Source organism: Aotus nancymaae, unplaced genomic scaffold (genome assembly GCF_030222135.1).
Source record: "Aotus nancymaae isolate 86718 unplaced genomic scaffold, 86718_ANA_hifiasm-v0.15.2.pri h1tg000210l, whole genome shotgun sequence".
Taxonomy (NCBI): Eukaryota; Metazoa; Chordata; class Mammalia; order Primates; family Aotidae; genus Aotus; species Aotus nancymaae.
The window spans coordinates 579,118-640,065 of record NW_026988625.1 but is presented as its reverse complement, the minus strand read 5'-3'; the positions used below and the strand labels follow the sequence as shown (position 1 = coordinate 640,065).

Genomic DNA, 60,948 nt, shown 5'->3' with positions numbered 1-60,948 from the left:
TCCCCCCCAAAAGCCACAAAGGGAAGCCGCCAGTGGCAGAAGTGGGGTTGGTAAGACACGGCATTTGGATCGTCGGCTTCCTTGGGATGTCAGAACAACACAGATTCTCTACTAGTTTGGGGACAGTCCCGTCTGCCTTGAAAAGACATTAATATTCAAATCTTTACAAGTTTATCTGATGATAAATTCTAAGGTCATTTTTATTTCTACAAAAAAAGGCAGTCAAAACAATATAAAACACATTGAAAGGATATTACTGAGTGAGCTTCAAGTGGAGCTTGACTCTGCAAAGGCTGTAAGTCCAAAGGGAGAGGGAAGTCCATCTTGTTCCTGGGCTGGGCCGGCTTCTCTGGAGGAAGGGGCCAGAAGGGGCCCCGGCAACCCCAGACTGGTGCTTTAACTAGCCGAGTCCTGCCAACTCCAATCTTGCAAAGGGTCAAAGTGTGCCAAGGGAGGGCTGTGGCGGGACTGCTGCACAGAGAAGTGGAGAGCAAGCTCCGTGGCACATTCAGATGGAGCTCGGTGACAGATGAGCTGGGAATTTCAAACGGACATTCTGGCTGTAGCTTTGCCTGCAAGGACCAGCAGATCTTCTAAAATGGCTGCAGAGAGGAGTGCCAACCTGGGACCGCAGGAGCCCTTCTGGCGAGATTCATCACACACAGTGTGCACAGCATCCTCCTGACTAGCAGGCCCCCCCTTTCAGGGCCACTACAGACCTGTGATTATAGGGTTTCTCTGTGCAGGCCAGGCCAGAGGTCAGTCACACACACTGACATCAGGGCTTGCCCAATTAATTAACTGATGTTACTGTGGTAACATCAGCTGGAGTTTCACACAAGAACTGGGGAGAAAGTCTGGAAGAGGGCTGTAGCTGTTTGCTTGTTTTTAAATTTTTAAAAAGGATATTATAAACTGGAATCAGAATTTAAACCAGCTCCCACACTGGGCAACAGTCCCACACATGTGAGAAAAAGCCACCAGGACCGCCAGGACTGTATCTTCTCCTTTGTGGAGGAGGCGGAGCCCGCGTCTGGGGAAGTAAGTAAGTGAAAAATAAACTGCCAGAAAGTGGGAGTGGCAAGGGTAGGGAAGAAAGGGTATCAATTTTTTTTTTTACTTTTTTTTATAAACCTTATGGGCTAAATGTAACTTGAAGATTTTGGATAAAATTGGACAAGAAAAGAAACACCATTGTTTTGAAGTAGATTGAAGCAGTGATTTTTAAAACAAAGAGAGCAGAACTAGAACATCTTAAATTTTTAATCCTTTCTTTACAGGTTACCTAGACCACTTTTGATTAAGAAAACTGTAGAAAGTTAGTAACTGCCACAAGCGAACACCAGGCGGTGGCACGTGTCAATTTCCACAGAGTCCTGCTTTGCGGGGTGTCTGAATGCACTGCACGGGGTCTCTGCTCACACCTGCTGGAACCAATCGTGGTAGATTTTAGTCCACAGGTCGCTTTTCCCCATATTTCTTTGTAAACTCTTCAGCATTCTTACAGAATTTTTTACGGTCCTTAGAGTATTCTTCAGCTAGGTCAGCCCGAAGTGGGTGCTCGGGCTGGGGGTCATTCACCAGTGCTATGAGGGACTGGATTACTGCCAAGAGAAGGACAAGGCATGGGGGGTTAACACAGTCTCAGAAATGGCACAGGCAAGAGGCAGCTCATCTCAGGAACAAAACTGGCTTTACCACTGGTTTACGGCTAATGTGCTTTTCAGCCAAAGCACCCTCTATTCATCCAGAATTCTGACCACCAGAACTCAACTCGTCTTTCTTCTGTGATTAGGAGAAATTGATGGACAACAAACAGCTAACACTACAGTGTGTACTGTTCACAGTGATGTGTTTCCACCTCCAGGAAGCTTTCCTGACCTGACATCTGGGGAGGTCTTAGCCCTCAGTCACTCCCAGCCCTTTTGGCTGGGGTGGGGGAAGGGGGAAGAGGAAAGGGAGGAGGGGGGAGGGACAGGGTCTCACTCTGTCACCCAGGCTGGAGCGCAGTGGCACAATCTTGGCTCACTGCAGCCCTGACCTCCTGGGTTGACCTCAAGCAATCCTCTGGCCTCAGCCCTCCGAGTAGCTGGGACTACAGGCGCGCACCACCATGCCTGGCTAATCCAGCCCTCTTGTCTGCTCTGGAGATAGGAGGCCTAGCATTGAACTGCTCACTCTCACACATGCATGCAGGGTTACTTTCTTCAGGGCAGGACTGGGTAGAACTTCCCTGCACCAGCCCAGCACCCAGCACCATGCTCGCCTCAGGGAAGTTTCCATAAAGGTGACTGAGTAGGCACTAGAAAGAAGGGTATGTGGCGGTGCTGCACTTGTCAATGCACAATGATCAACTCTGGAAGACCCTTAGGAGTTTCTGAACCCTCCAGAAAGAGTAACTGGGGCCAGCCAATGGGAAGCTGACAACCGCCATCATATCACACTGTCAAGACCACAGGCAGACATAACACCGATGGCTCTGATGGGTGGTGCCACAGTGCTCCCACTAGTTGCCACAGCCCAGATGTGCCCTGGGATGGAAGGATAGTGGGGAATCAGAAGCAGCTGCTACCCACATCTCCTCACATACTTTGCCACAGTTGCTCCCTGACCCCATCAGGACCGGCAACCCCAGAATGTTTCTTCTCACTGTAAAACAGTGCCCCTCTGGCCGGGCGGATCACCTGAGGTCGGGAGTTCAAGACCAGCCTGACCAACATGGTGAAACCCCTTCTTAAAAATATATATAAAGAAAAAAAAGAAAGAAAGAAAAAAAAACAGTGCCTCTCTTCTCCAAACTGCTGATGCCACAAATTCCTTCCTCTTTTTTTCTAGACAGTCTTGCTGTCACTCAGGCTGGAGCACAGTGGCTCATATAATTTAACTTGACCATACCCTCAAACTCCTGGGTATAAGTGATCCTCCTGCCTCAGCTTCCTGAGTAGCTAAGACTTACAAGCACATGCCATCACGCCCAGCTAATTTTTTTTTCTTTTTTTTGAGACTGTCTCACTCTGTCACCCAGGCAGAGTGGTGCAATCACAGCTCACTGCAGTCTTGATCTCCTGGGCTCAAGCAATTCTCCCATCTTGGCCTTATTGAGGGCTCATATTGTTCACCCAGCATTACGAGAAATGGATTAAAATGCTGATGCTGGCCAGGCAGATCACCTGAGGTCAGGAGTTCAAGACCAGCCTGGCCAACATAGTGAAACTCCATCTCTACTAAAAATACAAAAATTAGCCGGGCATAGTGGCTCACGCCTGTAGTCCCAGCTACTCAGGAGACTGAGGCAGGAGAACTGCTTGAACCTGGGAGATGGAGGTTGCAGTGAGCCTAGATTGCACCACTGCACTCTAGCTTGGGGGACAGAGCAAGACTACAAATATTTATAAATATATATATATAATTTACACAAATAAACATATTTATAATAAATAAAACAAAATGCTGATGTTGTTTTAGTCATGCTCAAAGGCATAATCATTCAACAGCACACACTAAGTGAGAGCCACAGCACAAAGTACTCCTGGCCAAGTGTCCAAAGCCCACCTGTCTCACTTCTGCTTCTTACGGTGCCTGGTAAGAAAGGGAAAGAGAGGGCTCCTGTGACCACAGCAGGTAGAGGTGAGGCAGTGGGGCAGATGCATGGAGGGCATGGCACATCCAAGGGTGGGAGGTTCCACATTTGTTGTGGGTTGGGGGTGGTTGGGCAAGGAGGGTGGACTGTCAACAGCAAGCAGGGGCAAGGGGCCTGGAAAGCTCTCTGCAGGCCGGGGCAGCCTCTAATTCAGTCTCCACGCCTCCTCAGAGGTAGATGCTATCACCTCCCTGTACAAGCCACCTGTACCTCTAGAGACAGCAGGCCCTGGAGGCATATTTTTATTTAATCAATTTATTTAATAAACATTTAATGTTTAATAAATACTTAATGTTCATTTACTTAATAAACATTAAAATAAGCATCCAAGACTCTCTCCTGTCCTGTCCAAGCAGAAAAGCAACCACATTAGGGATACTCTTCCAAAGGACGCCACCGCAGCCTCTCTAAAAGTCCGCCCTTGGCTCACTGGCCACAGTATATTTCAGTGCACACCACCCTCAGTGTGAGACTGCCCCTTTTTCCTGGCTGTTCTTGACTTCAGGGTTGGAAATTGCCTCAGAGCACAAATAGGTGGCTCCCCTTTTATTCCCATGATTAGAAATGGCCCTGTAATAGGAGAATTACTATCACATTAGCATTTTAGAAACCTCACTGGGCTAAGGACAGGCTTTGTTAGGGGTACGTTCAGGAGTTTTCACCTCACTCTCTGATACGAATATTTAGGCTCTCTACTTCTCACTATTATCACCTTGGTAACTAACGCAGGGGTTGGTGGCTCACACCTGTATTCCCAGCACTTTGGGAGGCCAAGGAGGAAGGATCACTTGAGGCCAGGAGTTTGAGACCAGTGTGGGCAACATAGCGAGACTCGGCCTCTACAAAAAATAAAAGTAAAAGATAAAATTAGCCGGGCATGGTGGCACATGCCTGTAGTCCCAGCTACTTGGGATAGTCCCAGCTACTTGGGATAGTCCCAGCTACTTGGGAGGCTGAGGCGGGATGATTGCTTGAGTCCCCAGTACTGAGGCTGCAGTGAGCTGTGATTGTGCTACTATATTCAGCCTGAGCAACAGAGCGAGATCCTGTCTCAAAAAAAATAGTAAAATAAAAATTAAAAATAAAAGACCTAGGCCAGGCGCAGTGGCTCCTGCCTGTAATCCTAGCACTTTGGGAGGCTGAGGCAGGTGGATCACCCGAGGTTGAGAGTTCAAGACCAGCCTGACCAACATGGAGAAACCCCATCTCTATTAAAAATACAAAAATTAGCCGGGTGTGGTGGCACATGCCTGTAATCCTAGCTACTTGGGAGGCTGAGGAAGGAGAATCTCTTAAACCCGGGAAATGGAGGTTGTGATGAGCCAAGATCACGCCATTGCACTCCGCCTGGGCAACAAGAGCAAAACTCCATCTCAAAAAAAAAAAAAAAAAAAAGACCAATTTCTCAAAAGATGGTATTTGTCTACTTCATTATTTTCTTTTCTTTTTTTTTTTTTTTTTTTTTTTGAGACGGAGTTTCGCTCTTGTTACCCAGGCTGGAGTGCAATGGCGTGATCTCGGCTCACCGCAACCTCCGCAACCTCCGCCTCCTGGGTTCAGGCAATTCTCCTGCCTCAGCCTCCTGAGTAGCTGGGATTACAGGCACGCGCCACCATGCCCAGTTAATTTTTTGTATTAGTAGAGACGGGGTTTCACCATGTCGACCAGGATGGTCTTGATCTCTTGACCTCATGATCCACCCGCCTCGGCCTCCCAAAGTGCTCGGATTACAGGCTTGAGCCACCGCGCCCGGCCTATTTCATTATTTTCTAAAGTTTCACTTTCACTAATTTGATCAAGTCTGATTTTTTTTTTTTTTTTGAGACAAAGTTTCACTCTTGCTGCCCAGGCTGGAGTGCAATGGTGCGATCTCGGCGCACCACAACCTCCACCTCCCGGGTTCAAGTGATTCTCCTGCCTCAGTCTCCGAGTAGCTGGGATTACAGACATGCAAGTCTGAATATTTTTAAATTTACTTAGTAGTTCTGATAAGTATGTCATTCTTTTTTTTTTTTTTTTGAGACGGAGTTTCACTCTTGTTGTTCAGGATGGAGTGCAATGGTGCGACCTCAGCTCACCGCAACCTCTGCCTCCAGGTTTCAAGCAATTCTCCTGCCTCAGCTTCCCCGAGCAGCTGAGATTACAGGCATGCACCACCATGCCGAGCTCATTGGCTGGGCTAGTTTTGTATTTTTAGTAGACAGGGTTTCTCCACGTTGGTCAGACTGGTCTCGAACTCCCGACCTCAGGTGATCTGCCCACCTTGGCCTCCCCAAAACGCTGGGACTACAGGTGTAAGCTACTGCACCCGGCATATTTCATTCTTTCCCTTTTCCTTTGGGTGCATTTCTGGCTCCTTAGCTAAACGATAATAAACTTCAGCTGAGATGAACTTGTTTCGCTAGTGAGAACATCGACAGTTAAGTCTGCTTTACAAACTACAACTGTGGCCCTATCTCGACAGTTTTCATATACAGGACAGCACATTACACTATATTTTATAAGCTGTCCAGCCCTGAGTTCTTGGTCTCTTTGTTGACCCAAATGCTCCTCAGAAGTATTTTTTTTTCTGCAAAATGTAGGCACTTAAAAACATACAACAGGCCGGGTGCAGCAGCTCACACTTGTAATCCTAGCACTTTGGGAGGCTGAGGTGGGCAGACTGCCTGAGTTTAGGAGTTCAAGACCAGCCTGGGCAACAAGGTGAAACCCTATCTCTCCTAAAATACGAAAAATTAGCCACGCATGGTGGTGTACGCCTGTAGTCCCAGCTACTCAGGAGGCTGAAGCAGAAGAATCACTTGAATCCAGGAGGCGGAGGCTGCAGTGAGCCAAGATTATGCCACTGTACTCCAGCCTGGGTGACAAACTAGACCTGGTTACCAACCCCCAACAAAAAAAAAACAACAAAAAAAACCCCACACAACAAAATAACTAATTTTACCTTCTACTCTCACTATATTATCAGAGAATAAAGCTTAAAGCTTATAGTATTTCCTTCCTGTAGTCCCCAGTAGCTGGGACTACAGGTGCATGCCACCATGCCCAGCTAATTTTTTTGTAGTTTTAGTAGAGATGGGGTTTCACCATGTTGGCCAGGATGGTCTCCATCTCCAGACCTCGTGATCCGCCTGCCTGGGCCTCCCAAAGTGCTGGGATTACAGGCTTGAGCCACAGCGCCCGGCCCCTTTTGTTCTTAATAACAGTTTCTCTGCAACAGTGGATGTAAGCAGTATCTGTAATTTCCCTCTTCCTTTTCATAAAAATCCAGAGAGCTTCATTCTCACAGAATAAAATGTCAATGGTACCTTCCCTACCCAAGAAGGTACAATGCTGTAGCCTTCCATGGAATGTGCTAAAAAATATGTTTTTGTTTTGTTTTGTTTTGCCTTCCAATTAGCTGGGATTACAGGTACCTGTCACTGTGCTCGACTAATTTTTGTATTTTTTAGCAGGTACAGGGCTTCACCATGTTGGCCAGGCTGGTCTTGAACTCCTGACCTCAGGTGATCCACCCACCTTGGCTTCCCAAAGTGCTGGGATTACAGGCATGAGCCACCATGCCCAGCCTGAAACAGTTTCATCAGCCCCAAAAGAAAACCCACTCTCAGTAGTCACTTCCTCTTCTCCTCCACCTCCTAGACCCTGACAATCACCCTGACAATCACTACTCTCTCTCTCAGTGGATCCACCCTAGTCTGGGCATCCCATATACAGCTGAACTTTATCTGTAGTACTTATGTTCTATAAACTTGCCATGAACATTGAATTAATGACACTGAATTACTGCTCCTAAGGGAAACAAAGGTTTAGGTTCAAACAAGCCTCACTCACATTTTTGCCAAGTGATTAATATATATAATTTTATGTGTGTTTAAAAACATCGTATTTAATAGGTAGTACTGATTCAATAGCACTGTAACTCATGCCCAAATGAAGCTTATCTAACACATGTATTTTCTCCAGAAGGCATATCATGACCTTCCTGTGCTCAGGAATACTAGACAGCACTTCAGCACCACGTTCGGGGGCCAAAGCAGAATCATCAACAAAAAGCACAAAATGCAAGACGTGTGGCATTAGAGAGACAACTTGCTTCAGTAGAAAGCTGAAACAAGAAGGGAGGGCATCGCACTGCTGAACTATACAACCTTACTCAGCTGGAACACGTGCATGGGGTACTTCAATTTTTTTGCTGCTCTGCAGATGCACATGTCTGTGACTGACCACAAGTCCCGAGAGTACTGATTCTGGGGCTACAAAAAAACTTTAGTGAGTAGGCAAATTCGTAAACATATAATCTGTGAACAATGAGGCTCAACAAGTGGAATCAAATGGTATGTGGCCTTCTGTGGATGGTTCTTTCATTTAGCATATTTTCAAGGTTTATGTACTATGAGACAGTACTTCATTGCTTTTTATGGCTAAATGATATTTCATTGTAGAGATACACCACATTTTGTTTATTCACTCATCAATGGATGGACATTTGGGCTCTTTCCACTTTTTGTCCATTATGAATAATGGTGCTATGAACATCTGTGTGCAAGTTTTTATTGGGCATGTTTTCATTTCTCTTGGGCAGATATAGCTAGGAGTGGAATTGCTGGGTCATACGAGCATCTTTTCACATTACTATTTATTCCATTATGCTTAATTTTCTGTACTTGTGGATGGCTAAAGTGAGCTAGAAATTGTGAATTGAGGAAGTCAAAGAACTTCAAGGCTGGATCTGAGAGAAGTCATAATTGGGAATGTTGACATTTCTAAGGACAAGGGTAGGAGACAAAAATCATAAGCAAGTGCTCTGGGGACAGAAGAAGAGCACTGGAAGATTACAGCAGGAGGGTGGCACCAGTGCCTTCTTCTTCCTTTTATTTTTTAGACAAAGTTTTGCTCTTGTTGCCAAGATCACAATGGCGTGATCTTGGCTCACTGCAACCTCTGCCACCCGGGTTCAAGTGATTCTCCTGCCTCAGCCTCCCGAGTAGCTGGGATTACAGGCATGCGCCATCACACTCAGCTAATTTTGTATTTTTAGTAGAGACAGGGTTTCTCCATGTTGGTCAGGCTGGTCTTGAACTCCCAACCTCAGGTGATCCGCCCGCCTCAGCCTCCCAAAAGTGCTGGGATTATAGGCGTGAGCCACTGCGCCTGACCGCCTTCTTCTTCTTTTTTCTTTCTTTTTTTTTTTTTTTTGGTACAGACAGGGTTTCACCATGTTGCCCAGGCTGGTCTCAAACTCCTGGACTCAAGTAATCTACCTGCCTTAGCCTCCCAAAATGTTGGGATTACAGGCATGGGCCACTATGCCCGGCCTCAAGTGGCACTTTCACTTCCCATATTTAGGAAACAAATGAAGGAATGGTGAGGCATTTAAAAAGGCAGCTTTGCAGGACAGTGGCAGTTGAACCAGCAGTCAGGAAATAGCACCAGAGTAACAGGAATGCCCAACATATGAAGAATCGGGCAGGTGGGAGGAGTGGCATGTCCAGAAGAGCTGCCATTTGAGAAAAGCAGGCCCGAGTGGGGAGCCGGCACGGGGACTCAGCATCCTTGCCTGCCTGTCTCGCCTCTGCCATCATGTCTCCCATCCTGCATGCGCTCTGCAGAGTTCCACTCCTCCCATATCAAGAGCTGTTGTCTATTTTCTCTCTCATTAAATCTGGACTTTCCTGACCAAAAGAATCCAGGAGAAGTGACACTGTACTAGTTATGTGTCTTCATCCTGGAATCCTGAGACCACCTTGCTATGAAGAGGTCCAATCTAGCTTTGTAGAGAATAAGAGAACACAAAGAGAACCAAGGTGCCTCAGCTAATACCATTCCTACACATGTGCATGATGCCTACCAGCACTTCCCAGCCAAGCTGAGCTCCCAGCTCAATACAGCTGCATGAGTGACTCCAGGAACAAACGGTGAGCTATAGAATCACACAGCTGAGCCCAGCCAACCTCCAGAGTAAAAAAAAATAAACTGGTGTTACTTTAAGCCACAAAGTTTTGACAGGGTTGTAATGCAGTAACAGATAACAAACATGGGAATGTGGCCGTCAAGTGCCAGGAACAACATTCTTGATGTATGTGAGGATGGAATCAAGGCCATGCCACAAACAATCTATATAATAATGTTCTAGGAAGGAATCCTCAACTGTCCCAAATTACAGAGTAGCAATTCTGGTTCTGCCCATCATGGCACACAGAATAGCTCCCATACCAAAAATTTTACCTTAAAAATCCCAAGTCAATAGTATCTTTTACAAAAAAATAAAAAATTACCCCTAAGTTATTTAGCAATTTGGGGAAAAAAAAAAAGCAGACAGCCTGAAAAAGTAGAGCATTTTGGCAATGCACCTGGATAGGAAGGTAAAAAAGTGAATAATCCTGCCACAACCTTCTACACAGCAGCCCCATGAGAAGTGCAAAGCACGTGCATCCATCTCCTGAGAGCCTCCCTGGCCCTGGCCCCACCTTCTCAGTCTATAGGTAAGGGAGGAGTCCCAGAATTCTTCGTGGCCAGAGCCTGAGGTGCAGGGCTTTCCTGGGCAGCCTGGCCGGGAAGGACTGCCACTACCCAGGCATGGTTTAACAGACATGACTCAGCAAGAACCCCAGGAATTATTGAACACTCTTGATCAAATGCAGCTATAGGTTTTCGACAGTGCTAGGAATCTGTATAGAAAGAAAACCAGGCCATGTGCACTGAGAACTGTGTCAAGCTTTTATAAACATCAGTTTATACACAAACAACTATGAAGCCCACTGAAGACTATTCTGCCCTGACTGAACATTTAGCACCCACTGCTTTCTTCTAGTCAGTGTGGGAGTCTAATGGTGATTATTTACAACAAGTGAGGCTCAATTTTTCTTGTGAAAGGCTTTCAACTCCACCTTCCAGGGCTTTTCTCAGTCACTGAAACACAGGACCTCCTCAATCCCTGTGCAGGTCAAAAGTTCAGCTGAGATGAGCTATTCCCATAGGGACTGGTGGGACCTCAGCCATACTCTGCATGCACCTGGTAAGGTAGGAGTTCTCTGGACTCTGTCTGATCCAGCATCAGAAGGAACCCATGAGCCCCTACCCCAGAGCAGAACCCCCAAAAGAAACCCTTCACTTGCAGACTCTCAAGTGCCAGCTTCATCCACTCTAAACAGAACTTATACTGGTTTAGGCACTTATAAGAAAGCCACGAAAAATATGAGATTAGGACTTCAAAAGAAAGTCTGGAATTAAATGAAAACTAGACACAGTACATAACAAACTCTAGCAACTTCTAGGGGACAAAAGGGAGGACAACCACAATCCTGACTCAAATACTCTTCCCAGAAGAATGAGCATGTGCATGTTCACACAGCCACACACGGACACATGCACCACCCACAGCCACTTTCAACTCCAGGGAATCTCAGGCCCACAAAAGCCAACCATGTGCCTTCATCTGGGAATACTGCCCTTGCATCTGTCTCTGTCCCTCCCCTCACATCACCCACTGAGCCACTAGGCTCTGGCTCATGCCCTTCCTATAGCCTGGAAGGCCCTCTCCAACCTCCCTTCTTCCTTCATGTCTGAGTCCAGGCACTAACTACTGCATGAGGCCATCTTAAATCCCATTCTCCCTTCCCCTTGTAGACAGCCCCACAGTCCTTCATCCCTTCCAGGGATCAGTGCCTGCACCCCCCTGCACCAGCAGCAAGCCACTGGGCTTGTCTGTCCACGTGTATTCCCACTGGGGACAGCAGCCCAGGGCTGAGCACTGGAAGGGCTTCCTCAATCCCTGTACAGGTCAAAAGTTCAGCTGAGATGAGCCATTCCCACAAGGTCTGACGGGACCTCAGCTATATTTTGAGTGCACCTGGTAAGGCAGGAACAATTCTCTGGACTCTTGTCTGATTTGGCATCAGAAAGGACCCATGAGCCCCACCCCAGAGCAGCATCCCCAAAGACCCGCTCCGAGGAAGACACAGGCTTATGTCTTACCTTGGTCGGTTTTGGTTGCTGGCTTCCAGTTTTCAGCACTAATTACTGGGAGACAGACCTGCCCCTTTTCATCGATGTTCGGGTGATAGATCTTTGTTTTAAATGTGATCTTCGGTGGTTTGAATGGGTACTCTGCTGGAAAGTTGATTTCGATTCTGAAGGCCCCCTTATCATACGGAGGGTTGTCCTGGAAGGAAAGAGAGGAGATCAAAATGAACAAACCATGGTTCATAAACCTATAGCCAAGACAGGAATGTTTCAATTATTTATCTAAAAAAAATCAATTTATTTCAAGAGATGTATCAACTGAAGCCCGGCCACCTTCAGGACAATCCAGCAACCCATCAGTATTTCTAGAGCAAGATATCTGCAGAACTGAGAAAGGGCTTGAGATTGATGCCCTGGTCTCTTTATGCTTTTTAAAAATATATACTTTACTTTTTAAGATACCTTTATAGCAAAAGTGAGAGGGAAGGACAGAGAGTTCCTACATACCCACTACCCCTATATACACACAGCCATCCCCAGTATCAGCATCCCTCACCAGAGGGACAAATTTGTTACCACCAATGAAGCTTTTACCTTAACACATCATTACCAAAGTCCCTAGAGTTCACACTAAGTGTTGCATATTCTATAGGTTTTGCAAGGTTACAAGACATGATAGTTGGACTCATACAATATGTAGCTGCTATGTCTGAATGTATCTCCTGAAAATTCTCATGTTGAAACCTAATCGCCAACATGATGATATTAGGAGTTAAGGTTATTGGGAAGTGATTAGGTCATGATGGAATTGGTGTCCTTATCAAAGAGGCCCCTGAGAACTGCCTTGCCCTTTCCATCACATAAAAACACAGTGAGGAAAAAAAAGAAGAAAAAGAAAAAAAAAAGTGAAAAGAAAACAAAAAAATTAAAAAAAAAAAAAAAAGACACAGTGAGAAGGCTCCATCTATAAGCCACAAAGCAGGCTCTCAGTTGACACTGAATCTGTTGGTGCCTTGATCTTCGGACTTCCAGCCTCAATAACTGCGAAATAAATTTTTTGTTAGAAGCTACTTGTTTTTTTGTTTTGTTTTGTTTTTTGAAATGGAGTCTAGCTCTATCGCCCATGCTGGAGTGCAGTGGCACTATCTCAGCTCACTGCAACCTCCGCCTTCTGGGTTCAAGCAATTCTCCTGCCTCAGCCTCCTGGGTAGCTGGGATTACAGGTACTCGCTAATTTTTGTATATATAGTAGAGACAGGGTTTCACCATGTTGGCCAGGCTGGTCTCGAATTCCTGACCTCAAGTAGATCTGCCTTCCTCAGCCTCCCAAAGTGCAGGATTTATAGGGGTGAGCCACCGCGCTCGGCCGCTACTTGTTTTATTCCCCTCTTCTTTCTTACTTATTTATTGTTGACAGGGTCTTGCTCTGTTGCCCACTGGAGTACAGTGGCACGATCTTGGCTCATTGCAACCTTGACTTCCCAGGCTCAAGCAGTCCTCCCACTTCAGCCTCCCAAGTAGCTGAGATTATAGACTGGCACCACCACGCCCAGCTAATTTTTGTATTTTTGTAGAGACTGGGTTTCACTATGTTGTCCAGGCTGGTCTCAAACTCCTGGGCTCAAGAGATCTGCCTGTTTTGGCCTCCTAAAGTCCTAGGATTACAGGTGTGAGCCACCGTACCCAGCCTCATTTCTTCTTGGTGTTGAATACTATTTGTCTAGATGTACTACAATTTATTTATCCATTAACCCACTGAAGGACATCTTGGTTGCTTTCAAACCTTGGCAATTAATAAGTAAAACTGTTATAAACAATCTGAGTGCAGGTTCTGTGTGGGTCCAAGTTTTCAACTCATTTGGGTAAATATCAAAGAATGTAACTGCTGGATCAAATGGTAAAAAGTATGTTTAGTTTTGTGAGAACCTGCCAAACTGGACCAGGTGCAGTGACTCATATCTGTAATCCGAGCACTTTGGGAGGCCAGGGAGGGAGAATCACTTGAGGCTGGGAGTTCAAGACCAGTTTGTGCAACATAACAAGACCCGATCTCCACAAAAAAAAAAAAATGTTTAAATATATTAAGTCTGGGCCAGGCGCAGTGGCTCACATCTGTAATCCCAGCACTTTGGGTGGCTAAAATGGGTGGATAACTTGAGGCCAGAAGTTCAAGACCAGCCTGGCCAACATGGTGAAACCCCATCTCTACCAAAAATACAAAAAAATTAGCTGAGCGTAGTGGTACATGCCTATAGTCCCAACTACTTGGGAGGCTGAGGCAGGAGAATCACTTAAATCTGGGAGGTGGAGGTTGCAGGGAACTGAGATTGCGCCACAAAACTCCAGCCTGGGCAACAGAGCAAGACTCAATCTCAAAAAAAAAATTATAATAATATAATATTAGCCTGACATAGTGGCATGTGCCTGTAGTCTCAGCTACTTGAGAGGCTAAGAAGGGTGGAATTCTTGGGCCCAGGAATTTGAGGATATAGTGAGCTATGATCACACTTATGCACTCCATTTTGGGCAAGAGTGAGACTCATTTTCTTTGTTAAAAAGTTTGTATGCATAAATAAATAAAAGAAACTGCCTGTCTTCCAAAATGGGTAAACCATTTTGCATCCCCACCAGTAAGGAGTGAGAGTTCCTGTTGACCTACATCCTTAGCAGCATTTGGCAGTGTTCTGGATTTTGGCCATTCTAAGAGGTGTACGGTGTTATTTGTTGTTTGTTTCTTGTTACAGAGTTTTAAGAGTTCTTTGTCCTTTTTCAGATTATGTTTTTACAAATATCTCTTGATCTTCTCTGAAGATATGAGAAAAGTCGTACCAAAGGTAAGTTACAACCCAACCAGAATATACTGTGAGTACCAGAAGGCCAAATAACGGCCTGGATGCCAATCCTGGCCAGCTCAGACTTCCCAGGGTGGAGGCAGTAGTCAGCTCAATGGCTGGACACTGGGGAGCTGAGCTGGTCATTCAACAGGTGATGATCAGGCATGGCCAGCACCATGCCTTAGCCCCTTGCCCCTAGAAACATCCAAAAACCACCTTTGGGGCCTAGACACTCTGATGGCCCCAGGAACCTGAGGGATGACCCAGCAAAGAGCCTTTTAACCTTTCTCCTATCCTATCTCCAGAGCCGGGAAAGCCCTTCCCATTGTACTGCCTCTTCCCTGCACTCTGTTCTCAAAAGCCCCATGCAGGTCTGCTATGGCACACCCAACCCAAAGAAAGCGAAGTTTTGCAGAGGGCCTAGGAACAATCTTTTTTTTTTTTTTTTGACACAGTCTCACTCTGTCGACCAGGCTGGAGTGCAGTGGCAAAATCTCAGCTCACTGCAACCTCCGCCTCCTGGGTTCACGCAATTCTCCCATCTGAGCCTCCCAAGTAGCTGGGATTACAGGCACCCACCATCATGCCCAGTCTTTTTTTTTTTTTAGTAGAAACATGGAGTTTCACCATGTTGACTAGGCTGGTCTTGAACTCCTGACATCAGGTGATCTGCCCGCTTCAGGCTCCCAAAGTGCTGGGATTACAGGCGTGAGCCACCGCCCCTGGCCCCAGGAACAATCTTGACAGCCCTATACCCCAGCCCTATGTCTTCAAGCCCTGGCCTAAGTAAGTACTCCAGTAAACAGAGCTCCTCTGTTGGGGAACAAGGCTGACATGCACCAGTTCTCCATATTCTCCTACATTTGAGCCCTGCCCTTGGAGGGAAGGCAAGGAGCAAGGGCCTCAAAGGATGGATAAGATGAAGTAAGGCTGAGGAGTGGGAGAGGCCTCCCAAGCAGAGAGACCTAAAGTCTAGATGGCAGGGACTTGGAAGGAATGGCACAGAGCAAGACAGGAGGTTGCAGGCAGCCAGCGTGGCCCCAGGGATACTGAGGCCACATGTCCAGGTCTAAACCAACCCTCTAAGCAGCTGAAAGCACTGCTAGCATATTCATCTGCGGGAGACCTATTAGAAAGGTGGAGGAACTCAGGGCCAGTTAGAGAGGGAAGATACTTATGAACAGTCCAGGCCTAGTACGTCTGTGTGTGGAGAAGAACCTGCATGCACCGGCAAGGTTAGGATAAGACAAAACCTTCCCTAATGGCTGGGCATGGTAGCTCCCATCTGTAATACTTTGGGAGGCTGAGGCAGGTGGATCACTTGAGGTCAGGAATTTGAGACCAGCCTGGCCAATATGGTGAAACCCCGTCTCTACTAAAAACACAAAAATTGGCCAGGCATGCTGGCCCAGCTACTCAGGAGGCTGAGGCAGGAGAACTGCTTGAGCCTCGGAAGTGGAGGTTTCAGTGAGCCAAGATTACACTACTGCACTCCAGGCTGGGCGACAGAGCGAGACTCCATCTCAAAAAAAAAAAATACACCTTCCCTAATGCCTCCTTCAGGAAACACAAGCGCTGTCTACAACACTATACAGAAGTCAAAGTGACAGCAGACGCCTCTCAAGCCTCTCCACTCAGAAAAACTAGGCTGTCTTGTTACCAATGAGTTAATGGGGGAACTGAGAAAACATTGTTTTTAGTTTTTCTTTCTTTTTTTTTTTTTGAGACAGGGTCTCATTCTGTCACCCAGGCTGGAATACAGAGGTGCAATCATGGTTCAATGCAGCCTTGACATCTGGGCTTTAGCAATCCTCCCACCTCAGTCTCCTAATAAGTAGCTGGAACTACAGGCAAATGCCACCATGCTCAGCTAATTTTTTTTTTCTTGTAGGATGGGGTCTCACTATGTTGTCCAGGCTGGTCTCAAACTCCTGAGTTCAAGTGATCCTCCCACCTCAGCCTCCCAAAGTGCTGGAGTGCTGGGATTATAGGAGTGATGTATCATACCCAGCCAGCTTTTAGCTTTCAATAGGGGGATTAATTAGTGGTGGTGGAGGGGGGGGGTAAGTAAACATCATTGTCATTTATACTGCTTGAACCATGTAAAAATAGCTTTCCCTAGCCGTGTGTGGTGCCACACCTGTAGTACTAACTAGTTGGGAGGCTGAGGCAGGAGAATTGCTTGAACCCAGGAGGCGGAGTCTGTAGGAAGCCAAGACCATGTCACTGCATTCCAGCCTGGGCAAGAGTGAGTGAGACACACACACATATGCACGTGTGCTTTCCTGCATGACTTTTGGCTGGTGAAATCTGCTAAATGTCTTTACTCACTGTCCAGGACTGACTCATCTCCCCTGTTCCCCACTGTGGGCCAGGTCCTGTCTGAGGAGCTGGGGTCAAGCATGAACAAGGCCATCTGGCCCGAAGTTAGCAGTTCTAGCCTCAGGTTCTGCCTCTTCCTAGCTTGGAGAATCTGAGAATGTTCCTGTATATCTGTAAACTGGGAGTAGCAGCAGCCTGCACCCAGAGTTCATGAGAGATAAGGGCTATAAAGTCTTACATGCCTGGCACATGGGCAAAGCTCAAGAGAAGCAGATCTGGTCAGGCACAGTGGCTCATGCCTGTAATCCTGATACTTAAGGAGGCTGAGGCAGGAAGATCACATTAGCCCAGGATGTGGAGGCTGCAGTGAGCCATGATCACACCTCTACACTATAGCCTGGGTGACAGAATGAGACCCTGTCTCAAAAAAGCCAAAAACAGGCTGAGCGCGATGGGTCATGCCTGTAATCTCAGCACTTTGGGAGGCTGAGGTGGGCAGGTGACTTGAGGCTAGGAGCTTGAGACCAGCCTGGCCAACATGCAAAACCCCGTCTCTGGCTGGGTGCAGTGGCTCACGCCTGTAATCCCAGCACTTTGGGAGGCTGAGGCAGGAGAATCGCTTGAGCCTGGGAGGTGGAAGTTGCAGTGAGCCGAGATTGCGCCACTGCACTCCAGCCTGGGCAATAAAAGTGAAACATTGTCTCAAAAGAAAAAGAAAAAAAAAGAAACCCCATCTCTACTAAAAAAAAATTTAAAAAGAAAAATACAAAAATTAGTTGGGTATGGTAGCACATGCCTGTAATTCCAGCTACTTGGGAGGCTAAGGCATGAGAACTGCTTGAACCCAGGAGGCACAGGCTGTAGTGAGCCAAGATGGCACCACTGCACTCCCGCCTAGATGACAAAGCAAGACACTGTCTCAAAAAAAAAACAAAACAAAAACAAATTCTTTTGTAGAGACAGGATCTCACTTTGTTGCTAAAATTTTTAAAAAATTAGCTGTGCATGCTGGCACGCACCTGAAGTCCCAGCTACTCAGGAGGCTGAGGTAGGAGGATCACTTGAGACTGGGAGGTTAAGGCTGTAGTGAACCATGATCACACCACTGCCTTCCAGCCTGGGTGACACAGTGAGATCCTGCCTCAAAAAGAGGAAGCAAAAAGAGAAGCAGTTCTGTTGCTACATGAGGCAGGACACATCTTTCGCCACCCAGGGAACTTAGCCAAACTCATCTGAACTTCTCTGGGGATCTTTCCTAGTCTGGGGCTCTGAGGATGGTCAAAGGAGAGGCTTAGGTGTGCACAAATCACACAGACCATGTGCCCATCCCAGTGATTTTTGGTGAAAGAGGGGTGTAAAAATTAAAACATAAGATATACCTTCTAGGTAAAGGTCCAAAGCTCTACAAGTGAATTTCACCATTAGAGCTAAACTTGCCCTTTGGGAAGGCAGCTCAGAAATAATAAGGGATGTTAATGAAAAAAACACGGTTTTGTTGTTTAAAAAAAAAATACAATATTTCGGAAAATTCGCCTCCAAATTAAGCTGTAACATTTCAATGTCAAACAAATCAAAGATTTCAGCATTATCTATCTATCTATCTATCTATCTATCTATCTATCTATCTATTTATTTTTGAGATGGAGTCTCGCTCTGTCGCCCAGGCTGGAGTGCAACAGCAGGATCTCGGCTCACTGCAACCTCTGCCTCCTGGGTTCAAATGACTCTCCTTTCTCAGCTTCCCAAGTAACTGGGACTACAGGTGCATGCTGCCATGCCTAGCTAATTTCTTGTATTTAAGTAGAGACGAGGTTTCACCGTGTTTGCCCAGGCTGGTCTCCAACTCCTGAGCTCAGACGATCCACCCACCTTGGCCTCCCAAAGTGCTGGGATTACAGGCATAAGCCACTGCACCAGGCCAATTTCAGCATTATCTTCACATGAACATGACTAGTGTTTTTCTGTTACGCCTGCCTTTATTTGAATGTGTTATACTTCCTAAGCTCACATTGCTGTATTGAGAAAATCATTTGAGATGTAAAATTAATTTCTTGTGATAATTTTACAGGCTCTAAATCAGTTCACAAACTTAAACTCTGGCACTTTGGAAGGCCCAGGTGGGAAGACTGCTTGATCGATCTCAGGAGGTTCAGGCTGCAGTGAGCTATGACTGCACCACTGTATTCCAACCTGGGCACACAGAGTGAGACCCTGTCTCAAAAATCAATCAATCAATCAATCAATCAATCAAAAAACACCTTTTTCAATCCATGTTTAAAATTCTAGGACAGATTTTTTTTTTCCTTGTTGTCCAGGCTGGAGTGCAATGGCACGATCTTGGCTCACTGCAACCTCTGCCTCCCAGGTTCAAGCAATTCTCCTGCTTCAGCCTCTTGAGTAGCTGAGATCACAGGCACCGCCATCATACCCGGCTAAGTTTTGTACTTTTACTAGAGACGGGGTTTCATTATGTTGGCCAGACTGTTCTCAAACTCCTGACCTGAGGTGATCCACCCGCCTCAGCCTCCCAAAGTGCTGGGATTATAGGCAAGAGCCACTGTACCCAGCTAGAAAAGACTTTTTATCCTCTTGCCCCTTTTTTTTTTTTTTTTTGAGATGGAGTCTTGCTCTGTCGTCCAGACTGGATGCAGTGGCACAATCTCGGCTCACTGCAGCCTCTGCCTCCTGAGTTCAAGCAATTCTCCTGCCTCAGTCTCCCAAGTAGCTGTGATTACAGGCATGCGCCAGCACACCCAGCTAATTTTGTATTTTTAGTAGAAAAGGGGTTTCACCATGTTCGCCAAGCTGGTCTCGAACTCCTGAACTCAGGTGATCCACCCGCCTCAGCCTCTCAAAGTGCTAGAATTACAGGTATGAGCCTCTGCACCTAGCCCACTTGCCATTTATAAAGAAAGAAAGATACTGGTTTTAAAGTGGATTTTCTTTTATACATAGTATGGCTAAGAAATCCTAAGAATCTACATTTTCCTATATTTGCTTCTAGTCATTATATGCATGCATGTAAATAAGATTTGACCATGTTAAGCTGGGAAAGCCAATTTAAAAAAATGTAATCCCAGCACTTTGGGAGGCAGAGGTGGGTGGATTGCCTCAGGTCAGGAGTTTGAGAACAGTGTGGCCAACACAGTGAAACCCCATCTACTAAAGACACAAAAAATTAGCTGGGTGTGGTGGCGGGTACCTGTAATCCCAGCTACTCCAGAGGCTGAGGCAGGGGAATCACTTGAACCTGGGAGGCAGAGGTTGCACTGAGCTGAGATTGCACCCATTGCACTCTAGTCTGGGCAACAAGAGTTAAATTCCGTTTCAAAAAAAAAATCTGACCAAAGTTTCTCAATCACTTATATGCCAGGTGTTTTTCTGTCCCATCTCCAATCCATATCCCAACCCTCAGCGTCCCCCAACACCAGCCCTGGAAAGCCAGTGCTGCCATCACCCACATTTGGAAATGGAGCGAGTGAAGTGCAGTTGAGTGACTGGCCTGAAACCGCCCCCAAACTCAGGTTTCCTGTCCTGGAACACAATCCCCCACATCTACAGGCACCCATCCGGACTCATCCTCATCACCTTTGTGGGACATGGGGACAAGGGGAACTGGCCTTTTTCTCGAGTCTTCTACTGACATCCCAGTTCTCAAGTCTTCTACTGACATCTAATAAACTGGCAGGCTACCTTGTTAGGCTTCAAGTAGGGCAAAAATCTCAGATCCTTCACAGCTCTTGACATCAACCTCCCAAAGCACAAAGCCATTCTGTGGTAGCGAAGACCAAGAGGAAGCTCTTTGCCATATGGCACCAAACCATGTGGGGTCTTTCACCCACCCACCCTACCTCTAACCCTATGGTCAAATCTAATCTTCCTTTCTCATGGCAACCCTTCCAGAATCCTAAAACCCCATTCCACTTCATGTTTTCCCTCTCCTAAGTAAATACCCAGGGTCCTTCATCCACAGAAGTCATAGTTTTGTGTCACTGCTGTGAAGCAGTTAAGACTACCACACAGCTCTCTGGCAGTCACAGAGGAAGTCAGGGCATTTTCTGGCTGCCTGACTCAGACTACTGTTACATAGTGTGTCCCTGTTATGTGTTCCTAACTGGTTGTCGGACACCACAGGCAGGACTCATGGCTGATTTGACTTGAAGAGTTGGATCCTGGTTTCAATTTAATTAGCGTGCTACTCCCTCTTCATGCCAGGCTTCAGATGAACTGAAGGCTCCTATGCACTGTTGTCACTTCTGTCTAGCTTGGTGATGACTCCACAGCAGCATCCTTTCCCTGTGGCTAACCTTTTTCACCCAGTGAGCTAACAAAGCCCAAGCTTTCCCTGCCATAGGATGTCTACTCAGACCAGACCTGTGGACTGCCTATCCCCACACAGTCCAGTCCACTGTAAAGAGAGAACAAGAGGAGGTGGCCTGCCCTGCTCCAAGTGTGCCAGGCTGGTTTCTATGCTCTCAAGCCTTCGTGATCCACTCTATAATCTTTTCAAGAGCTGAGTTAGGCCAGGCCTTGTGGCTCACGCCTGTAATCCCAGCACTTTGGGATGCTGAGGCAGGCGGATCACCTGAGGTCAGGAGTTTGTGACCAGCCTGATCAACATGGGGAAACCCTGTCTCTACTAAAAATACAAAAAAATTAGTCGGACATGGTGGCGCATGCCTGTAATCCCAGCTATTTAGGAGGCTGAGGCAGGAGAACTGCTTGAACCCAGGAGACAGAGGTTGCGGTGAGCTGAGATCGCCCCATTGCATTCCAGCTTGGGTAACAAAAGCGAAACTCCATCTCAAAAAAAGTGAAAAAAAAAAGATGCTATAGCTCCTGGAAAATCAGTTTGCAGTTCCTCACAATGTTAAACACAGGATTACCATACAAACCAGCAATTCCACTCCTACGTATGTTCTGAAGAATTGAGACAGGGACTCAAGCAGATACCTGCATGCCAATGTTCACAGCAGCAGTATTTACAATAGCCAAAAGGAGGAAACAACCCAAGTGGCCATCAGCAGATGAATGGATAAACAAAATGTGGTGTATATATACAAAGGAATATTAGTCATCCAAAAGAAGGATAAGGGCCAGATGCAGTGGCTCAGGCCTGCAATTCCAGCACTTTGAGAAGCCGAGGCAGGTAGGTCACTTGAGCCCAGGAGTTGGAGACCAGCCTGAGCAACATGGCGAAACCCATCTCTATGAAAAATACAAAAAATTAGGCAGGTGTGGTGGTGCATGCCTGTATTCCCCGCTACCCAGGAGGCTGAGGTGGGAGGATCACTTGGGGCCAGGAGTGAGACCAGCCTGGGAAACGGAGTCAGCTCTCATTTCTACAAAAAATTTTTAAAAGAAAAATAAATGAATGGCAGATTTAATGCTATATATATTTTACCATAATAAAATAAAGCAAAACAAATTATTTGAAAAAGAAGAAACTGGCTAGGCATGCTGGCTCACACCTATAATACCAACACTTCGTGAAGCCAAGGCAGGCGGATTGCTTGAGCCTAGGAGTTCAAGTCCAGTCTGTTAACAGTGAGAACCGATCTCTCTAAAAACAAAAATTAAAAAATAGACAGGTATGGTGATGTGCACCTGTAGTCCCAGCTACTTGGGAGGCTGAGCTGGGAGGATTGCTTGGGGCCAAGAGGTCGAGGCTGTAGTGAGCCACAATTGCCACCACTGCACTTCAGCCTGGGCAACAGAGCAAGACCCTGTCTCTTTAGAAAAAGAGAAACTGGCCAGGCATAGTGGCACACACCTGTAATCCCAGCACTTTGGGAGGCCAAAGCAGGTGGGTCACTTGAGGCCAGGAGTTCGAGACCAGTCTGGGCAACATGGTAAAACCTCATCTCTACTAAAAATAAAAATTAGCCAGGTGTGGTGGCACATGCCTGTAAGCCCAGCTACTCAGGAGGCTGAGACACAAGAATTGCATGAACCCGGGAGGCAGAGGTTGCAGTGAGCCAAGATCATGCCACTGGACAACAGCCTGAGTGACAGAACGAGACTGTCTTTAAAAAAAAAAAAAAAAAAAAAAAAAAAAGCTTTTCTCTCTTCCTCAGTGCTGCCTATGGAGGTAGCAACCATCTCCTCAGCATCATGGCCGCCCTTAGACCCCTTGTGAAGCCCGAGATCGTCAAAAAGAGAACCAAGAAGTTCATCCGGCACCAATCAGACCAATAATGTCAAAATTAAGCATAATTGGAAGAAACCCAGAGGTACTGACAATAGGGTTCGTAGAAGGTTCAAGGACCAGATCTTGATGCCCAACATTGGTTATGGGAGCAACAAAAAAAGCACATGCTGCCCAGTGGCTTCCAGAAGTTCCTGGTCCACAACATGAAGGAGCTGGAAGTGCTGCTGATATGCAATAAATCTTACTGTGCTGAAATTGCTCACAATGTTTCCTCTAAGAACCACAAAGCCATTGTGGAAAGAGCTGCCCAGCTGGCCATCAGAGTCACCAACCCCAATGCCAGGCTGAACAGCGAAGAAAATGAGTAGACAGCTCATATACACGTTTTGTGTTTAAATAAAACTATAAAAACTGCCAAAAGGTGGGGGAAGCTGGGCATGGTGGCTCACACCTGTAATCCCAGGACTTTGGGAGGCTGAGGTGGGTGTGGGTGGATCACAAGGTCAGGAGTTCAAGACCAGCCTGGCCAAGTGGTGAAACTCCATCTCCACTAAAAATACAAAAATTAGGAGGGTATGGTGGCAGGCACCTGTAATCCCAGCTATCTGGGAGGCTGAGGCAGAGGACTGCTTGAACCTGGAAGGCGCAGGCTGCAGTGAGCCGACATTGCACCACTGCACTCCAGCCTGGGAGACAGAGCCGATACTCTGTCTCAAAAAAAAAGAAGAAGAAGAAGAAGAAGAAGAAACTTTCAAATTAGAAATTTTTGAATAAACAAAAGTTAAAAGAAAACAACAGGCTGTCTGGGTGCCTATTGATCGGTGGCTCACACCTGTAATCCCAACACTTCAAGAGGCTGAGGCAGGAGGATTGCTTGAGCCCAGGAGGTTAAGGCCAGTCTTGACAACACAGAGAGACTGCCAAAAATTTTAAGAAATTAGCCGGGTGTGGTGGCATGCGCCTGCAGTCCCAACTAGTCAGAAAGCTGAGGCAGGAGGATCGCTTAAGCCTGGTAGTTTGAGGCTGCAGTGAGCCGTGACTGCACCACTGCGCTCCAGCTTGGGCAATGGAGAAATACCCTCTCTTTAAAAAAAAAAAAAAAAAACCGGCCAAGCACAGTGGCTCATGCCTGTAATTCCAGCCCTTTGGGAGGCAAAGGCTGGCTGATCACCTGAGCTCAGGAGTTTGAGACCAGCCTGACCAAAATGGAGAAACCCCATCTCTACTAAAAATACAAAAAAAATTAGCCAGTGTGGTGGTACATGCCTGTAATCCCAGCTACTTGGGAGGCTGAGGCAGGAGAATTGCTCAAACCTGGGAGGCTGAGGTTGCAGTGAGCCAAGATTGTGCCATTGTACTCCAGCCTGGGCAACAAGAGCAAAACTCTGTCTCAAAAAAAAAACAAAACAGTATGCCTAAAAAATATTTTTCCCAGACACAAAGGATTAATACACAGAATTCCTACAATTCTGCAAAGAAACATACTGAAACCCTAATAGATGATAGACTGCAGAAATATATAATCAATAAGTAAAAAAAAAAGAAACCAAGTCAACCATAATAAAATTAAAAACGCAAATCAAATTGGCAACAGTGATTTACTTCTGTATGTTTGCTTCATAGGCTTTGTCATATACTAACAGTTTTCCAGGAGGGCCCTACAAAAGCCTTAATTATTGCCTTTGCTAACAACAGCAGCATGCCAATGAGGCTAAGTACTTCACACACATGCATTTATTTAACTTTCCCAACATCCAAAGAGGTTAAGTATCACTCCCATTACAGAGGTGAGGTTACCAGGCCCAAGTGCGTCCCTCACCCAAGATCCCCAAGCCAGTCCAGAACAGGGCTGAGGTTCTCACTTTGGTCAGATTTCACAGCCTGAGCTCTAAAGTACCAGTCACTCAGTACTCCCTTTAAAAATGCCTAGCAGGCCAGGCATGATGGCTCACACCAGTAATCCCAGTACTTTGGGAAGCCGAGGCCAGAGGATTACTTGAGCTCAGGAGTTCAAAACCAGCCTGGGCAACATAGTGAGAACCTCATCTCTAAAACATAATAATAATGATAATAATAATAATAAATAAAAGGCCAGGCATGATCCCAGGACTTTGGGAAGCCGAGGCAGGTGGACCACCTGAGGTCACTTGGTCAACATGGTGAAACCCCGTCTCTACTAAAAATACAAAAAAAATTAGCTGGGTGTGGTGGCAGGCACCTGTAATGCCAGCTACTCAGGAGGCTGAGGTAGGAGAATAGCTTGAACCTGGGAGGCAGAGGTTGCAGTGAGCCGAGATCACACCATTGCACTCCAGCCTGGGCAAAAAGAGTGAAACTCCATCTCAAAAATAAATAAATGAATAATAAAAATAAAAATACAGAGCAACCTCAATGACAGCCAAGGACATGTATGGGCACTTGTGCAGACAGAGTCTATAGACGTATAAATTGGCACAACTTTTCTGGAAAATAATATATACCTATAACCCTACAGATGGTCTGTTCCATATATATACATATAAAATACAGCTCCGATCTAACAGTCAGAATACTATGTTTTAAAATCAGAATCTAAAATATAGAACAAAGATTAAAATAAATGATTAGATATATAATCATACAAATATTATGGGATATAGTATAATTATCAAACATCATGTTCACAAAGTTTCCAGGCAGAGACTAAATAATTATAAAAAGATAAAATAATTACTGGGTGCAGCAGCTCACGTCTATAATCCTAGCACTCTGGGAGACGGAGGCAGGAGGATCAGTTCAGCCCAGGAGTCTGAGACCAGCCTGGGCAACACAGGGAGACCCCCATCTTTACTTTTTTTTTTTTTTTTTTTTTCTTTTTGAGACAGAGTCTTGCTCTGTTGCCCAGATTGGAGTGCAATGGCGTGATCTCGGTTCACTACAAACTCCGCCTCCCAAGTTCAAGCAATTCTCCTGTTTCAGCCTCTCAAGTAGCTGGAATTACAGCTGCCTGTCACCACACCCGGCTAATTTTTGTACTTTTAGTGGATGCGGGGTTTTACCATGTTGGCCAGGCTGGTCTCGAACTCCTGACCTTAAGTGATCTGCATGCATCGGCCTCCCAAAGTGCTGGGATTACAGGTGTGAGCCACTGCTCGGCCCCGTCTCTACTATTAAAAAAAAAAAAAAAAAAAAGCTGGAGGCAGTGGCTTATGCCTGTAATCGCAGCACTTTGGGAGGCCAAGGCAGGCAGATCTTCTGAGGTCAGGAGTTCGACAACAGCCTGGCTGCATAGTGAAACCCCATCTCTACTAAAAGTACAAAAATTAGCCAAAATTGCTTGAACTCAGTAGACGGAGGTTGCTGAGAGCCAAGATCTCACCACTGCATTCCAGCCTGGGCAACAGAGCAAGACTGTCTCAAAAACAAAAACAAGAATTAGCTGAGCACGGCAGTGCACACGTGCAATCTCAGCTACTAAGTTGTCTGAGGTATAAGAATCACTTGAATCCAGGAGGCCGAGGTTGCAGTGAGCCAAAATCATACTACTGTGCACTCCAGCCTGGGTGACAGAGTAAGACTGTCTCAAAAATAAAATGAAATAAAATAAAAAGAAATTAGCTGGGTGTGGTGGCACACACCTGTAGTCCTGGTTACTCAGGAGGATCACTTGAGCCCAGAAGTTCAAGGCTGCAACAGGTCATGATCACACCACTGCACTCTAGCCTGGGTGATAGAGCAAAACCCTGCCTCAAAAAACAAAACATTATATTATGAATTTATGAAATGGCTTATTAAAAACTGCACGAAAAAAGGCTGAGAGGAAGTATGCTGAAGGTTAAGAGTGGACACATTCACTAGGCTAGAAGCTTCAAGAAGGTTCACCACCATACCTCTAGTTCCTAAAGGGCAGTGCCCAAAAAGCAACTGAATTTCTTGATGATATGATTATGGGTAATACTTTCTTCCTTAGATGTTACCTTAGAATCTTAGATCTAAAACATTACAGAAAAACAAATGTTTAAAGAGAATAGACCTGAGTTGCACTGGCAACAATGAAGTCTCTAGGAAGTAACCTCCCCAGCCTCCCCTCCCACCTGCTCTCCTCTGTGCACACAACCAGGACAATCACTAGGTGGCTACCCAAGGACAGCACCCTCCACAAAGGCCCAGGGCTGTGCTGCCATGCCTTCACTGGCCTGGCTCTGCTTTCGCCCCAACTGGGCAGACCTCAGGTGAGTCTGTATAGTAGATTCCCATGCTGGCCCAGCTGTCCAATGCAGGAAGACCTAAGGCCCAGGTTGGGGTACAAGTGTGAACCCTGGGGATATGAGATGTCAAGAATGCCTTAACTGCTCTGGAGAAGGAAGAAAGACTTTGTTGAAACACTCCTCAAACAAACCCAGAGCCCTGGAAGGAAGCAACGGAGAGGACCGACAAGAAGGTAGTATACACAGGGACAAGAGCAGCCCTGGCTGTGGCTTACTGTCTTCAAGGCAAAACTTCGGCCTGGAGACTCCTCAGAGCCTCATCCCAAGCACACAGGGATTCTATCAGCCAGCCTCCACCTTTGGCCTAGTGAGACTTTAACCCACTACTCCATCACCCCTGCCAGCGTGAAACCAGAGGGAGGCCTTTGCATGAGCTGCGGCACAGCATGCCCAGCACCAATCTACCCTTGGAGCTAAGTGGTAGGCTCTCAGGCCACTGAACTCTCAGGGCCAGACTGCCCAAGTCTTACCACTTAAAACCATTCCATTCATTTTCTAAAGAGCCACAGATTAACTGTTCACTTCTTTGATCAGTAGTATACACAATCTCAATTAGAAAAGGGACAAGTGGTCTGACGGTCCTAGCCATTCTCAGATCCCTAGAGTAGGCAAAGGCTGCACTCACAGGCAAACCTCTCCCACACAGAGATGTCTCTGCCACCCACACCCTTTGCCCTGAGTCCTAACACCATCAAGCCTAAAGAAATCTAAAGGAGGCCGGGTGTAGTGGCTCAATGCCTGTAATTCCAGCACTTTGGGAGGCTGAGGCAGACGGATCACGAGGTCAAGAGTTTGAGACCAGCCTGGCCAACATGGTGAAACCGTGCCTCTACTAAAAATACAAAAATTAGCCAGGTGTGGTGGCACACGCCTGTAATCCCAGCTACTTGGGAGGCTGAGTCAGGAGAATCGCTTGAACCTGGGAGGCAGAGGTTGCAGTGAGCCAAGATTGCGCCACTATACTCCAGCCTGGGCGACAGAGCGAGACTGTCAAAAAAAAAAAAAAAAAAAAAAAAAGAAAAGAAAGAAATCTAGGCCGGGCGCGGTGGCTCAAGCCTGTAATCCCAGCACTTTGGGAGGCCGAGGCGGGTGGATCACGAGGTCAAGAGATCGAGACCATCCTGGTCAACATGGTGAAACCCCGTCTCTACTAATACAAAAAAAAAATTAGCTGGGCACGGTGGCGCGTGCCTGTAATCCCAGCTACTCAGGAGGCTGAGGCAGGAGAATTGCCTGAACCCAGGAGGCGGAGGTTGCGGTGAGCCGAGATCGCGCCATTGCACTCCAGCCTGGGTATCAAGAGCGAAACTCCGTCTCAAAAAAAAAAAAAAAAAAAAAGAAAGAAATCTAAAGGACACATCCTCAAAATCAGACTGGGAGCTCCCACATTTAAACATTGTGAGCATATACTAAACCATTACAAAGTATATCTTTCCTTAGTTATCCAAACGATTATGGAAATAAACTACAAATCCAATGACTGCTGATCAAATTCAGGGACTTATTAAAGAAAAGGCATGACCTTATAACCAACATCAAGAAAACATCTATAGGAAAGAAGCACATTCTATGTTCTGCTTTGGCAAAGAAGCAATCCATCCATGAGAAAAATATATATACAGGACCAGGTCAGGCACAGGGAAAGGGCCTGAGGCTCAAATGTGCAAAATGGAAATGAAAAGGAAGAGAGAAGGTGAGTGGATGAGGAAGAACAGGAAAGGAGGGCATTCACGCAGGGCAAGGCTGTGAGCTGGGGTAGCTGGAAGGCTACACAACGACCAAGTGAGGCTGCCTGGTGGATAGATGGTGGAGCTTCCAGGGAGAAGGCAGGAATGGAGATGGGTGTGGGAATCCTTCACATCTTGCATAATCTATGATCCTGAAAGAAATAGGGTCCCCAGAGACAAAACAGAACTGGAGAACAGCAGGAGACCAAAAAGAGCCATGTTTAAGAGTGAGGAGGAAGGAGTGGCAGGACAGGAGTGAGTGGCAGGCTGGTCACAGGACTGGAGGCTGGAAAGCTGCCCGTCCTCCCAAAGCTCAGGAGGCAAGCAAGGGCCATGATGTCAGGGCTGCCAATCCAGAGGCGTGACAACAGTCGGGGCAGCCCGTGGGCTGGGTGTGATGTGGTTTCAGGAGAGTGAGAGAAAGGGGGATTGGAAACTGGAGTTAATTATAAGACAAAGCTCTTGAAGGGTGAAGGGATAAAAAAAATGCAGAAAAGAGTAGACACTAAGAGGATGCTAAGGTCCAGAGAAAGCCACTGTTAGGAGGGGCTTGAGCCCATTAGAAGGCAAAACTCTGAGAGATGGGGCAGCTGGGCTGTGGGGGCAGACACTGGAGGCTTAAGCCCCAGAAAAGACATGGGGTGAGGGGAACATGTGGGCAATTAGGAAAAGGAACTTGAGACAAACAGAAGGCACAGATTGGAGGGAACTAGGAATAAAGCCCAAAACACAGGTATCCGAAGGGTTAGAGACACGAATGCAAAACCAAGACAGAAAGCAAAACAACTAGAGGGGAATGCTTGCCTCCCTCCCAAGGGAGCTCAGAGAAGAAGGTCCCACTGATCAATCAGGCCAAGCGCATAGAAGCCAGGGAAGCCAGGAAAGAGCAGGAGCACAGACACACTCCTTTTCTCTGTGTCCACAGATCTACAAAGCTTAGTACCCCCTGAGTTTTACAAAAAACCAGTGCCAAGATGTGACTCTACTCAGGACCCGAGGCTACACTCCCTACCTTATTACCCTAGAGTGACAGTCACTTCTGTGCATCTGCTGGCTGCCTAGACTAAGAGCCTACTAAGGAGCAGAAAAACAAGCCCAACAGCACACACATCACCTTAAATCTGGTAGGAAGTGGAAGTGTTCAATACTCACAGGAACAATAAGCCCTTGCCAAGTCAATAAATTAGCTTCATCAACCTGGATGTTACGGAAGTTTTTCATTCCACATTTGCGGATTTCTTCAAGCTCCTGTTGATTGACAAAGCATAAAGGGGTGTCAAATAGGGGAAAGCACCACATATTAAGATCCCTCCTGATGCCCTCAAATTAAACCAAGTGCCAAAAATGCCAATGACAAAATTGGAGAGTGAGGACTAAACCGTGCTTGGAGTGGTTAAGGAGGCATGGAGCTTGCCATGGCAGTCTCCACTGCAAGGTCGTTGCCTCTACCCATGTCCCAGACCAACACAAGCCCCCACCTCAGTGAGCCCCCCAAACATGATGGGGGGAACTGTGCTTCTGCAGTCATACCACCTTCTCTGAGTTGGTCACCATGCCTATTTAAATCCCTCAGTGTGGGATCTCATACATGGCAGGAACTATACTGAGGTACTGTACACCTGTTGCCTTCCAATCAAAATTCATTAAGCACTGATTATCCATCAGATGCTGAGAACCTAAAGATGAATAAAACTAGGGACTGGGAACAAATCAGACACAAACGCATATCCAGTTTTCCACCCAATGCTGTAGATTTCAGAAGGACTCCATGGGCACACAGCAAAGAGAACTATCCAGTCTGGGACGTGGGTGGGAGTGGGGGGCGGGGATGGGAAACCTTCACTGAGCCTCAGTTTCCTCAACTGCAAAACAGACCCAGAGTACAGAAAATGAAGGGGAGGCCATGTTGTGGGCAACAGGACTCCTTGCAAATATATGGGATTATTGTATAAACGGTCAATTCAACAAGTGCCATTTCACCCAGAAAGCACAACTTTACGACTTCAGGATACGGCCTGAGATGTCTTCAGAATTGTCTGTCACCTGTTTTTCAACTGTGCACCAACCTGACATTTCCCATTGCCTCCGACACCTCCGTGAACGCCTGGCAGGCACAATAACCCAAGCCACCCGACATGCCCTCCCACCAGCACACCAGCCTCACCAACATTCCTCCACTCTGACACACGGAGTACTGCTCCACACGCCTCAGCCCGGCCTCTCATCTGGTGGCTCAACAGCCACCTCCTCACCTCTCAGGCACCTTCTCTTCGGCAGCCCTAGCACCACCCAGCTGAGCCCTGCCTCCTCTGCCAGGCTGCTTCCTCTGGCCCAGCTCCAGCACCCTCCAGAAGCTCCTTAGATGGTGCTGCAGCTCAGAGCAGTATGGGGGCTCCCTATCAGCCCCAACATCGAGCCCAAAAGCTCCTCTGCACCTCATACTTCCATCACATAGTGGTAGTTTAAAAGGCACCTCGAGGCTATACAGGCAGGGAAGGAAACAATTTCCAAGGAAGGGGGAACAGGAGCTCAGTTACTGGTTCTGAGTAGGAGGATGTGCTGGGCGCCCAGCCCAGAGCAGCCAAGAGGGAGAGTGCACTGAATGAACACACAAAAAAGGCAGAACACACTGGTGCTTCATAGCAGGCAACAGACACGAATTTCTCCCCACAGGGTGCTCCTGCTTGTCACCCTCATCTGCCCACCACAATCACCCAGACTTGGGCCTAGCCCCAGAAATTCTGGTCCAGCAAGTGTGGGTGGAGCCTGAACACGAATTTCTCACAGGCTGTGCCTGAAGTGAGGGAAGAGGCGCTGCTGGGAACAATGATGAATCCATTTCTCCCTGAGGAGGCATTGGCAGCACGGACTGTGACCTCCTGCAGTGAGGAATGGGGTAGCCTGGCCCCTCTTCGCCTGCATGAGGCCCCTCTGCCTGCATGAGGAGGTATGGAATCTGAGGGACCACTCCAACATGCCAACTGTCACCTGGTCCTCCTGCTCACAGGACTCAACAGAAATGTTCCCCTGGGGATTATGAAGCCTGGACAGAGTCAGGAAGGGGAAGAAGTCTCACACCCACACTGCCACCTCCTTCCACTCTCCAAATAGAATGTAAGCTCAATGAGGGCAGAGATTAGGAAGCCCTGGTCCTGCCAGGGCCTAGCTCACCGTGGTGTTCAAACATGTGCTTAATGACCAGGTTGGTGGATGGATGGGAAGCTGGGGCTTTGGGATGAAAAAAGAACCTGGGGTGGGAAGGATTCTCTATAAATACCATTCCAATGCTGTGTTTGGCTTTTTGACCTTGGCTTAAGATACTACAGTAAGATTCTTGGCTAAGTACAGAATATAGCATGCATGTCCCTTAAGGCTAGAGTCCTAGCAAACAAAATGTTTTAAACCAAATACAGATAGAAAAAAAATATGCCAGAGAGAACTCTGAAACTAGACAACTAAAAAAAGAAGAAACAACAGTGACAATATCTGACATTTACGGGAGAAAACACATTTTAAAATCATCTGTAAATATATTTTATGGTTTCAGAAATCCACATTCCAACAGTATAAAGTACGGGTGATAAACACAAGGTAAATCTCACAGGAATTACAAAAATATGGCAAGACAAAACTCAACTGTAACGTGAGAGTGAAAAACGGTATCTTGCTCAAGAAAAAGGAGAGGAAGCAGTGGGAGCACTATGGGCAGGGGTGTAGAAATGACACTTACTGGTGCTTTGGTATCAAGGAGATCCAGGGGATCCACAGACAAAGATAAAAGCAATACTGCCATGGGAGTGAGCCACACACCTGGCCAGAGAGAAGAATGGGCAACCCTGAGGATGCTAATGACAGCAGGGCTGGGAAGCACAGAGAATCCAAAGCAGGGTTATCAGATAAACTCCCAACTTACCTTGCTGTCAAATTAAGCTCTCCAAAGACTGAAGAGGCAACCTCCTTTGCATAATTCTAACCAACAAGGAAGAACTGATTATAATGCAGAAGTGAGACAAACAAACGAACAGGCCCTGTCATCTTCAAAGAATGATCAGCATCCTGTAGTAGAAAAGTTTCTCAACAGGGTGTTGCCAGCATTCAGATATGACTCTGCACTTGAGCCTCCCAAGCCCTTACCCTGAGACAGATGCCAGGCATTGTGACCAACCCACCCCAATTTCCCAACGTCCTCTAGAGCCCCCATTGAGAACCACGGGCACTATGAGTGGCCAGGATGCTAAAAGACCTGCATTGCAAGTACTATGGACAGACGGTCCTGTGGACAGAAACTATTTAGCCCAAAATGTTAATCATGCATCCGCTGAGGAAAACAACTTCAAGAAGATAAATTCAGGCCAGTGATGGAGGTTCATGCCTGTAATCCCAGCATTTTGGGAGGCCAAGGTGGGTGGATTGCTTGAGCCCAGGAATTCGAGACCAGCCTGGCCAAAATGGCAAAACCCTGTCTCTACTAAAAAAAAAAAAAAAAAAAAATACAAAAAATTAGCCAGGTATGGTGGTGTGTGCCTATGGTCTCAGCTATTTGGGAAGCTGAGAGGTAACAGTGGGAGAATCATCTGAGCCCTCACAGTCAAGGCTGCAGTGAGCCAAGATTGCAACTACTGCACTCCAGCCAGGGCATTGGAGTGAGACCCTGTCTCAAAAAAAAAAAAAAGAAGAAGAAGAAGAAGAAGAAGAAGAAAAATTCAAATAATTCAGAAGAGATCAGTTCCATCTGAATATCTGAGACTCAAAAGGCCAGATGACTCAAACCCTCAAGATGGTTGTAAACCCTCAAGCAAAACTGTGTCCCAGTAACTGAGAATGGTCCTAATAGTGAAAAATTAGGGAAGGAATTGAAGGACACCAATGTAAATTCCAAGAAGTGGAATTCAAAAGGATGTTACAAATGACAGAAGAAAGGACCTGATAAAAACTGCAAGAGCAGCCCAGCTCTAGAACAGTTAGGAAGACCAAAGCCAAGAATGACAGACGCTTACAAATAACACTCCCACAAAGGTTTCAGTTCTGCTCAGCGCAAGAAGCAGCCCAAGTCAGCTGCTCAGGGCTGATGGTGCAACGCTGACAAACAGAGAGGAGAGTTGAAGGGAAAGCAGAACCAGGCAGCTCGCACGTTCCTTCTCTTGATGAAGACAGCAGGTTTCCCAACCAGGGCAGGTGGTGCCGGAGAGAGTAATGCTTCTCAGAATGAGGTCCACTTCTGAGCCCAGAAGTAGATTTCAATGTATAGAAGGAAACTGAAAGAGCCCAGGGGTGCCACCCAGCTCTTGAAAAAGGAAAACATCCATGCCCTAAACTCAAGCCCGGAGAGCTTGATGCCCACTCCAGGGCAAAGTGTGGAACATGGCAGACAGGGATGGTTACTTAACAGCTTTGCAAGCACTAACAAGAGAGATGGACCCTGGGCCCCAGCAGAAGGTTACTGACCCAAGTCCTGAGAGGAGACAGAACAGGATACTGCTGTATATAGTCAGTGCTCTGTCACACAGCTCAGATGTACACACCTGGGTCTTGGCAAAGTAGTTAACAGTTTCTCTTTTGCTTCTTTTTGGGGTCTACAATGAGGCCTAAAAAACTAACTGTTTGGCCAGGCGCAGTGGCTCATGCCTGTAATCCTAGCACTTTGGGAGGCTGAGGTGGGTATATTACCTGAGGTTAGGAGTCCAAGACCAGCCTGGCCAACATGATGAAACCCCATCTCTAGCTGGGCATGTTGGTGAGCACCTGTAATCCCAGCTATTTGGGAGGCTAAAGCAGAAGAGTAACTTGAACCTAGGAGGTGGAGATTGCAGTGAGCTGAGATCGTGCCATTGCACTCCAATATGGGCAATAAGAGCAAAACTGTCAAAAGAAAAGAAAAGAAAGAAAGAAAGAAAGACAAAAGAAAGAAAGACAAAGAAAGAAAGAAAGAAAGAAAGGAAGGAAGGAAGGAAGGAAAAGAAAGAAAGAAAGAGAGAAAGGAAGGAAGGAAAGAAAAGAAAGGAAAGAAAGAAAAAAAGAAAGAAAGAAAACTATTCAAAATCTCCCCAGGTAATCCTCATACAAGGCCAGGTTTGAGAACCCCTTAGGAGCCACTAATTTGTGGTTATAGTCCTCTTTAAGAAATCTATGCCAGGGCCGGGTGTGGGGTGTGGTAGCTCATGCCTGTAATCCCAGCATTTTGGGAAGCCAAGGCAGGTGGATCACTTGAGGCCAGGAGTTTGAGACCAGCCTGGCCAACATGGTGAAACCCTGTCTTTACTAAAAATACAAAAATTAGCTGGGCATGGGGGTGCATGCCTGTAGTGACAGCTATTCAGGAGGCTGAGGCCTGAGAATCATTTGAACCCAGGAGGCAGAAGTAGCAATGAGTCAAGATCGTACCACTGTACTCCAGCCTGAGCAACAGAGTGAGATCCTGTCTTTAAAAAAAGAAAAAAAAATCTAGGCCAAGGATAGTGGCTCACACCTATAATTCCAACACTGGGAGGTCAAGGCAGGAGGATCACTTAAGCTCAGGGGTTCAAGACCAGCCTGGGTAATATAGCAAGACCTTATCGCTAAAAAAAAAAAAAAAAATCAAAAAATTAGCCAGGTGTGGTGATGCGTGCCTGTGGTCCCAGCTATGTGTGGCCTGACTTGGGACAACCAGTTGAGCCCAAAAGGTCGAGTGAGCCATGATGGCACCACTGCACTCCAATCTGCTCAACAGAGTGAGACCCTGTCTCAAAAAAGAAAAAGAAAAGAAATCCAGGCCAGGCGTGGTGACTCACGCCTATAATTCCAGCACTTTGAGAGGCCGGCTAATCACAAGGTCAGGACTATGAGACCAGCCTGGTTAACATAGTGAAAACCTATCTCTAATAAAAATACAAAAATTAGCTGAGCATGGTGGCATGCACCTGTAGTCCCAGCTACTCGGGAGGCTGAAGCAGGAGAATCACTTGAACCCAGGATGCGGAGATTGCAGTGGGCCGAGATCACACCACTGCACTCCAGCCTGGGCAACAGAGTGAGACTTCGTCTCAAAAAAACAGAAAAGAAAAGAAATCCAAAAGCACTAGATGACTGTTCCCCCAGCAAAATATGTAGGAATCCTCCCATTCAGTAATTCCAACTAAAATTCTTTGATACAACCCAACAATTCCAACTAAAACTCTTTGGTGCAACCCAAATGAGCAGCATGCAGAATCCCACCAGGTCAGCCTGGTGATTTCCCCGCTCTGTCTCTTTCCCCAGGATGTCTCCTGGAAGGATGTCCCCAACTGTCCTGCTATCACCAACCCCACATCCCTAACATGTTCATCATTGAAAGCCTGTTCACTGAAACATGTTCATCATTCTCAAATGCCCGTTCCTCTAAGGAGCTCCCCAAGTCCTGGCTAAAAGTGATGCTTCTCAACAGCCACTACGATGTTTCTGTACAAAATAGATAAACAGAGGCTGGATCAAGAAGAGCTGAGGAGAATTGAATGACTTTAGAACCGGTGGCCTGAAGTCAACCTGGCGGAAAGTGGGCTCAGAGAGATGCAGTCAGCTACCACCTATCAGGGAAGGAACAAATACAAGCTTAAAGACCAAAAGCCTCCAAGAGTCCTTGATAGCAAAACGACACCCCAAGTCACAGAATAAAATATTTTAGAGATCCAGTAAAGATCTGGTCTTAGTTCCAAACACTTAATTTTTCACCTAGTACAAGACATGAACCTTAGCAGCAGTGTGAAAAACTGACTGGTTTAGCTGACCAACCGTTTGTACCGTGTTCAACATCCAGGCTACCCTAAGCTATTCAGAGCTAAGTGCTGTGTCCAGTTTTGGGCACCATACTTCAGAAGACAACATCAAATAAGGACTGCTCCAGATAAGAACAGAAATGGGCATGTCCTTCTAGGAACAATCAAAAGGATCAGGGACCTAGGGCCTAAAGAGATGTGAAGATGACACACATCCTCTTCAAACGTTAAAAAGTTCACCTGCTGGCTGGGCAAAGGGGCTCATGCCTGTAATTCCACTTTGTTGTTTTTTGTTGAGTCTAGCTCTGTCGCCCAGGCTGGAGTGTAGTGGTGCAATCTCAGCTTACTGCAACCTCCGCCACCCAGGCTCAAGTGATTCTTGTGCCTCAGCCTCCTGAGCAGCTGGGACTACAGGTGCGCACTACCATGCCCGGGTGATTTTTGTATTTTTAGTAGAGATGGGGTTTTGCCATGTTGGCCAGGCTGGTCTCCAACTCCTAACCTCAAGTGATCCACCCACCTCAGCCTCCCCAAGTGCTCCTGCAATCCCAGCACTTTGGGATACCGAGGCGGGAAAATCAGTTGAGGCCAGGAGTTGGAGACCAGCCAAGGCAACTTAGTAAGACCTTATCTCTATGAAAAAAACAAAAAATGAAGCAGGATTGCCTGAGCCCAGGAGGTCCAAGCTGCAGTGATCATGCCACTGCACTCCAGCCTGGGTGACAGAGCAAGATCTTGCCGCCAAAAAAAAAAATTAAACTTAAAATTTTTAATTTAAAAAGTTCATCTGCAAAAGATTCAACCTTCTATATGAGTAAAGAAGAAAGAATTGGGGCCAGTAAGTGTTCCCAGGCAGCTTTTGACTCAGTGCCAAACTCTTTAATTGTCACCTCCACGTGGTCTAAGCCCCCCTGACTTGGGGCAGCAGGTGTTGTGTCACTACAGATACTCAAATGGATGGAGCAGACTGGGCAGCCACTGGCCAGGGCTGTCAGCAAGAAGCCACCTGCACTGGGCAGGACTGTGCCACACACCTTCTTGAGTCTCCTCTGAAGTCAGTGCCACAGGAGCAGGTGAGCAGACACATAGAGGAATAACCAGTGGGGCCAGTCAGGGATGCTTCAGATGTCACAGCAGTGGTATGGGCAGCATGTCTCAATGCAAAGACAGTAAACAAGCATATTCCATGTCACTGTGTCATTTTTATATCTGTTAAATGGCAAAAGGCCTGTAGTATCCCTAAAGGAAAGCTAAGCTTAACGTCACTTTCCTTGGCTGTTGAGGGTGGGTTAAAAGAACAGAGAAATGCTGCTCTAGAAACCTTTTTTTCTTTTTTTAGATGAAGTCTCACTCTGTCACCCAGGCTGGAATGCAGTGGCACGATATCAGCTCACTGCAACCTCCACCTCCCAGGTTCAAGCAATTCTCTGTCTCAGCCTCCTGAGTAGCTGGGATTACAGGTGCCCACCACCATGCCCAACTAATTTTTGTATTTTTAGTAGAGACGGGGTTTCACCATCTTGGCCAGGCTGGTCTTGAACCCCTGACCTCATGGATCTACCCACCTCGGCCTCCCAAAGTGCTGGGATTACAGGCGTGAGCCACCACGTTAGGCCTGCTCTAGGAACCTTTAGGTCAGAGCGAGGAAAGTCCAGCAGACACCCATGGAGGGAACAGCTTTGTGGAAGAGAGGCTCTGAGATAGGCCTTGAAAGATGGGGGAAGACAGAACTGCTAGAGAACAGGAGTCCATATGTGGGAAATGTGTATGCAGAGGCATGGAGGGCAGATATCAGTGGGAGTATTAGGGAAGCAGCAAGGAAGCCAGTTTAGCTGAAGTGTTTACCAACTCAGGTATAAGTCATCATCAGGGCCAGAATTTTCAGCCAGGGTGCATGGCCAAGCCCCTGGGAGATGTTTAATACCAACATGCAGAGAGGCAGGGGAGGGGCGGGAGAGGGGCACAGGAGAGAAGGAAGGAGAGCTGACTGTGCCTAGGCATCATCTAGGACCTGCTTACTGCATCAGCCCCAAGGGCAGGATGGGTACCTTTGAGTGGGGAGTGCTCCCAGATGTCTGTGATGTGCACTCCATGCCCTGCTTAAGAATCATCACATTCAGGGCCAGGCATAGTGGCTCACACCTGTAATCCCAGCACTTTGGGAGGCTGAGGTGGGTGGATCACCTGAGGTCAGGAGCTCGAGAGCAGCCTGGCCAACATGCTGAAAGCCCGTCTCTACTAAAAATACAAAAATTAGCTGGGCATGGTGGCACATGCCTGTAATCCCAGCTACTCAGCAGGCTGAGGCAGGAGAATTGCTTGAACCCTGGAGGCAGAGGTTACAGTGAACTGAGATCATGCCACTGCACTCTAGCCTGGGTGATAAAGCGAGACTCTGTCACAAAAAAAAAGAAAAAACAAAAGGAAAAAAAAAGAACACCACATTCATATCACCCAGTCTCTTGGCAAGGAAAAAACTGGAGCCTTGATGAATGCAGTGTCATTTCTACAGCTAGAAACAAGCTCCTAAAAGGACCAAAACCTCCCACTGAACTAGGCACATAGAAGAAATGGAAAAAAAATCCCCTCTGACTGCAACAAGTCTATAGTCACCAAACCCCAGACACTGTTCTGAATTTTATTTTTGAGACGGAGTTTCACTCTTGTTGCCCAAGTTGGAGGGCAATGGCACCATCTCTGCTCACCACAACCTCACCAAAGCCTCCCAAGTTCAAGCGATTCTCCCCTCTCAGCTCCTTGAGTAGCTGGGATTACAGGCACACACTACCATGTCCAGCTAATCTTTTGTATTTTTAGTAAAAATGAGTTTCACCATGTTAGCCAGGCTGGTCTCGAACTCCTGACCTCAGGTGATACTCCCGTCTCTGCCTCACAAAGTGCTGGGATTATAGGCATGAGCCACCCCACTCGGACGGTTCTGAATTTTTTTTTTTTAAGTGAACACTGGCCAGCACAGTGGCTCACACCTAAAATCCCAGCATTTTGGGAAGTAAAGGTAGGAGGATCACTTGAGGCCAGGAGTTCAAGACCAGCCTAGGAAACATAGCAAGATCCCATCTCTACAAAAATAAGAACAACAAAATGTGCCAAGAAGCTTGGCATGGAAAAAAAAAATGGCCAGGCGTGGTGGTTCACGCCTATAATCCTAGCACTTCTGGAGGCCAATGGAGTGAACTACTTGAGCCCAGGGGTTCAAGACTAGCCTGGAAAACATGGCAAAACCCCATCTCTATCAAAAAATACAAAAATTAGCTGGGCATAGTTTCACTTATAGTCTTCAGTTACTTGGGGGGCTGAGGTGGGAGGATCACTTGAGTCTGGGGGGGCGAAGGTTGCAGTGAGCTGAGGTTGTACCACTGCACTCCAGCCTAGGGGATAGACTGAGACTCTGTCTAAAAACAAAATAAAATAAAATAAAAATTAGCCGGGCAGGCTGGGTGCAGAGGCTCACACCTGTAATCCTAGCATTTTGGGAGACCAAGACAGGCGGACTGCCTGAGCTCATGAGTTCAAGATTAGCCTGGGCAACAAGGTAAAACTCCATCTCTACTGAAATACAAAAAAGTAGCCGGGTGCGTTGGCATGCACCTGTAGTCCCAGCTACTCAGGAGGCTGAGGTGGGAGAATTGCCTGAACCCAGAAGGCAGAGGTTGCAGTGAGCTGAGATCACGCCACGGTACTCCAGCCTGGGACAGAATGAGACTCCATCTCTTAAAAAAAAAAAAATTAGCTGGGCATGGTGGCATATACCTGTAGTCCCAGCTACTCAAGAAGATGAGGCAGGAAGGTCCTCTGAGCCCAGGAACTTGAGGTTATAATGAGTTACGATCATGCCACTGCACTCCAGCCTGGGCAAAAAAGCAAGACCTTGTCTCTTGAAGAAAAGAGGCCCGGTATGGTGGCTCACATTTATAATCCCAGCACTTTGGGAGGGTAAGGCAGGCAGATCATGTGAGATCAGGAGTTCGAGATCAGCCTGGCCAACATGGTAAAACCCCATCTCTACTAAAAATTCAAAAGGCTGGGCACAGTGGCTCATACCTATAATCCCTGCACTTTGGTAGGCTAAGGCAGGTAGATCACAAGGTCAGGAATTCGAGATGAGCCTGACCAACATGGTGAAACCCCATCTCTACTAAAAATACAAAAACTTAACTTGGCACGGTGGTACATGCCTGTAATTCCAGCTTCTCAAGAGGCTGAGAAAGAAGACTGGCTTGAATCTGGGAGGCAGAGGTTGCAATGAGCCAAGATCGCGCCGCTGTACTCCAGTCTAGGCAACAGAGTGAGACTTGGTCAAATAAATAAATAAATAAGCAAGCCAGGAGTGCTGGTAAATGCCTGTAGTCTCAGTACTCAGGAGACTGAGGCACGGGAATCACTTGAACCAGGGAGGCACAGGCTACAGTGAGCTGAGATCACTGAAAGGAGGGGAAAGGAGGGGAGGAGTCGGGGGAGGGGATTCCAACAAAGAACAGAAACAGAGATGATAGGAAAGGGGCAGCCATGGTATGAGAGGAAGTGGTCAATTATGAAACCATTCTGCACTGTTTACAATTCACAGCACATGGGATATGACTGAAGCCTCACCATAGCCTTGAGATGGGCAAATGGGGCATATTAGCCCCATTTTACAGATGGTAAAGCCAAGGCTCAGAGAGGTTCAAGTAAAACTGTACAGAGCAGGCCCAGGACTAGAAACACTACTGAAATTGCTCTTCTTTGACTAGCTCAGCCACCCAAAGTGGTGGGTTAATGCACCCATCAGAAATGGACAGAGCAGGTGCTCTTCTTTACTCTGTGGGATCCCAGGAGGGCTTAGCTTGCTCTGGAATAGTACTGCCCAATATTTACATCAACAAAAACATGAACATATTCAGTATTTCCCCTAGCCCAGCACAGCTAGTCATGATGTGCCTGTGTTATACAAGGATTATTTCTAGGCTCCTCCTGCCCAGGCAAAACAAAACCTGGCAGATGGAACTGGACATCTGAGGAAAGTTACATAAACCTGCCTTAAATCTACCAAATTCCAGTATAACTAGTCTATCAAAGTGAATAATTGTAACAGAAATGCAAACTTTCCAAGTTTTCATAAGGCAACTCTTGGCAATGACTTTTTATTTTTTTCCCTGAGACTGGGTCTTGCTCTGTTGCCCAGGCTGGAGTGCAGTGGCACAATCACAGCTCACTGTAGTCTCAACCTCCAGAGCTCAAGTGATCCTCCCACCTCAGCCTTCTGAGTAGCTGCGACTATATGAATGTGCCACTGTGCCCAGCTAATCTTTTCACGTTTTTGTAGAGACGGGGTCTCACTATGTTGGGCAGACTGGTCTCAAATTCCTAGGCTCAAGTGATTCACCTGTCTCAGCCTTCCTAAGTGCTGGGATTATAGGCATAAGCCACTGTGTCTGGCCACTAAATCATGATTTAAATATAATTCAATACACTGAAAATCTAAACATAAGCCTCATGACCTTCTAATGCAATTCTCTCATTTCAACTAATATTCAGCTAATAGGGCAGGACCCATGGCAAGACATCATCCCTTCCCGAGGTCAGCAATATCCTAACTATCTTGTATTTAGTTATCATCATAGCTAATACACCTGGGGCCGGCCATGGTGGCTCACGCCTGTAATTCCAGCACTTTGGGAGGCTGAGGCAGGTGGATCACCTGAGGTCAGGAATTCAAGACCAGCCTGGCCAACACGGTGAAACCCTGTCTCTGCTACAAATACAAAAATTAGCCAGGTGTGGTGGCGCACTTGTGTAATCCCAGCTACTTGGGAGGCTGAGACAAGAGAATTGCTTGAACCTGGGAGATGGAGGATGCAGTGAGCTGAGATCGCACCATTGCACTCCAGCCTAGATAACAAGTGAAACTCCATCTCAAATAAATAAATAAATACACTTGGCTATGATCATAACTTTACAAAGTCATCTCATCATCCTCTGTAGAAATCAGGACACTGAGGCTCAAAGGGACGACACTAAGGAGTCAAAGGCAGAAATCTACATCTGAACTCTATTACTCTATCGCAGCACACTCCTCCTCAGGTGGTCATTCTAAGAGGTCACAACAAAAGAGAACACTCAACACAGGCTTAGAGGAACGCACTGCACACAACCGCCAGAGTAAGCATGGGGGAAGCGTGGTCAAGGCTCCAACTCAGCAGGCCTTGACACCAGCTTCTGGCTGCCAGGCCTCGTTCCTGGAAGGTGCTTCGGTGTCCATCTGTACATGGGTGTGCCTGGCATTCCTGACCTCCAGTACATACTCCAGAGCCCAGCACCCACCTACCAGACTGACAGCTCCCTGAGGACTGGAACACTGACCTCTTCAAGTCTATCCACAACAGACCCAATGACACAAAGTCTGACACAGGACAAACGGGCACAATAGGAACTGCCTGTGTAAAACTCATGGAGAATCCCTTCAGGAAGCTTAGGTTTTTGTGTGCTGACTGTTCTTAACAAGAGGCACGATGCTGTGAAACAGACTTTTTTAACAAGCCACCTTAGATGAGTTCAGAGGCTATTCGACCTCTGTTATGCCTTCTCCCACACCATGAGTCCGGTGGGTCCCCTCTCAGAAAGATGGAACCACATGAGCCTTGACTTTGACATTAACATCTGCTTTGGTTGCAGATGTGCCTGCTGGGCTAGGAGGTGTCAAAGAGAATGTTCCCCGCTCTGCTGAGCTATGCTAGGAAAGTGGGGGAACAATCTGACAAGAAAATGAAACACATTACAATCAGGAGAAGGGCAAAAAATAATAATTTAAAAAAAAAGAAAAGAAAATGAAATACAGAAAACTATAATCAACACAGCCCTGGAACTGTTAAAAACCAAAACAAACAAAATCCAGACAGCCACCTAATCTGAAATGAACCCTCTTCCTCTCCATCGTGTCCCTTCCTCAAAACCAAAAGCAACCATATAAAAAGAAGGAGCAGGGCCCTGAGAGCACAGGACCTTAATGGTGGGCCTGGCTCCACCAATGACTTCAGCTTCCTCATCTGTAAACTGAGGCCACTGGTGTCTGCCTTCCAAAGTCCCGCTCGCAGCTCTGGAATTCTAGAGTGTGTGTGGCAAGGGTCAGAAGAAGAAACTACACAGCAACCAGAAGCAACTTTCTTAACTTTCTGCTTCAAGATTGAAAGAGAAGACAACAGCCGGGCACAGAGGCTCACATGTGTAATCCCACCTCTTTGGGAGGCCGAGGCAGGCAGATCAGGAGTTCAAGACCAGCCTGGCCAACATACTGAAATCCCGTCTCTACTAAAAATTACAAAAATTAGCCAGGTGTGGTGGCAGGTGCCTGTAATTCCAGCTACTTAGGAGGCTGCAGTGAGCCAAGATAGTGCCTCCAGAGGTAGAGGTTGCAGTGAGCCAAAACAGTGCTACTGCACTCCAACCTGGAAAACAGAGTGAGATTCTGTCTCAAAAAAAAAAGGCTGAGGCGGGTGAATCACAAGGTCACAAGGTCAGGCATCTGAGACCAGCCTGGCCAAAAGGGTGAAACCTCGTCTCTATTAAAAATACAAAAAAATTGGCCAGGCAAAGTGGCTCACACCTGTAATCCCAGCACTTTGGGAGGCTGAGGTGGGCAGATCATGAAGTCAAAATCGAGACCATCCTGGCCAACATAGCGAAACCCCATCTCTACTAAAAATACAAAAATTAGGCCGGGCGTGGTGGCTCACGCCTGTAATCCAAGCACCTTGGAGGCCAAGGCGGGCGGATCACCTGAGGTCAGGAGTTCAAGACCAGCCTGACCAACATGGTGAAACCCCATCTTTATATTAAAAAAAAAAAAAAAAATACAAAAATTAGCTGAGCATGGCAGCACATGCCTGTAGTCCCAGCTACTCGGGAGGCTGAGGCAGGAGCATCGCCTGAACCCAGGAGGCGGAGGTTGGGCCACTGCACTCTAGCCTGGAGACAGAGCGAGACTCCATCTCAAAAAAGAAAAAAAAAATTAGCTGGGCATAGTGTCTGGCACCTGTAATCCCAGCTACTTGGGAAGGTGAGGCAGGAGAATTGCTTGAACCTGGGAGAAGCAACAATATTACATCTGAGACCTCAACTTCTCAGTCAAGATTTGCTTTCAAACCCATCCCTAACCTGGCTCAGCACCTGTGGAAGCCTTCCATAGCACCTATGCTCATCTTTGGACACAGTGATTGTCACCCTACACTGGACGTATATGCAGGACATGAAGGGAAAATACACAAGGTAAGTTTCTGAGATATTAGGAAAATAAATTTTGAGTTCAAGAGCTATTCAATTTTAGGCCAGACACAGTGGCTCACACCTGTAATCCTAGCACTTTGGGAGGCTGAGGAGGGCGGATCACCTGAGGGCAGGAGTTTGAGACCAGCTTGGCTAACACAGTGAAACCTCATCTTAACTAAAACTACAAAAATTAGCTGGGCGTGGTGGCATGTTCCCACCTCAGCCTCCCAAAGTGCTGGGATTACAGATGTGAGCCACCGTGCCTGGCCTAGCTATTCAATTTTGTTGGGGAAAGTAAACTTTTCTTTTTCTTTTCTTTTTTACTTTTTTTTTTTTTTTTAAAGACAAGAGTCTCGCTCTACCACTCAGGCTGGAGTGCAGTGGCACCATCTCAGTTCACCGTAACCTCCACGTCCCAAGTTCAAGCGATTCTCCTGCGTCAGCCTCCCGGGTAGCTGGGACTACAGGCATACGCCACCACTCCTGGCTAATTTGTTTATTTTTAGTAGAGGTGGGGTTTCACTGTGTTAGCCAGGATGGTCTCAATCTCCTGACCTAGTGATCTGCCCGCCTCAGCCTCCCAAAGTGCTGGGATTACAGGTGTGAGCCACCCCAACTGGCCTAGCTATTCAATTTTGTTGGAAAGAGTAAACTATTTTGCTTTTCTTTTTTTGAGATGGAGTTTCGTTCTTGTTGCCCAGGTTGGAGTGCAACCTCCACCTTCCGGTTCAAGTGATTCTCCTGCCTCAGCCTCCTGAGTAGCTGGGATTACAGGCATGTGCCACCACACTCGGCTAATTTTTTGTATTTTTAGTAGAGACGGGGTTTCACAGTGTTAGCCAGGATGGTCTCAATCTCCTGACCTCCTGATCCGCCCACCTTGGGCTCCCAAAATGCTGGGGTTATAGGCGTGAGCCATTGCACCTGGCCTAGCTACTCAATTTTGTTGAGAAAAGTAAACTTTTCTCTTTTTCTTTCTTTCTTTCTTTTTTTAAAAGAGACTCTCTCTCTATCACTCAGCCTGGAGTGCAGTGGCACCATCTCAGCTCACCACTACCTCCACCTCCCAGGTTCAAGTGATTCTCCTGCCTCAGCCTCCTGAGTAGCTGGGACTACAGGCACATGTCACCACACCTGGCTAATTTTTTGTATTTTTAGTAGAGACGGGGTTTCACCATGTTGGCGAGCATGGTCTCAATCTCCTGACTTCGTGATCCACGCACCTTGGCCTCTCAAAGTGCTGGGATTCCAAGCGTGAGCCACCGCACCTCTCCCCCAGCCAACACTGTTAACCAAACATTCATACAGCTGTCTCAATAACTCTTTCACCAACGTACAGAATAACAGAGTACCACAGGTAAGAGAATGGGCTCTCAGTGATGAAGGTATGTCCAGGCAGGCTGGCCCCAACCTAGCCTGAAACCACCTTCACAGTATCATCTCCTATCACTCCTCCAAATCCTCCCCTTCTGTCAGGCTGGTCACCTCACTGCCTTGGAACATGTATCGGTTATTCCCAATAATAATATCTACAAGTAGCTCACACTAAGTATATGCTAGACATTCTTCTAAGCAGTTGGTATATATTAACTCATTTAACCTTCATACACAGACAAAGTAACTAAGGCACAGAGAGGTTAAATAATTTGCCCAGGGTCACTCAGCTAAGATGTGGCAGGCCCAGGATTGAAACCCTAGAATCTGAGCTTTTAACTGCTATGCTATAGTCTCCTTCTACGTAGCTTTGCTCTGAGCAAAAGCCCCTTCCTCCCTTTCTTATATGGGTGGGAGGCCTGGGGAGTTAGAATTATCTATGTCGCCCAAGAACAGGCAGGATGAAGCTGGCCACAGCAAATGCATGCAAAGCCCTTCTTGAGTGAGTGGCATGCCACTTCTCCTGGATATTACGGCTATCCAGGAGATATGTCTATCTGATCCCTCAACCTAAAGGCTATGGTATCTCTGCCACCTGTCCTTAAATCCATCAGCACTGCCCTCGGTGACACCCCTCCACAGAGAGGTAGCTCACCCTCCAAGGCTGGCCTGGCAGAGGGAGGGCTCCTAGCTCTGGAGGAACTAGGTGCACTGGACATGCCAATCTAGGGTAAAATCAGCCCAATGCCTCAGCACTTCTGGAAGGCATCTCAGAGGCTGGCCTAACTAAAACCCAAAGCGGGACAAAACAAGGTCAGATGCAACCAGCACTGGGGAGTAGCCAGATGGTCTCTGGGGCTCCTCAAGGTATTTCCCATAGGGACTGCCCACAGCCATCCTGAGGGATGAAAGAGACTCAACCTCACTGGCCACCCAGTCCCTCTCTTCTTCAACTGCTGAAACTCTACTCATGCTTAAAGGGCCAGACCAAGTTCAACCTCTTCTTCAATGTCAGAGGGGTCTTTCCCTCCCCTGCAAGCCATTATTCAGGTGGCAGACATCCAGCACATAGTGGCCAGCCCAGGATTCCTTTGTTCCAGGTACGTGCCATTTTTCTCCTTCGCTGATCTCAAGGGCAGAGGAAGTGCCCCTTAAGCTGAGTTTCAAAGGTCAGGAAGTTACCCTGGTACAGAGAAGAGACAGGGATGCCAATCATGAGACCCACAGTGTGCAAAGCATACTGTGTTTAGGGGACTCAACGGGCAAGTAGGGAGAGATAAGGCTGGTGAAACCAAGTCTTGAAGGAACAAGCTAAGGAATGTGCATTTGTAATCCAGAGTCCCAGTCTCATCCTCACCCTACCCTACTAAATTCATATCTAATCTCTGAGAGCAGTGCCTGGGGATGTGTGTTTCTCTAATGCACACCACACCACACACTACTCTAATGCACTGCTGGTTAGGAATGGTGTGGGACAGAGGGCGCACTGACCAGTAAGGAGTTTAGGCAAACCACTAAGGAACTCGATGCAGGTGTCCACCACAAACAGAGATGGCCTGAACTGAGGGTGTGGGAGTGGGAGTGGGGATGGAGAGAAGACAGGCAGAGAACAGAGACTGAAGGAGTAGTTCAGCAGAATCCACCAGGTGACTAGACAAGGGAAGAAGAGTTGAGAAGGGCTCCACTGGCGTTTTTTCCTTGAGCAACTGAGTAGACAAGTGAATCATTAACTAAGTAAGGTAAGACAGGAGGAGAGGCCGGGCGCAGTGGTTCACGCCTATAATCCCAGCACTTTGGGAGGCCGAGGTGGGTGGATCATGAGGTCAAGAGATCGAGACCATCTTGGTCAACATGGTGAAACCCCATCTCTACTAAAAATACAAAAAATTAGCTGGGCATGGTGGCGCGTGCCTGTAATCCCAGCTACTCAGGAGGCTGAGGCAGGAGAATTGCCTGAACCCAGGAGGCGGAGGTTGCGGTGAGCCGAGATCGCGCCATTGCACTCCAGCCTGGGTAACGAGAGCGAAACTCCGTCTCAAAAAAAAAAAAAAAAAAAAAAAGACAGGAGGAGAAGTGTGAGGACAGAGAGAGAGAGTCACAGGAGGAGCTAAGACTTAGATGCCTACAGATCCATGTGCAATTCCCAGGAAAACTCTGGAACTGGTTGGAGTCTGGGCTCAGGAGGAATGTCTCTATGGCTCTCTAAGCTTTAATTCCTAACTTATTGTTGTAGCACAGAACATAGAAATATCTTAAATAGTAATAAATGTTTCAATAAAATGAGAATACTTTCAAGTGTCCTCTTATAATAAAGGTTTAAAGCAACAGTCTCCCAATTTAGAGTGTTAACAAGGTCAGAAAAGGCCCTAGTACCCTGAAACAAGAGTTTTTGTCTCAGGGTTTTTGTTTTGTTTTTTCGAAATGGAGTCTCACACTATTGCCTGGGCTGGAGTGCAACAGCACAATATCAGCTCACTGCAACTTCTGACTCCCGGGTTCAAGCGATTCTCCTGCCTTAGCCTCCCAAGTAGCTGGGATTACAGGCGACTGCCACCACGCCTGGCTAATTTTTTTTTTTTTTGAGACGGAGTCTTGCTCTGTCGCCCGGGCTGGAGTGCAGTGGTGCGATCTCGGCTCACTGCAACCTCTGCCTCCCGGGTTCAAGTAACTCTCCTGCCTCAGCCTCCCGAGCAGCTGGGACTACAGGTAAATGCCACCATGCCCAGATAATTTTTTGTATTTTTTTTAGTAGAGATGGGGTTTCACCATATTGGCCAGGCTGGTCTTGAACTCCTGACCTCATGATCCACCCACCTCGGCCTCCCAAAGTGCTGGGATTACAGGTGTGAGCCACTGTGCTTGGCCTAATTTTTTGTATTTTTAGTAAAGATGGGGTTTCACTATGTTGGTCAGGCTGGTCTCGAAGTCCTGACCTCGTGATCCACCCGCCTCAGGCTCCCAAAGTGCTAGGATTACAGATGTGAGCCACTGTACCTGGCCTGTCTCAGGGTTTTCTAGTAAATATCTTAAAAGGTCCCAACTGTTGCAATAATTGGGTATACTCCTTCCTATCGCCTGCCCCAAACATTTACAAAAAATATCATTAAGGGAAGCTGAAACAGTCCCAACTTACTAGAATACATAAATTCAGGATAAAAGATGCAACGTTTTTCTCAATTCACAAAACCTCAGTGGATTCAGGACATTTACACTGGCATAACATCATATATAAAACTCCCCTCACTTCCTGACACATGGGACACATGGAGTATAGTATCACTGCAGTATCTTCTTAATTACTCAACCTCAGAATCTAAACCTATACTCAAAAGCAAACTACCTCATCGCTTGATACAATGAAACCCAAAGAATGAACTTTTAGAGGCTCCTCCTACTATGACTATGGACTGGGAGAAAGTATAACAATATGAAGTTCTGAGAGAACATTTTTAAATAGCATTAGGCCGGGCACCGTGGCTCACACCTGTAATCCCAACACTTGGGGAGGCCTCAGTGGGCAGATCACCTGAGGTCAGGTGTTTGAGACCAGCCTGGCCAACATGGTAAAACCCCATCTCTAATAAAAAATACAAAATTAGCCAGGAGTGGTGGTGCATACCTATAGTCCCAGCTACTTGGGAGCCTGAGGCAGGAGAATCCTTTGAACCTGGGAGGAGGAGGTTGCAGTGAGCGGAAATCGCACCATTGCACTCCAGCCTGGGCAACAAGAGCAAAAACTCCTTAACTCAACATTTATGTCATGATAAGTAATAAAACGTTACACACACACCTCTAAATGAACAGATTTCCCCTCTGAGAAAAGCCCTTCTGGGAAGCTACTCAACAGGAGGGCCCTTGGGGGAGGTGTGTGCAACATGAAGCTGCAAAGAAATGATCAGATGGCAATCAGTTGCCTAAGCCACATATAAAGCTTTCACTTTTGGCTTTTGTAGTAATTTCCCCATCCTGATTGAAGCAATGGAATCTGGTTGTTGCCAACAATGCTAAATTAGCTGCTTGCAAATTAAAATGTACTTAATGTTTTATTAACATGTAAATCCTAAAAAGGGTTCTAAAAAAGGTTAATACTCTTGGCAAATGCTTTTAAAATCAAAGACTTTATCATACTCACTTTGCCTAAAATAACTTCTCAGTGTATAATATGCAAATCACTCTACTTTTAATAATGTATTTTACACTATCTGCAGACAGTCCATTGTTACAAAATCTTTGCTGTGGAATGTCCTAGAAAAGATTTTTAACAGAAATCCAAAGTTCTTTAAGACGTAATTAATTTGATCATTCAACATTTGCTTGCTTGCTTTGCCTAAGGCACTGTTCCACGCATTAAGTCCCAATTTTTCACCACCGAAAATCACTTTATTTCCATCCTGTGTACTGAAAGACTTCGTTGATCAACCTGATCAATAATTTTTCCTCCTTTAAAAAAAAAAAAAAACTAACCAGGCTTAAACATTGACTCTCACAGCCAAAGATTAGCATCACACAACTGGTGTTCCCCTAGTGAATGGAAAGGCTTTCCATCCTCAAGAAACAACACACGGCTCCACGCAGCCTTGGAGTAAGAAATGAAGACAGCCTGACAGGAGGCATGGAATTTGGGTCCTGGAGCCAGGAAGAGTCAGCATCTTACCTCTCCCCACCACTTTCTACAACTCTACCTTAGGTAACTCCCTTAACCTATTTAACCTCACAATGTCCCCATTTGTAAAAATAAAAATGACAATACACTAACTTTGAAGGTTGAAAAGGTAATTTATGTAAATAACCTAATATTTAATAAATACTCTGTTAATGTTACAAATTTTTTCCAGGCTCCATTTTTTTTTTTAGAAACACAATATTTTTAAAATCATAGTAAGTCCCCTCTTAGACTCCTGAGAACCTGGGGATTCCAACTACGGGATAGGCTAGGGGGATACCAGGATGAATTAGGTCAAAATCCCTGCCCTTCAGGATCTCAGAACACAGTGTAGAAAAGACAAGTCTGTAACACAAACAGATTGTGACAAGTGCTCAAAGAGAAACATAAAGAAAGTACTGTGGTCACACAAAGGAGGAAACAACTCAGTCTGAAGGGGGATGTGTGAGCAGGGGGCTCACAGAGTAGTTGGCATTGAAGTTGAACAGGGGACTTCTCTGGAAGGGAGAAGTGAGGAGAAGGCAGCCTTTCTTGGGTAGAGCAAAGGACACGTGCAAAGGGACACCAGATAGCAAGTAAGAACAGAAAACTTTGCTTTAGAGAAAGAACTGAGTTCAATCATAGCTCACTCTCCCTAGCTAGGGACAAGCAAAAGAATCTTTTCTCGTTGACAAAATGGAAATCACAATGTCTACTCCACAGGAAGGATTAAACACGATCATGCATATGAAGCATTAAGTAAAAGCTGGAAAAACAGTAGCTACTGTGATTAGGTGCAAGAATGGTGGGAAACCAAAGGGCAGGCGGCACTGAGGCTAAACAGATTGCTTTCAGCCAGTCTCAGAAAGGTCCTGCATGCCAAGTAAGAGGTTAGGATTAACTGCTGAGGACAATAAGACCATAGAGGTTTTTAACTGGAGTGAAAGAATTGTGTATCTGCTTTAAAAGAACTCTGGTGTCCATGAGGGGTTGTCTGGGGAGGAGAGCACTCAGGAGGGCACCTGCGAGAACAGGATACAGATTCAGAGTAATTTCAGTAACATTAGAAAGCAAGGCATGCACTCCAGAAATCTACCTTTTTTTCTGAGATGGAGTCTCACTCTGTCGTCCTGGCTGGAGTGCAGTGGGGTGATCTTGGCTCACTGCAACCTCCACTTGCCGGGTTCAAGTGATTCTCCCACCTCAGCCTCCCGGGTAACTGGGATTACAGGCACATGCGACCACGCCCAGCTAAATTTTATATTTTTAGTAGAGACAGTGTTTCACCATTTTGGCCAGGCTGGTCTTGAACTCCTGACCTCAACCACCTCGGCCTCCCAGAGTGCTGGGATTACCAGCGTGGGCTACCCGCGCCTGGCCTGCACTCCAGAAATCTTTCTAAATTCAAATCCACAAGGGTTAATGGACGGCTGCATCTGGGAGTAGGGTTAAGCAAGCCATTAATAAATCCCTCATCTGGTGAACGGTGGTGTCACTAGCTGAAGAGATGAGGAGAGGTCTGAAGTCCGCTGACTGTTCTTCTATGCCCACTTCCACTCCAGTTTTACAAAGTTAATGTCCTCTCTAGCCCTTAAGGAACAAAAGAAAGGAAACGCTCGTAGGGAGAGAGGGAGGGAAGGTTCAGAGACTGTGACTCCAAGTTCAATGTCTAGCTCTACCAAGCACTGCTCTGCCCAGAGCGAACCCCAGCTCTTTATCTTCCCCTCAGGAAACCGGCTCCTGGGCCTTTTTTTAATTTCCGGCCCGTTGCAGACAGGCAGCACTACTCGGCTGCCGACTCAGAGATGCTGGCAGGGTGGGCTCCAGAGGACGTTGGCAAATCCATTGGTAAAAGAACTAAGCCAATTTAGCATGCTTTCCTCACAAAAGGAGACAATTAGCGAGAAGGAAACCCGCTGCATTCAAGATCCAAAGTACCAAGTTACCATTAGAAACTTTGGCCCGTTTTGATTCGAACGACAGAAACCAACCGTTACCCTCCCCCCCACCAAAAAAAATGGCACTTAGCTTCATCAGGGAAAGGAGATCGGGATGACAGAGTGGAGGAGAGGGAGGGAAAACCGCGCCGCGTTTGGGGCCGAACCCACGCCTTCCAGGAGTTGGAACTTGCCCGCTGTGTGACTCTGCAGTCACAAGGCGACAGTTTGCTAGGACCCAGCTCAATTTCAAACGACCCACCAACAAACTGACCTAACTTTGGCCTCCTGGCCGCCTCCTCCCTTTCGTAGCCCGAGCCTCCCAGACTCCCGAGCTGCGGCCGTGCCAAGCGGAGCAGCAAGCCCGGTACGCTGCGGCCCAGGGCGGGGCGGTTCCGCGGCGCGAGCTCCGGGCAAGGGCTCCGACGCTCGGGCCTTCCCCGAAAGCGCCCGGTTTGGGGCCGCCCAACCGCGCTCTCACATTACGCCCTCGGGTCGGGCTGCGGCGTCCGCGACAGGGGGACACGGCCACGCTCCAGGCGGAGGTTGGCGTGAACGCCCCGGACCGGGAAAAGGGGCTGGCAGTGGCTCCCTACGCGACCTGGCACTCCCGCCCAGGCTGCGGCCTAGGCCAGCCCCGTTAGCTCCCTGAGCCGGCGCGCGGCCCGGGGGACTGACGAGGCCATGTAGAGCAGGAAGCCAGAGGGCAGCGCCCTGAGAAACCCCCGCCTGCCTCAGGAGTCCGAGCCTAGGACGCCACCCTAAGCCGGACCGCCGCCGGAGAAAGGCTTTTACCTTCATCAGCCTCCTGCTGGCCGCCATCTTGGATTTGGTGGTGCTCCTTCCCCAGAATGCATCGCGGCCGGCCGGGTGGCTAGAGCCCCCGCACTTCCTGGAGCGGGGGAGGGGCCGCAGGGCGGGGCCAGGAGCAGAGCCGAGCACCTACTGTGTGCTTCCTAGCGTGCTGTGGGGAGCGTGGAGGAACGCAAGTGAACGGCACAGGCTTGGCCGCCGCATTTTTGGAGCGTCCAATCACATGGCAGTTATAACCAGTGCCTGACACATAGTAGGCGCATAATAAATATTGATTTCATAAAATAGTTGGTAACCAAGATTATTTCAGGCACTGCAGGCGCTAAGCTTAAGAAAACTTGTGCTAAGCTCTGTGAAGAAAACTGAGTGATAGGAAAGTTACTGTGGGGACCTACTTTTCTTTGAGAGGTCAAGGAAGCTAAATCAAGAAAATGGCCCTACTAAGTGCCAGACCCGTCTCGAGTGCTTTGTTTTCTTTCTTTTTTTTTTTTTTTGCAGGTTCATCTTTTTAATAAGCTCTGTAAATGACATCCTAAACACTATATGAGACAACAGAATATTTTTTCTTCCAGTATTTAAAAAAAAAAAAAAAGACATTTGCAAACATTTTAAAGCAACTCTTCTATATAATCAGGTCAGCAATCTGAATTAGAAAACACCCCTGGATAATCATGCTCCTGATGCACATTTCTTTTTTTTTTTTATTTTTATTTGAGACAGAGTCTCGCTCTTTCAGGTTGGAGGGCAGTAGCACAATCTTGGCTCACTGCAACCTCTGCCACCTGGGTCCAAGTGATTCTCCTGCCTCAGCCCCCTGAGTAGCTGGGATTACAGGCGCGCACCACCACACCCAGCTAATTTTTGTATTTTTAGTAGGAACAGGGTTTCACCATGTTGGTCAGGCTGGCTTGATGCACATTTCTTATAGGTACATTTGAAAATTGCTTCCTAACCACAATAAACACTGTGTACAGGTTTTCAAAATGTCCCTGGATACATATTAATTTTTTGAAATCAATCTGGCCCAACTTGCCAGTTATTGCTAGATCCAATAATCCTGAGAGTTCAAACTAAAAAACTGGTAAAAAGAAAAATACTCAGGCTCTACAAATGTAACTTGTCTTTAAACAGGCAGAAAATTTTTTTTAAAAGATAGAGGTGTCTAAAAGGTCTTTGGCTACCTTGGCAGCTCAATTTAAAAACAACAGGTTGATATACTGTAAAATAAGATGTTTCAGTGTAGCTCCAAAAACCTTTATAAATACAGCCATTTGGAAGGACGATCCTGGATCAAAAATTATTCCTTGTGTATATTATGTTCATGTCTCATTTCAGTTGTCATAATTGTCTCTATAATTTCCTCCTGAGTAGCGGTCGTAACCACCCTGGTTTCTGCCATTATAGTCTCTGAAAGTGGAACGTCCATATCCATATCCATACCCTCCAGGTCGATTGTCATAATACCTGCCACTCCCATAGCCCTGGTCCCCACCACCTCTAGAGTAGCTGCGACCACGCCCATGGGTCCCAAAGGCACCTCCTCTAGTTCCCCGAGCAGACTTGCCTGCGTGATCCACATGGATCTGACGACCATCCAGGGACTCTCCGTTCATGGCTCGCATGGCAACTGAAGCATGCTCTGGGTTGGTGAAGGTGATGAAACCAAAACCCCTGGACCGCTGAGTCTCCCGGTCCTTGACAACGACCACCTCAGAGATAGGCCCGAAGCTGCTAAAGTGCTCTTCAGTGCCTGCTCATCGGTGTTAAAGTTGAGCCCCCACTACGAAAAGCTTTCCTTCTTCAGAGGACATGGCAGCGAATTCAAGTCCTGGAAACTAAAACGTAAAGAAGCCGAACACACAGAGACGTCTGAAGAGCAGAGAAAACAAGCGAGTGCTTTGTTTTCTTTGATCACCTTCTGAGATATATTAGCATTAATGCCCTCATTTTGCAGGAAAAAGAAGCAAAGAGGAAGCCAGTGACTTGCCCAAGGTCACATGGCCAGCTAGAAGCAGAGACAGGCTCCCGTCCCAAGTGGGCTGCTGGCTCCAAAGCCAATGCTGGGACCTGGAAGATGGGAAGTAACAGCTGGGAAGGCTGGTGGAGAATGTTTCAAGCCGAGGAAGCAGCACTGGCAAAGGCCATGAGGCTGTCTGTGTGGCCAAAATAGAGTAAAAGGATTATAGGGTGGGAGGGAGGATCCTATACAAAGGGGAGGAGTTGGTTTCTATCCGGTGTACTGTGAGAGGCCCTTGATAGATATGAGTATCCACCCCATGGTCAGATAATTTTTTTTCTTTTTTTGAGATGGAGTCTTGATCTGTTGCCCAGGCTGGAGTGCAGTGGCACAGTCTCGGCTCACTACAACCTCCACCTCCCAGGTTCAAGCCATTCTCCTGCCTCAGCCTCCCGATTAGCTGGGACTACAGGTGCACACCACCCCCACCAGCTAATTTTTGTATTTTTCATAGAGATGGGGGTTTCACCATATTGGCCAGGCTGGTCTCGAACTCCTGACCTTGTGATCGGCCCACCCCGACCTCCCAAAATGCTGGGATTACAGATGTGAGCCACCTCGCCGGCTCCATTTTTTTTTCTTTTTTGAGACAGTCTTGATCTGTCACCCAGACTGGAGTACAGTGGCACGATCGCAGCTCACTGCAGCCTCGACCTCCTAGGCTCAAGGGATCCTCCTGCCTCAGCCTCCCAATTAACTGGGACTACAGGCACATTCCACCACACCCTGCTAAGTTTTTTATTTTTTGTATCGATGAAGTCTCACTATCTTGCCCAGGCTGGTCTTAAACTCCTGAGCTCAATCAATCCTCCCACCTCAGCCTCCCAAAGTGCTGGGATTACAGGCATGAGCCACTGCGCCTGGGTTGAGATGCATGTTTTAAAGAGTACTCTGATTGGTGAATGGGGAATGGAAGTAGGTAAGAAGAGAAGAAGGGGAGCAGGGGCCACTTGGAAACCTGTTGCAGTCATTCAGGCAAAGAGGTCACAGTGGCCTGGACATGGTGGCTCACGCCTGTAATCCTAGCACTTTAGGAGGCTGAGGTGGGCGGATCACCTGAGGTCGAGAGTTCGAGACCAGCCTGACCAACGTGGAGAAACCCCGTCTCTACTAAAAAATACAAAAATTAGCCGAGCATGGTGGTGCATGCCTGTAATGCGAAACCCTGTTCATACAGACCTTAGCTACTCAGGAGGCTGAGGCAGGAGAATCGCTTGAACCCAGGAGGCAGAGGTTGCCGAGATCACGCCATTGCACTCCAGCCTGGGCATAAAGAGCAAAACTCCATCTCAAAAAAAAAAAAAAAAAGGGTGACAGTGGTTTGGCATTACAGGTACCAATGCAGGCAGAGAGAAGAGAATAGCTTCAGAATATACTCAGGAGGTTTTCTTTTTTTTCAAGACAGTTTCACCCTGTTGCCCAGACTGAAGTGCAATAGCACGATCTCGGCTCACTGCAACCTCCACCTCCCGGGTTCAAGTGATTCTCCTGCCTCAGCCTCCTGAGTAGCTGAGCTTACAAGTGCTTGCCACCATGGCTGGCTAATTTTTGTATTTTTAGTAGAGACAGCGTTTCAGCATTTTGGCCGGGCAGGTCTCGAACTCCTGACTTCAAGCCATCTGCTCACCTTGGCCTTCCAAAGTGGGGGGATTACAGGAGTGAGTCACTAGGCCTGGACATTTTTCTCTTTCTAAAAACAGTGGGTTTCTCCTGAAAGGGGAGAAGGAAAGGGAAGTGGAAATAATATAGCCTGGAATAAAGCTGGCCTCACACTCATCTTGGGAGCCCAGGCTTGACACAGGAAAGAAGGGAGAAACTAAATGACAAGTCTCATGTGATCGGCACTTCTGCCTTTTACCTCCCCGAAGGTCAGTACACTGGGTGTTCAATGCACATTTGGCGTATGTATGAGGAACCCCATCGGCTCCCTCATGTCACAGGGGACTTGGAAGCCTGGGGACTGACTCTGGGATCCACTGTGAGCTTAGGGCCTGCCCTTAGTGGGCCCAGGACAAAGGAAAACATAGCTTTATTGGGAATTGCTTTCCTCTGTAGAGAACTACAGGGGGAAAGGACTCCGACTCTGAGAAATTCCAAGTCAGTTGAGGAAGCACAATTCATACCTTTGACCGGGAAGTGCTAAGCTGAAAATAGAGTGAGATCAGGAGAGGCTCAATGTCAAAGACTAGCCTTTGCCATGGCATCTTCTTGCATCTTTGCCACTGCCTGCAAGATGACTCCCTTGCACTTTGCAGGTGGGAAGCCAAGCCTCTGAGCTGCAAAGTGCTTTTGCTAAACAAGCACTCAGGAAATGTACCCAGTCCCAGTGGAAGGGCTGCCTGGCCTTTGGGGCCCCTCTCCTGCTCTAAAACCTTCATTGCTCCCTCTAGCAGGCCTGGCTTCTAGTCATACCAGCTCCCCTCCACTCAGTCAAACCCTGTTCATGCAGACCTAGCCTTTCTGTGCCACCTCCCCTGTCATCAGAAGTGACCTCGTGGTGACTCATGCCTGTAATCCTAGCATTTGGGGAGCCAAGGCAGGAGTATTGCTTGAGCCCAAGAGTTTGAGGCCAGCCTGGGCAACATAGGGAGACCCCGTCTCTACAAAAAATTAAAAAATCAGCTAGATGTGATGGCCAAGTAATTCTAGCTTCTTCAGAAGCTGAGGTGAGAGGATCACTTGAGCCCAGGAGACTAAGGCTGCAGCAAGCAACGATCATGCCACTGCACTCAAGTCTGCATGAAAGAGTGAGACCATGTCTCAAAAAAACAAAACAAAACAAAACAAAACAAAAAAAAGAAGAAAAAGAAGTGGCTTCTTTTGGCTAGGTACAGTCTCATGTCTATAATCCCAGCACTTCAGGAGGCTGAGGCAGGAGGATTACTTGAGGCCAGGAGTACAAGACCAGCCTGGGCAACATAGCAAGACCACTATATCTACAAAAATAAGTAGGCTGGGTGCGATGGCTCACACCTGTAATCCCAGGACTTTGGGAAGCTGAAGTGGGCTGATCACAAGGTCAGGAGTTCAAGGCCAGCCTGGCCAACATAGTGAAACCCTGTCTCTACTAAAAATACAAAAATTACCCAGGGTGTGGGGGCACATGCCTGTAGTCCCAGCTACTCGAGAGGCTGAGGCGGGAGAATTGCTTGAACCTGGGAGGCAGAGGTTGCGGTGAGCCGAGATCACGCCATTGCACTCCAGCCTGGGTGATAGAGTGAGACTCCATCTCAAACAAACAAAAAGAGATACATTTTATTTATTTTATTTTATTTTATTTTTTTTTTTGAGACGGAGTTTCCCTCTTGTTACCCAGGCTGCAGTGCAATGGCGCGATCTCGGCTCACCGCAACCTCCGCCTCCCAGGTTCAGGCAATTCTCCTGCCTCAGCCTCCCGAGTAGCTGGGATTACAGGCACGGGCCACCGTGCACAGCTAATTTTTTTTTTTGTATTTTTTAGTAGAGACGGGGTTTCACTGTGTTGACCAGGATGGTCTCGATCTCTTGACCTCGTGATCCACCCACCTCGGCCTCCCAAAGTGCTGGGATTATAGGCGTGAGCCACTGCGCCCAGCCCAAGTGATACATTTTAAAGAAGTGGCTTCTTCCTCCTCCTGGACTACCAGGCCCTTCTGCTCACACTGACCACATGCTGTTCCTTCCTCTAGTCAGCATGGAGTCCTGGGCGGTCACGTATCAGGCCTTGGGCCCAGGTCCAGAGAGAGAGATACACAGGGAGCACCTGCCACCAAGGAGCTCACAGCATCCTGAGAAGGCACCAAGGAAAACATCAAAGGGTGTTGAGGGTTTGGTGAGGTGTGGGGGCTCAGAGGAGGGACCTTGTAGAAGCTGGGGGAGGAACCAGGGATGGAAGGAGTTCCCCAGTAGGCAAGAGGACAAGGAAAAGCAAGTGCCTCTGCTGGGACAGAAAATGGCCAGCTGGGCACTGGATGCTTATACCCTTCACTGGCACCACAGAGCAGTACCAAGACGTTCTATTTGATAGAAGAGAAAACTGTGGCCCTGAGAGAAGTGGCCCATCACTGGGCTAGGAAGCTGGGTACCAGAAGTTGGACCCCTGTCTAGAGTATACAGGTGAGGCTCTGCCTCAACCTCCCTCTGACAACTTGAAGCCTCATCTCTCACATCCCTCACTTCCCACAATCAGTGTTGTGCCACATGGTACCCCCCCACTGTGCCCAGGCTGCTTCTTCCGCCTGTGGTGCCTTTGTCATTCCTCCCTCTACAATTAGCAGAGACTCAATTTATTATGCTCCCTTGGGTAAGCTGACAGTAAGATGCATGCTGAACCCCTTTGATTTTTTTTTTTTTTTTTTAGACAAGGTCTGGCTCTGTCTCTCAGGCTGGAGTACAGTGGATCATGGTTCAGTACAGCCTCGACCTCCCGTGCTCAAGTGATCCTCCCACTTCAGACTCCCAAGTAGCCAGAACTACAGGTGCACACCTCCATGCCTGGCTAATGTTTGGAAAAAAAATATTTGCAGAGACAGGTTGTCACTGTGTTGCCCAGGCTGGACTCTAACTCACGGACTCAAGATTCTCCCACCTCAGCCTCCCAAAGTGTTGGGATTACAGGTGTGAGCCACCACACCTGGCCTGGACCCTTCTGAGTGCAAAGGCAGCACACAGAATCTCTGTGACTCCCCCAACAGCCCTCTGGGGTCAGAACTGCTATCAACCCCATTTACAGAGGAAAAAGCTGGGACTCAAGCTGTTCATCAACTTTTCAGTCATCTGGCTGATCAGAGGCTCAAGCCCAAGGCTGCTCTTGGACCGTGAGGATCAGACCAAGTCCCGAGGGGGCTTAGATAACCTAAAGGACTCCCTCTTTCTCTCCTTTCTCCCTCCCACTTTTCTTTCTTCTTTTCTATCCTCCTTCCTCTCTCTTTTCCTTCCTTCCTTCCCCTTCCACCTTCCTTCTACTCCATTCTCTGTTCTTGGTGAATGAAGAAATTAACACACTACTTGGCCCCTGTCATGCCCTGGCCAGACTGGATGCTCAACAAACATTTGATGAATGACTGTCCTCTGACCTAGATCTATGGTCAAATGACAGAACAAACGGTCACTGCTACTAGTGCCTTTGGGAAATGGGTGAGGCCTCAAGCTTCAGGCTGCAGAGGAAGGAGGGTGATTCAAACAGAGCCAGGCCGGGCACGGTGGCTCATGCCTGTAATCCCAGCACTTTGGGAGGCCGAAGCAGGTGGATCGCCTGAGGTCAGGAGTTTGAGACCAACCTAACCAACATAGTGAAACCCCGTCTCTA

At 47.2% G+C, this 60,948-nt stretch overlaps 1 protein-coding gene and 1 pseudogene across 3 annotated transcripts; both read right to left on the bottom strand.

The window, feature by feature from the left end:
- Positions 1-1,245: 1,245 nt before the first annotated feature.
- UBE2L3 (ubiquitin conjugating enzyme E2 L3) lies at positions 1,246-53,684 on the bottom strand. Of its 3 annotated transcripts, none has more exons than XM_012466497.2 (4): positions 53,627-53,684; positions 30,039-30,134; positions 11,618-11,804; positions 1,246-1,604 (listed from the first exon to the last, which is right to left on the bottom strand). In XM_012466497.2, the coding sequence occupies exons 1-4, from the start codon at positions 53,651-53,653 to the stop codon at positions 1,450-1,452; spliced, it is 465 nt and encodes a 154-aa protein (XP_012321920.1). In that variant the 5' UTR covers positions 53,654-53,684; the 3' UTR covers positions 1,246-1,449. The 3 variants fall into 3 exon arrangements, with proteins under 3 accessions (XP_012321920.1, XP_064227969.1, XP_064227968.1); XM_064371899.1 differs by lacking the exon at positions 53,627-53,684 and adding an exon at positions 32,800-32,821; XM_064371898.1 differs by lacking the exon at positions 53,627-53,684 and adding an exon at positions 32,617-32,694.
- Positions 53,685-54,213: 529 nt separating this feature from the next.
- LOC105726913 (RNA-binding protein 3-like) lies at positions 54,214-55,528 on the bottom strand (annotated as a pseudogene).
- Positions 55,529-60,948: the final 5,420 nt, after the last annotated feature.

Coding starts and splice junctions, on each gene's coding strand:
- UBE2L3 (XM_064371898.1), bottom strand. CDS start 32,679: ATGGCAGTATTGCTTTTATCTTTGTCTGTGGATCCCCTGGATCTCCTT. Junction 11,805..30,038: donor GGCAAGGGCTTATTGTTCCT/GTGAGTATTGAA, acceptor CTTTCCTTCCAG/GACAACCCTCCGTATGATAA. Junction 1,605..11,617: donor AGCAACCAAAACCGACCAAG/GTAAGACATAAG, acceptor TTCTCTTGGCAG/TAATCCAGTCCCTCATAGCA.